At 35.5% G+C, this 72,089-nt stretch overlaps 3 protein-coding genes and 1 non-coding gene across 4 annotated transcripts; 1 reads left to right on the plus strand and 3 right to left on the minus strand.

The window, feature by feature from the left end:
* Positions 1-20,934: 20,934 nt before the first annotated feature.
* Positions 20,935-21,041, plus strand: LOC141699258 (small nucleolar RNA R71). Its single transcript, XR_012565733.1, has one exon. It is a non-coding gene; the product is annotated as a small nucleolar RNA R71 (small nucleolar RNA).
* A 9,168-nt stretch (positions 21,042-30,209) lies between these two features.
* On the minus strand, positions 30,210-31,680 carry LOC141695229 (senescence-specific cysteine protease SAG39-like). Its single transcript, XM_074499487.1, has 2 exons — positions 30,952-31,680; positions 30,210-30,866 (listed from the first exon to the last, which is right to left on the minus strand). The coding sequence occupies exons 1-2, from the start codon at positions 31,382-31,384 to the stop codon at positions 30,274-30,276; spliced, it is 1,026 nt and encodes a 341-aa protein (XP_074355588.1). The 5' UTR covers positions 31,385-31,680; the 3' UTR covers positions 30,210-30,273.
* Positions 31,681-34,891: 3,211 nt separating this feature from the next.
* LOC141695763 (secreted RxLR effector protein 161-like) lies at positions 34,892-35,500 on the minus strand. The gene has a single exon (XM_074499983.1). The coding sequence runs from the start codon at positions 35,498-35,500 to the stop codon at positions 34,892-34,894; it is 609 nt and encodes a 202-aa protein (XP_074356084.1).
* Positions 35,501-54,648: 19,148 nt separating this feature from the next.
* On the minus strand, positions 54,649-57,130 carry LOC141695764 (uncharacterized). Its single transcript, XM_074499984.1, has 4 exons — positions 57,017-57,130; positions 56,031-56,411; positions 55,112-55,263; positions 54,649-54,967 (listed from the first exon to the last, which is right to left on the minus strand). The coding sequence occupies exons 1-4, from the start codon at positions 57,128-57,130 to the stop codon at positions 54,649-54,651; spliced, it is 966 nt and encodes a 321-aa protein (XP_074356085.1).
* Between the last annotated feature and the right edge of the window lie 14,959 nt (positions 57,131-72,089).

Genomic DNA, 72,089 nt, shown 5'->3' on the forward strand with positions numbered 1-72,089 from the left:
TCAACCTGAAGCTATCTCAGGGACTCAAGTGCTGGAGTTCTGGAGGTCAGGTATGTATGATGATGATGGAGAAAATAGGTCCCCTAGTCTGATTTTCACAACTGGGGAGGATGAACATGTGGTGACTGTGGCCACAGTTCGACAAGCACTACACCTGCCAGAAAACTGCAATTATTCAACAGTTGAGGAGCCAGCTCTTCAACAACTGATGGCCATTCTGGGATATGAAAAGACATTGGAAAAGCTTGGCTAGTTGAAGAGACCGAACATAAGGAGGGAATGGAGTTTCTTCTTCGATTGCATCACAAGAACCTTTGCAAACAAGTGTTCAAATTTTGATGCCATTCCTATCCTCAGTCAGCAAATTGGGTATGCCTAAATTACTCAATCTCATTTTGACTATGCTAGTGCTGTACTAGGTTTTATTGGTGATAGAATGACAGAAGACAGAAATACAGTCTATTTTGCTAGATTCTGTCAGCTATTATACAATTTTTGTTGCTCTGATGCACCACAACTTGCCAGTGAGTTGATCTCACCATTTAAGCTAGCTAAGAGAGCTTTCACTGACTTATTATCCACTGATAATAATAAAACTGTTTTAAGACCCCTCCAAATTCCAATTTTAGTCAAACATTTTTTAGTAAACTCTGATCCAGCCACATACACTACTAAATTTCCTAATGTCCAACCAACTCAACCTCCATCAGCACCTACAACAACTGCACAACCAACAACCTCTCAACCTCAACCCACTCAACCTACCATCAGAACTTACTTCCAACCATCAGCTCAATCTCAACAACAACAACAACAACCATCATCACATACCATCAGACCTTCATCCTCTAGACCAAAAAGGGCAAAGTCTGTTCCTCAACCTCCACAAAAGAGAAGGAAGATGATTCTCAGGGATGAAACTGATAGTGATGAGGAAACACAGGTTCATGCATCAGAACCTGTGACAAATGAAGCTGAAAATTTAGTTTTTGAGAAAGATACAGAAGCTGAAGGGTCAACCCATCAGGTAAATGCTGAAGCTCAAAGTTGTGATACTTTGAAGAGGAAAAGAACAGTAAGTACTGATGATAAAGCAACTCCTTCTCTATCAAGGAGATTGAAGAAAATGAGGGCCAAAAGGCACATGTCTAAGCCTCCATATGAGGATACTACTGAAGCTGAGGAAGGGGATCAGGAATCTCTGATCTCATCAGAACCTGTGGTAATTGAAGCTCTGCCATCCCCTACTCAAGCTCAAAATACTGTGCTAACATCTCCTGTCTCTCCAATTAAAGCTACAGATAATATTGATGAACAAGCTGCAAATTCTGAAATAGATATTCATAATATAAATATATCAAATGTTCTTTATTTGGAAGCTCCTACAGCAGCTCAGCCATCTACTGATAATTCTCCAATCTTAAATGTTGATGCTGAGATACCATCTACACCAATTCTGGATCAAGGACCCGAAGATCAGAATTTAGATGAAGCTGAATCAGAAACTCCTATAGCCTCACACACTGTTGTGTTATTAGAGGATAATGAGTCTTCTTCCAGCTCTGGAGACAGTGTTTCTGTACAAACTCCAGCTCCTGTACTTGGAAAAGAAGCATTGGTCAAGAAATTTGTTGACCAGGATGCTCCTGTACATTAGGATGAAACTCATAGAGGAGTAGAGTGGACCAAGAAGTGGAATGATTCTGATTTTATTCCAAGTTCTAAAGTTCTGACAGAGAACATTGCTAAAGCTGATGAGCTTGTGATAAATTCTGATATAAAGACACAACTCAAGATCACTGCTCTATCTACCAAGAACCTTCAAGGTCTTCACTCTCAAACTCAAGTAAAGGCTGCTACAAGAATCATTTAACAAGCTAGATATGCAAATCAAGCTTGACAAGACAAGGATTATCAGACCTACACTTGAGAAAGTAGAAGCAATTGAGAAAGCTCAAGAAAAGCAACTGGCCCAAATCTCTGAGGTCCTGGCTAATCAAGTTTCTCAAAAGGCTCAATTGGATGAAATCCAATATTTAGTTAAACTTCTTCTTTCACTCCTACTATCAGATGATGCCAAAAAGGGGGAGAAGATAGTTAAGTCCAAATGCTCTAATGATCAAATACTGAAGAAGAAAGATGATGAAGCTGATGACCAGGGAAACCCTAGCAAGGGTAGAGGTCAAGTTCAAAGTAAAGAGCACAGCAACAAGGTTTCTTCTAGGAAACTAATTACTGATGCAAGCAGATCTTCTATTCAAAAGAAGACAAGTGAAGCTGCTAAACTTAAAATCTGTCAGCAAGTACTGAAACTCAAAATCTGATATCAAGTTCTGATGAGCAAAGTCTGATGACAAAGCCTGATGTTCTGATATAAGGTGGAAGTCAAGATTCTCAAAAGTTCATGCAAACTCTGAAGATCAAGGGAAAACAGACTATTGTCTACTACAAGGATCCCAAGATTCAGACACTTGATGAGGAAATTGCTAGAAGATTATTTTTGAAGCATAATCCAGGAATGGACTTAGAAAATCTCAAGGAGAAAGAAGCTAGATTTAAAGCTGAAAAGAAAAATCTAAAGCCAAAAGCTTCTGTTGCAAAGAAACCTCCAAGGCCTAAGGAAAAAGGCATTGTGATCAAGGAGAAGTCAAATACCGAGGCATCAAAGCCCAAGACTAGATCACATATTGAGATTGATCCCAAAGACAAAGGGAAGGGAAAAGTTGATGAACCAATCAAGCCACTGGAGATGAAAATTCCTCAAATTCTGATAAAACCAGTGTGCAAAATGGTTCAAGTTACTGATGACACTCTTGATGAAGATGAAGATGTTCAAACACTGAAAAGAAGGAAGATTTCTGAAGAATCAAAGACAACCTCTGACAAGGCTCAAGTTGTTCAGAGTGAAGAACTGCAAGCTACAACAAAAATAGCAAGTTCTGACAAGGTCATCAAGACATCAACCTCTGACATAGCTCTGTTGATTTGGACAAGATGAAAGTAGCTGAAAAAAAGAAACTCCTATGGAAAAATGTCAAACCATCAGATCCAAAGAAAAGCCAATTGTTATCTGATTTCATGACTGTTGGATTGAAAGTCAGAGAAGCAAGAGACAGAGCTGGACTAGGTTTCAATGAAGCTAAGATTAATACAGGAGTTGAAGTGCTGACTAGAGATCCATTTCTTTTAACTGACTAACCTCTTGAAGATGTTACACAGAAACACCTTGATAAGGTTATCTCTGTTCAAGTAGTATTGGATGCTCATGACAAGCACAATGTCAAGGAAAATCTGATTCTATTTCTTGAAGATGGAAGGAAATATCAGATGTCAGAATTAGATGTGCTAAACAAATCACTGAAAGAACTTCAATTCTTTCATTACCTTTTAGAGGTAAATTCTGATATTACCAGGAGATGGTCAGAATTTATAATGAAGACCATAAGAGATAAAGCTAGAATTTCTGGTTCAAGAGTTACAGAATTCATTCCTAGTATTGTTGAAGATGATAGAAGTGAGATTCCAATGAAGAAGAATTCTGCTAAGCTTGAAGTGATTCTGAAAGGGAAATGTCTAAGCTACAATGAAGATTCTTCTCATCCTAGGGTAATAAGACTGAATGATGGTTTAGAAAGAAACCATATCTCTGCTTTAAGGACTGCAATCTACCAGATTGGGAGTTAAGATGAAGAGATGAAGCAAGTTAGAGCTACAATGTCTCAAATCCTGAGGAGTAAAGAAGAAAAGCTGATATCAAGCTTTGTCAAGAATCATTATGGATTCAGATTGACTCAGTGAGATTGGTAAAAGCTTCAAGGACTGTAAGTTGTAGTTAGTTATCTAGTTAAACTCTTATTTGCATTCGTACTTAAATATTTTTGACATCATCAAATCTATTAACTTGTATATTTTGCATAATTTACAAGTTGGGGGAGATTGTTAGATATATTTGAGATGTCATGTCTAATATGATTCATGTTTAGTTTTTCAGATCTTAACAACCAGGATATATCAGGACTTACTGAAATCAGGACTTACTGGAAGTCAGAACTTAATATCAGAACTTAAGGACACATCAGAACTTAAGTGCGGGAAGACTTTCATATAAGGAAGGAAGCTGATTTACAATAGAAGATCAAGACTAAAACAAAAGAAGATATGTATGGAAAGAGTTAGAAGAACGGAAGACTTGTAGAAGATATCTGATTGATATATTTTAGGAGACAGAATTGTATTCCATAATAATTAGAAGTTATCTTGTAACTGTGTATTATATAAACACAGACTTAGGGTTTACACTATATGTGTTATCATTATCGAGAAGATTATGCATTGTAACCTAGCAGCTCTTAGTGATATTTTTTCATCACTGAGAGAGAACAACAGTTCATATTGTAACAGAGTTTATTCAATATACTTGATCTTTGTTACATACTTGTGTTAAATCAATTTGATTGTATTAACACTGTATTCAACCCCCTTCTACAGTGTTGTGTGACCTAACATTTCTCTTTACTTCTTTTCCAAGCTTCCTGACAGAAAGACTCCATACCTTAAAATTTGTTAATTTGAGTATAGACATCTCTAGATGACTTCCAAGCCTTAATTACCTCATGTTCTCGTTCAAGTTGCTTTCTTAAAATCTCATCTTTCTTTAAGGATTCAGTCAGTTCTTCCTTGGCAATTTTACATTCTAGTTTTAGTTTATCAAACTCAATAAATTGAGTTTCTAACACATTATTTCCTTCACTCAAAAACAAATTGTTCTCTTTCATCTTAGTGTTTTTTAGTGAGAGATTTGAGAGTAACACGCAATGATATAGCTCTGTTGACATGTCATTTATGGTATCATTACACTTAGATTTAGATAAATGTGCTAGATTGGTAGTGATTACCTGATTACTTGAAGAACTGACTTCTGCTTCATCTGATTTGGCCATAAGTGCTAGATTGACATAACTTGTATCCTCATCCATATCTAATCTATTAGCAGCCCAGCCAGTATCCTGAGTTAGAAAAGCCCTTTTCTTTTGTTTAAGCAGGTCAAAATACTTCTTTTTATAATCCACAGGCTCAAACTTCTTTTTATCAGAATCAGGCTTTCTACATTCACTAGCAAAGTGCCCACTCAATCCACATTTAAAACATTTAAATTTTGACTTATCATTTATGTTTATGTTTGGCTTGGATGCTCCAAAATTCTTCTTGAATTTGAGCTTGGCAAACCTCCTGGATTGAAAATTCAGATATTCATCTATATCATCCATATCATCTTGACTAAGATGGTCTTCATGTTCAGCTACTAGCCCTTTCTCTTTTCCTTCACAAACTCTAGGTTTTGGTGTAGATTCCATAGCTTTTACCTTCACCTCTTTCTCTCTCTCTTGCTTAGCAACCAATGTAATGGATCCTCCCTTTTTCCTTCCTTTCTCCAGCTTCTCATCTTGCTCAATTTCAAGCTCATAGGTCTTTAGAATCCCATACAGTATGTCCAAGGTAAATTCCTTGTAATCTTGAGAGTTTCTTAATGCGATTGTCATATGCTTCCATTCCTTTGGCAGGGATCTAAGGAATTTGAGGTTTGAGTCCTTTGACTGATAGACTCTTCCATGCAGCTTTAGAGCATTTAGTAGTTTTTGAAACCTATTAAATATGTCAGTGAGTGACTCACTTTATTCACTATGAAAATGCTCATATTGCTGAATCAAGAGTTGCATTTTATTTTTCCTTACTTGCTCAGTTCCATCACATATAACTTGAATTGTATCCCAGACATCTTTAGCAGTTTTACAATTTATGATGTTGTGAAACATGTCACCATCAACACCATTAAACAAAATGTTCATGGCCTTCTTATCCTTGTGAACTTGTTCAATATCTGGATCAGACCATTCTGCTCCAGGTTTTGGGATGGATGGCTCATTTCCTGTAGCAGCTCTCATAGGGACATGAGGACCTTTCTCAATATAGTCCATATATTCTTCATCTTGATAGAGGAGATGCAGGTGCATTTTCACCTTCCAATGGTGATAATTGTCTTTGTCCAGAAATGGAATCTTTACTCCAACATCTTTACTGCTCATCTTGTTAGTTGTTGTGCTCTTTTAAACTCTTTGTTCTTCAAGAGCTTACTCTGATACCAATTTTTATTCCCAAACAATATAACAAATAATTACAGAAGGGGGGGTTGAATGTAATTCTGGTTTCTTTTTGATTTTAAGAATTATTCTATCTTAAATATATAACTGTGTTTAATTTAGCTAAAGTACGAAATGAAAGTATTGAATAAATCAAACACAAAGTAATCATATACAAGTATTTAAAAACTTTCTAGTGTATTGAACTTTTCCACCAGAAATATATATAAATTCGAGAACTCTATGATGCAAGATTGCACATAGCTTCTTACAAGTAGAACTTACAAAGAATAGAGAAATTCTTTACAGATACAACTTTATCTATTTCTCTGGTAAATTACTTACTAACTTGATACTATTCTACATGCTACCCTTGGTTTATATATCACCAAGTTACATGATAAATAGACAAACAAATAAGACTAAATGTTTCTTAGTCTAATTACATGCTTCTTCATTTCTCTATCCAGTATCTTTGAATATCTTCAAGTTAGCATGGAAATGGAAATGCTTCTTTGTTCTCTAAAACCTGTAAATAGGATGCCACATTCCATTTGCATCTAATCAACCCATGTGACTGTCAAGTCACTATCAACTGCTATTTGAATTTAAACATCTGTTGAAGCTTCATTGGATCATCAGTTGAAACTGTGTTGAATCATCCGTTGAAGCTTCACTAGATCATCCGTTGAATGTGACTTGGTTCATCTGTCGACGCCTTGTAGAATCATTCGTTGAAAGTCTTCCATAACAGTTAACTCTATTTCACTTATGCAAAATTACAAGGCATCTAATATTTATAATTAGCCAACCTATTTTACATATCACACTAGTAATCAACATGACTTTGAATATCTTATAATTTCTAGATCTTCAAGGTATAGTAGAATGCAGAAATGTGTTACGAGACTTATTGATACATAAGCTACTCTTTCAACGGATGTTAAAGTGATCATCCGTTGAAAGCTACGAATTCACTAAATTAAACCTACTAAGGTGTTTTATTCAACTTATCAATAAGTACACAACATATTCCTAACAGTTTTAATTATTAATTTGTGGAATTGGCGGATATCATGAATTAATTCTATGCAAATATGAGTAGTAGTTCGGGATATTTTACTCACTAGAGGCACACACACAGTTAGCCGAATGAATGTGAATAAGTGAGCATCATTGAATTTCTGAGAGCATTAATACTCGAGAGAGATTAACATTGCTTTAATTACTTTGTTGATTGAATTAATAAAGTTATTAATGTGTAAGCATGTTTCGAGAGTGTTAATATTTGAGAGAGATTAAGAAATTCTAGTTGCATAACCACTTTAGTTGCTTTACCTTGAAAGTCAATTATTGTGTGAGCATGGTGGACCTGATTGCCCTAGGTTTTTGTATCCATTGTTTAGTTTAATTAGTTTAGTGTTAATTTAGTTTAATTATTAGTTAGTTAAAATATTCTTTACATAATCATTTTTCTCTTCAAACAATTTATGGTAATTACGTAAAAATTGATAGAACCTATCTCCTTATAGATACGACCTGCACTTGCTGGTTTGTACTAGCAACATGCACCGTGCACTTGCTGTTAAATAAAATAAACACATCAAAACACAACATATATTTGGTCATAATTTGCTCTCAGAACTAACTACATTTTTCTTAAACATATTCATAAATTGTATCGATGGACATATTTTCGAATTATATTCAGATAAAAATTATACTCACGTACTATAAAATTTAAACTTCCTAATTGAACATGTTCTTAAATTCTTAACCAAATTATATTGTACTCAATTATAACTTTTTTATATGCTGGATCGCATATTCGACTTTTTACAAAGTGATCAATTTTTCATCAATTTTTTTATAAAACTGAACACCGAACCGTGTATTAGTATATCGATCAATGTACAAGTAATACAACCCAATATTAATCACATTAAAATAATACTCATTTCACTAGGAAAATCTAATATGGCGTAAATTGCAGGTTTCGTTCGGAAAGTTTTCCAGTAAAATTTATAAAATTTATTTATCTTTTATATGTAATTATAACATAATTTGATCCAGAGAGATTATTTTTGGGAGGAAAGTTAAAAATACGAATGATTTAATAAAAATTTGGAAAGCAAATTTTTTCAAAAAGTTATCTGCCTTGATTCTGAATTTCGATATTTTTTTAAAAAAATAACCATGTCAGACTTTTTGTTGATTGCACTCGATTTGTTTGTAATAACAAATTATTATGTAGCGTATTCTTGAAAAGATTGTGGAAAAATTAAAAAAATATTATTTAAACTTATATTCGACAAATGGCACCTGTAATTGAGAATTTTAAAATTTTGTTTACATGAGTGATACACATCGCAATTTACTGTTGGGCGTATGTACACGTGAGATAATGAGATCGGAATAATTGGAAAGAAAATGTATATATGTAGAACAAGTTTATAAAATAACGGTGGTCTAAATAATTAATATTTGCCCATAAAAACAAAAGTAGGTTGTTAAGTTGGAGACCCATCTATTCAAATTTTAAATAATATCCTGAATATGACATATTTGTTTTTACATGAATTGGTGTTATCTCTAGATTGCTAGTAGATATATGGGATGTGGTCAAACTAACTTATAGATAGCATCTTGATCTCACAACATTTACTTTTATCTTCGAGATTATCAATGCGTTATTTATATAAGACAAAAAATTTATTATGGATTTTGAAAAAAAAGAGTTACGAGATAGTTTTTGTAGATAGGATGTGGGTGCTCCGCTATCATTTTTTTCTTTCGGCACAAAAAATTATATTCTAAAATAATTAATATAGATAAAATGACTTAGATTGGAGTATTTATGTGACAGCCCAGGTCAAATCTCGAGACTTTTTCGAAAATCAGGTCAAGCCCCGATTCCGAATTCGAAAATAAATCGAAGCCTACTAGCCTAAATACAACCAATTTGGATAAACAACAAGTCCACCACATGCATTAAAAGATCATAATTTTTTAATGCATCTACTAGTAGTATTTTGCCTTATAAACTGAAAAAAAGTCCCAAATCTTATCGATATGGGATTGAGGTTTTACAAACTTTCGCACTTAAACTCTTGAGATCCACGTGAGGCAAGAACCCCATAGGTCCAGATCATTTTCTCTCTAGCCATTGTGGGGTAATACCGGGTGGCTTTGTGCCCTATCTCCTGATCTCTGTTCATTGGGGGATAACACCACCAGTCTTCTTGTCCCCCACCTCCGGAAATTTGAGATTTCGAGGGTCGGTTTTGATATCAGATGTGACAACCAGGGTCAAATCAAGAGCTTTTTTTGAAAATTGGGTCAAACCCCAATTTCGAGGTGTTATAATAAGTCGAAGCCTACTAGCCTAATGCAGCCAACTTGGGTAAAAAACAAGCCCACTACAATCCCCCAAAATATCATGATTTTTGGTGCACATAATAGTAGTACTTTTTCTTATAAACTGAATATAAGTTCCAAATTTAATCGATGTGGGATTGAGGTATTACAATTTAATTACCAAGATGTAGCTGTAAGTTAAAATAATCATATTCTAATATAACTGATATAATATTTAATTGTAACATATAATTATAATACATTTTGTTAGATTTAAAATTTTAATAATTCATTTATATTATAAATATATTAATAAATATTTAGCATTTTTTCCAAGAAAATATTTTTAGTACATGTATAGTTAATATTATTATTTAACATAAGGTTTTTTAACATGATATTAGGGCTCAGGTTAGAAAAAGACTCTGTTTCGAGTTCTTCCACCCTCATATATTAAATTTAAATATTTGTCATTGGTATTGGTATTAGTATTGATTATATTTGTTGTTGTCAATCATAGCAAAACATATCCTACGATTGAGGAGCGTGTTAAAGAGTATAAGATCATGATCAGGTCTTCATCTACCACATTAAGATTTTAGATCGATTGGTTACCTAACAAATATTAGAGCATCTCCAAGAGGCTCTTAGTACATTCTTCATAAATATAATAAACAATTAGGTTTAGGATATTATAATATTTAAGGGTTGACAACTCCAACAACACTTTATACATGCTCCTTATACTATTAATTTTAATGAAGGAAACAGAGAAAGAGAGTATAAAGAGGATTACAAATAGAGGATTACAAATGGAGGAAAATGAATATTTTATTCATAAAAATGAAACAAAGGATGGGATAGAGTTCCTTAAAAATAAGGGAGAATAGGGGCATATAAAATTTTTAAGGAATGAATAACTAGTCTTTGGAGTGATATTATGTCAAATTACTTAAATTTGAAATTAAGGGGTTCATTTAGCTAGTCAATTAGAGATGCTATGTGATATATTTACAACCCGTGCGATGCACGAGTCTTTATAAATTTTTTAATTTATGTTATTTGTATTTTCAATAAAACTTTAATAAAAGTAATAAAAGTAATAAAATTAATTAATATAATTATAACCTTATTACGAGAGTTTTAACTTGAATGTGTATATTTTTCAGGTAAGATCATGTATTATATATATATATATATTAAACTACAACATGTACTCCGATCCTAACTCCTGAACAAATTAATATATCCGAACCAAACTCCTGAGCCATTTTATTATTTATATCAAATTCCTGAACTTAATTCCGGAGCCATTTTATTATTATGAGAAGACAAATGTGTCTTATTCATCATATTTTTGTCAAAAATAAAGTTGTACATGATTTGTACCCATGAACCGTACATAAAGTAGAAAACTATCCTTACCGTCACCAATTCACATAGAAGATTTAATAAACATATTTTAACATTCATCATCTCTTACACATAATATGTTTACTATATTATTTTTTATAGAAATTCCTTATTGATTTAAAATCAACATATAATTTCACCTGAGTCTATCATGTTATTTACATAATAATTTGGGTGTAATGATTTGTTTTCAAAACTTTACACTTAAATTTTTAAAAACTACTTATTCTCTTGAGGTTTTGACAAAATTAATGAAGTGCATAACATGTTTTAATTAAATATATTATGATAAATTATATTAAGTTTTCTAACTTGGTTAGTCAAACTAGAATAAGTTACAATATATATGTATACCAAAAAAATATAAAATAAAAAAAATTGAAACACATTGTACATAAGATTTAGAATCTACATCGATTAAAAATTATATAAAATATGTAATTGAGTTATAGGACTATATTATGACTAAGATATAAGTATATTGTACAAAAACTAACTAGATTAATAAGTAGATTAAGAAAAATATAACCTCTTTTAAAGATATTATATCAAAAAAAATATGTTAACAAAAGGTAAAATTTTCAAAATAAGACAATAAAAGGTTGAACTTATATAATGATGAATATTGGACCATAGATTTAATATAAACAATAGGTGCATACTTACTTTTTATGTTCTTGAGATTTTAGAGCGAATTATTCTTTGACGTGGTATTAAAGTTCAGACCGACAAAAGACTTATGTTTGAATCACTAGAACCCCCAATATTTTTCAAAAATTTATTATGTACACAAAAGACAAATTATAGCCCTACACATGGGCGCCTATAATTCATGTTTTGACCAATAAATGGGGTTTCAAATATGGAGTGTTAGAATATTGATACTCACCCAATGAATACAACAAGTACTGATATTTTTACATGAGAATTCCGAAATTGTAGTGAGACATTGTCGACTCTATGTACAACAAGTTAAAATCACCTTCCATGCATAGATATCAGATCTACACAAATTACAATGAATATCAATATCACTTTAACTCAGAGATCACATGCAACCAAAATAATTTTCATCACTAGAATCATCAAATTCTAAAGAAAAACGGTAAATCTGACACGACATAACATCACTCAAAAGTCTAAATAATCAATGAGTATAAACTGCTTTCAGTGATATTTTTCACACACTTTAATTAAATTATCTAGGAATTTACACTTTATTTTGTAACAAAATCCACATAAGCTGAAATTTCAAATTTTTTTCTAAAAAATGGTCTGAGCCTCGCACGGGTTATTATGCTAGTTGTAAAATAATATATGATTGATAAGATATGAACTATTAACCCTATTTTTAATAATAAATAATAATATTAATGATTATTGTTGGCGGGATTCGAACTTGGGAGGTTATTTGTATCTTTATATCTGTAAATAATAATATTAAATGTTTGTCGTTGACGGGATTCGAAACTAAGAACTGTGAATTCTTCAATATTTGGATTGAACGGTTTTGATCATTTGTTTAAGAAGATCTGAAGACCGTAATTGAATGAATAACCATACCAAATCAAAATGGAGTTATCAAATTATACCCCATTAAGGTTATTATAGTTTACTAGCTTTAAACCCGTGTAATGTACAGGTTCCCTTAATATTAAAATGTTTTTATTTATATTTGACATAATTTTATTAAAATTCTAATGTAAATAATTAAATATTAAAATGAACAATTATATAATTATAATTTGATTATGTATAATTTTAAATTAAGATCAAACAGTATAATATATAATAGTATATAAATGATAAGATTTGAATCATTAGCCTTATTTATTACTAATATTAATAAAATACTTATTATTCGCGGAATTCGAACTTTTAAACTTTGTTGGTGTATTCTTTTTATAAATATAAATGTATGTTGTCGTCGGGATTCAAACCTAAAAATTTATTTATAACTTTATGAATAATAATATAAATGTTTGTTGTTTGCGGGATCCGAACCTATAAACTTGAGTGGTGTATTGTTTAAGTACTGAAATCTAACAGTTCTGATCTTTTAATTAAGAGATCTGACGGTCGTGATAGAAAGGGATAACAAAAAATAGGATTAACCAATCTACAAATTATACCCCATTTCAGTTATTATAGTTTAGTATTGATAAATTAGTATATATATAATGATATTTGCGAAAATGATATTTTAGTGATTAAAGTTAAAATTTTATAAAATATTAAATAATTGCAAAAATGATATTTTATTAGATAATTGTGAAAATGATATTTTAGTATACATGTACTCTATGCCAGTAGGCTATAATTTAACTTAATATAAGCCACATGTCCACTACTCACATTGCATGTTCGACTATGTAGTTGCCAATTCATGACTACATAGTCGGTATTAATCATATAAACATTGAGCAACATGTCTCAGAAGACCACTAAAACTCTGTTTTACAAGTAATGTCATATATCCATGTCACCTTTTTCATGGATATATTAAACATACCTCTATATAGGTATTTATTTGAAGAAATGAGCATAATCATTTTGGTTTAGGAACTTATATGCATGAAGATGCAATAAGCCATATGAACTAACATGCTATCGTTAACTAATATTTAAGTTTCAAAAGTAGTATGTCTGCAACTATAAATGGTATATTAGTGTATTAGTAAGTTGATTATTCGAGATTTTTTTTGCGAGAATGTAACATTTGAACCAGGAAAAAGATACAGACATAGCCTATTCATATGTTTGGAAATAGTGAGATATACGTAATTTTTTTTGCTGTACCTAGAACTAACTACCTTTTCTTAAACATGTTCATGGATTGTATCAATGGACATTATTCTGAATTATATTGACGTACAAATTATACTCACGTACTATAAAATTTAAACTTCCTAATCGAACATGTTCTTAAATTCTTAACCAAATTATATTGTACACAATTACAACTTATTTTTATGCTGGATCGCTTATTCAACTTTTTTACAAATTGATCGAATTTAGATTTAAATTCTTATTAAAACTGAACACCGAACTGTTTATTAGTATATCGCATAATATACAAGTATTATAACTGTACATTAGTCACATTACAATAACACTCATTTTTCATATAGAAAATCTAACATGGCGTAAATTGCAGGTTTCGTTCGGAAAGTTATCCAAATTTTTAATAAAATTTGTAAAATTTATTCATCATTTATGTGTAATTATAACGTGATTTGATCGAGAGAGATTATTTTCGGGGAAAAGGCTAAAAATCAGAATGATTAATAAAAATTTAATAAGTAAAAACTTTCAACACGTTATTTGTCTTGAACATGAATTTCGATAAAATATATTTTTAAAAAAATCTAAATATGTTGGAGTTTTTTGTGATTGCACTCATTTTGTTTGTAATAAAAAATTATTATGCAGCATAATCTTGGAAAGATTGTGAAAAAAATAAAAATTAAATTATTTAAACTTATATTCGACAAAATTGCGCCATAATTGAGAATATTAAATTTTCCTTTACATGAGTGATACACATCGCAATTTACATGACTTTTGGGCATGTGAACATGTGAGATGATGAGATCGGAATAAATGGGAAATAAAATGTATATATGTACAAAATTTTTATAAAATAACGTTTGTGCAAATACTTAATATTTGCTTATAAAAATAGAAAGTAGGTTTGGAAATCCTTCTATTTAAATTTTAAATAATATCCTGAAGATGACATATTTGTTTTTACATTAATTGAGGATATCTCTAGATTGCTCGTAGATATATGAGAAGTGCTTAAAGTAACTTATAGATAGCATCTTGATCGCACAACATTTACTTTTTTCTTCGAGATAATCAACGCGTTATTTGTTGGGAAAAAATGGTAGTAACTTGGATTTTTCTGAAGTCGTGTGAACACTTTCAGATTGAAGTTATTTGTGGTTCACCCAAATAAATCAATCGGATAAAATCAAGAATTCTGCAAGAAGAGAGAATGTGTTTTTATTGTGAATTTCAAGAAAATTAACTAACCCTTAAAATTGATCAATGCAACACCTATATATAGATGTCAACATATGTGTCTTTTGCCAACAGACACATCTCAGTCTTTTGCCAATAGACACATCTCAGTCTAACAGTCATGGCTAAAACTAACAGACACATCTTATTTCAACAGGTGTGGATGCTGCCAATGGACATGTCTCATAAACAATAATACCAAATCACAATAAACTCGAACAAAGCATGCACTCCGCACTCTCCCGACTTGTTCAATTTAATATTATGATTATATTGATCAACTAGTCAATCCAATTACACTAAAATATTCAACAATCCTCCCCCATTTTAGCGTAATCAATGATTAACTAAAATAAATTCACAACAAACAACAAACTCATGCATAAATGAAATATCATGACGATTGAATTTCATATTAGTATATTATACATTCCATATATTCGAATATCAAGGTATCACTATGGATTGAGCCTCTACTATTCATAGAGAATACACGAAGATAATATACACATAAATTTACATTCTCAAATTGTTCTTACTTGACACTATCTTTTACTAGCCTTGTGTCCTAATCCTTCATAAGCATATAAAAGCCAAGTCCTAACTTCTTGAAGCGGCTAAACTTCATGCTCAAATAGGTAGTTCTTTTACTCTTGCACCTGCATATGCAATTTTTCAAAAGAACTATTAAGAAGATAAGCTTCAACCTCCTCAACTTGCAGGTCTGAACACATACCTTGGGATGATACTTCTAAGGTGTTCCAATCTCTAGATTTAAAGCTTTCCACATTGAATTTAGCACCTAATGTAATATTAGGTGAGAATTGGGTTTCTCAACATGAGAGACTTTTAGATGGACTTCAATCCCATCCCCACAGCCGACTTCTGCACAAAATCTATACTCAACCCTTTGGTTAGATGATCGGCTAAATTATGTTGAGTTCTTATAAATCCACTGATATAACACCTTGCGTGATAAGCTCACGAATCATGCTATATTTAACACCTAAGTGTCTAGACTTGCCTTTGAACACTTGTCTATAAGCATTAACCAAGGCAGATGTTAGGGCAAAAATACGCGCTAAAATTCACGCAAGTATACGCGTTCGCAAGTAGTATAAGATATAAATCAGATTCATTCCCACAGAGACCGGTTTAGGTTAAGTTCAATTTATGCACCTATGCAACAATGTATGGTTATCGCTCAATGCTAAGACAAATAACAAATTGGGTTTTGATTAAACTAAGAGATTAAACTAACAATTATAACTAAGAGAACAAGAATGGTTGAATTAATATATATGGCAAATATGGGATTCTAACTTCATTAAATACTTCATTCAATACTCTTATTATTCTTAACCTTAGCATGTAATGGTGATGACACTAATCAGATAACACGAAACTAGTAAATGCTAACTTTCGTTGTACGAATACCCCACTACCAAACATCCACAAAAGAGATAGAAGTTGAATAGACACCAATTATGCTTAGTCCTTATATGTCTATAAGAATCGAAAACATAACGGTTTAATGCGCAAGTTATCTGTCGTGATTACATAAGGCAAGTAAGATGGTTAAAATTACCAACGAATCATGCATAACAAATACATGAACCTATGCTAGCATGGCAAGTGCTAAACCTCTGTATTCACTATCGCTTCAATAGAGATTAACACGCTCTCTTATATGTTAGCTACGCACATAAGATGAATAAACACAACCAATACTAGGATATCAATCAATCACCACACACCAAGATATCGAAACAAATTAAATATTGAAATCCATAAGTAAATCCGCTAGAATCCGATGACAACGATTAGCCCATAATTGAACTCATCGTCACCATGGGTTCCAATGAAAGCATGGTATAAACAAGGTCTTAATAAACTGAATACTAATTAAAGTATGAATAAACGAAATCTAGGTTCAACAAGAATAAAAACGAGCATCTGAATTACAACTAATTCAAAGAATCACAAGTTGAAAACAAGATCTTCTTTTTCGGAGTTGTTTTATGCTTCTAGGTCTTCTCCTTGGTATCCCAATCTTCCCGGATGATGAAAACCCTTTTTTTAAGTATATATAAGCCCATATTGGACCTGGACCCTTAAAATCGTCAAATTTCACTCAAAAAAGGATTTTTCAGCGAAATCAGCGAAGTTAGCCGCGCATCAGCACGCGGCCGCCTAGCACCAGCAGGCGGGCGCCTGCTAGCAGGTGGGCGCCTGACACCAGCAGGCGGGCGCCTACAGCCTTTCTGGAAAATTCTGATGAATCTTATTTTGCCCATAACTTGAGTTTTACTCGTCAGAATTAGGCGATTCAACTGTCCACGCGAAGCTAACGAGATTCTCTACAACTTGAAAATGGCCTTGACTTCCAAATCTGATCACTTTTTTATCATATTTCCTTTAAAAACTCCTGTATTTATTTAACTGATACCTGAAATGCAATAACACAAAAATACATCAAAATACCAACAACTTGAGTCCAAAACACCAATTTAAGCTTGTAATAAAGCATTCCAAGTGGATATAAAATCCACCTATTACACCCCCAAACTTGAATCGATGCTTGTCCTCAAGCAAAAACAGACTCAAAACTACAAAACAAACCTAATGCATGAATGCAACTACGTGAATGCAACTAAATGATAATGCAATTGATCCCCTCGGAATAACCATAACCAAATGAATAAGCCAATGCCTCTAAGAATGTAATGACTTAAAACAAAGTTTGAATAAATCCCACAAACCAACTCACAAACCAGAAACGCGCGTGAATGGAATGTTTAACAGATTTCTCTCGATACCAGATCAATAACCATAACTTATCTATCATCGAAACAATCAAAAATTTATAAACAGAATAGACAATAAATGCATTATAAGTCACAACACCTCCTTTCTACTAGAGTTATACAAGGATTCACACTATAATTGAACAAATAACAAAGATACTTATTTGACCGTGCAATGAATGAGGTCCCAAAAGACTTATGCAATAATACCCATGTAGCGAGCGTTAGGTTAGCGGATCCCAGACTATAAAAGCCTTAGGTCACTAGGCACAAAGTCCCCTAGAACTTAATAACTCGAGTATTAAAGAGCTCACTCTTGATCAATTATGCATCAACACATAGTTTTTTTTCTTTTTTTTTCTCTTTTTTCTTTTTTTTTTTCAATAATTTCTGAATGAGTGTGTTTCGCTCCATCTCATTCAACCCTAGACTACTCATAAAAATATGAGTCGGCTATTAGCCATTTGATGCCTAGCCTTATAACAACTAGCAATGAAATCCAAGTTTTTCTCCAGATAAAAAGAATCAGTGTTTTTACGTCATTAAGAGAATATCACAAATTCTAAATATAACCAAGTGATTAAATCTCAACAACAAACAATTATGATCATGATCTATATCAAAAGCAACCCTATAAGACTTTGTGAAAATATTTGTTTCTGGCATGCAAATCAATTCATTAGGACATAAACATCCCTCTATTCGTCATTACCACACTCAAATCAACATCAACTTATCAAATATCATAGTTCATCTTAAGGGATCATGCTAAATATGCATGCAAATGCAACTATATGAAATCACATAAAAATAACAAATATGTCCTAAATGAACAATCTTGCAAAAATAAGAATGAACTACAACTAAGCATGCAATATGAATCTATATGGACACACACACTACTAATCCTTACATTATCACCACCAAACTTAAAATTTTCGATGTCCTCATTGAAGGTAATAATAAGGATTTCAGGCATACCTAGTCGTCGGAAAGATCACCCTCCTCGGGTGGAGGATCAGGTGGCCAATCAACCTCGCCACCAGTGTCTCGAACAACAGTACCGAAAGCATGTGTCAAATCTTCAACAAAATATCAGTGGATGACATGCATGGCCTCCATACGCCTAGTCAATTTTCTATACTGTGCATCACCAACACCAGTCCTATCAACTACCTGTTGCACATGAGAAGAACCCTCTGTAGGCACGGGAATATTCGTACAGCCACTCTCTACATCATCAAAAATATATACCAACCCCTTATCATGGGGTGCACCTAAGAATGCATAACTCAAGTGATCTGGTAGTGGGTTGAGCTCAAGTGTGGGAGCATCTTCAGTCGATGGCTCGAGACGTTCCTGAGAAATTTTCAGCTCTGCTAACCCAAGAGAATCGAATAGCATATCTAACTTCCTCTTCCACGGAGGTGCATTCAAAACCTGTAATTGCTCTTCTCCTTGTTTATCTTCAATAACTGATTCCCCTATTAAGGATCTCTTTAAGGTATCTGACTTTAGAAATTGCTCAGGCTCTGAATTTACTACAGAGTTGACACACTCTACTTTAAAGCACTCCCTTTTAGTTGTGGGTAACTTTATTTCCTTGAACACATTAAAAGTGACCTTTTGATGGTAAACCTTCATCGAAAGCTCTCCTTTTTGTACATCAATCATAGTTCAGCTAGTAGCTAAGAATGGTCTTCCAAAGATGATGGGAATCTTCTTATCTTCCTCGAAATCAAGAATTACAAAGTCAGCAGGGAAGATGAGTTTATCCACCTTGACCAAAACATCCTCACTATACCCCGTGGATAAGCGATGGAACGGTCAGCTAGTTGCAATGACATGTATGTTGGTTTCGGATCAGGCAGACCAAGCTTCTTGAAGATAGATAAGGGCATCAGATTGATGCTAGCTCCTAAATCACATAAACACTTGTCGAACGACAAGTTTCTTATGGTGCAAGGAATAGTGAAGCTTCCAGGATCTTTAAGCTTCGGAGACAACTTCTGTTGCAGCACAGCACTGCATTCCTCCGTTAGAGCAACGGTCTCTAAGTCATCGAGCTTCACTTTTTAAGAGAGAATACCTTTCATAAACCTCGCATAGCTAGGCATCTGTTCAAGAGTTTCAGCGAAAGGTATGTTGATATGAAGTTTCTTGAACACCTCCAAAAACTTCTCAAACTGCTTATCCAGCTTTTTCTTCTGCAGCCTCTTAGGAAAAGGAGGTGGAGGATAGATCTGTTTCTCCCCTGTATTACCCTCAGGAGGAGTGTGTTCCACAGTAGTCTTCCTTGATTCCACCTCTGCTTCCTTTTGCATTTCTTCTTCAGCCACAACTGCATTTTCTGAAACTTGAGATTTTTCAGGCTCTTCGTCTTGCTGAATTTGGGGGCTTGTGACCTTTCCAGACCTTAAGGTGATGGCGTTCACCTGTTCTTCAAATTCCCTCTTTCCTGGATTTGTTTCTGTATCACTAGGAAGCGTTCCTGGTGGTCGATTCAATAAGGCATTAGCAATTTGCCCTATTTGGTTCTCCAGAGTCTTGATAGAAACAGCCTGGCTTTGGCATATAAGAGCCTGGTTTTTGCACATAAGCCGCAACTCCTCTAATTCAGATTTTTAATTCGAAGATAGACATGCACCATGAGTTTGTTGTATTGGTGTAATTTGTTGCTGGAAACCAGGAGGGTTGAATAGCTTATTTCCAAACTGCTAGAACGGCTATTGCATCGCATTCTGATTGTTGCTCCAGCTGAAGTTAGGATGATTCCAGTTGTCAGGATGATAAGTGTCTGGAACTGGTTGCTGCGATCTCTGAAAGTTGCTCACAAACTGAGCCGAGTCACTAGATATAGCGCATTGCTCCGTCACATGCGAACTTGCACATAGCTCATAAACGCTGGTTATCTGCTTAACACCATAGTTAGCCAGATAATCGATCTTCATAGACAACGCCTTTAGTTGAGCAGTGATAGCCGTAGCTATATCCACTTCAAGAACTCCTGCTACCTTGCCCTGTGGACATCTCTGTGTTGGATACTGATATTCATTAGCAGCCATCAGTTCAATTAGATCATAAGCTTCCTCATAGCTCTTTGCCCAAAATGCTCCGCCTGATGCTGCATCGAGTATGGGTCTGGACTGTGCTCCCAATCCATTGTAAAAAAATTGATGATCATCCAATCAGGTATTTCATGATGAGGACACTTCCTAAGCATCTCCTTGTAGCGCTGCCAAGCTTCACATACTGATTCTCCCGTTTGCTGCGCAAATTGAGTAATAGCATTCCTGAGTGCAGCTGTCTTCGCCATAGGGAAGAATTTAGTAAGAAAATTTTGAGCAAGATCTTCCCAAGTAGTAATCGAACCAGCTGGTAGAGAGTGTAACCAGCTCTTAGCCATGTCCCTCAGAGAGAATGGGAACAGTCTCAGCTTCACAGCATCTTCAGAAACACCGTTGAACTTGAAGGTGTCGCAGATCTCAATGAAATCCCTAATATGCATATTGGGATCTTCTGTTGAAGAACCCCCAAACTAGATTGAATGTTGCACCCATTGAATTATGCCAGGCTTGATCTCAAAGGTATTAGCTGTGATAGCTGGCCTGACAATGCTAGATTAAATGTCATTGATCTTGGGTTCAGAAAAATCCATCAAGGCTTTCGTTCGTGCTGCTGGATCTCCCATTGTAATGAGTACCTGAAACACAAATAAATAAACCGTGAGAGTAAAAGAGTTCGAGTCAATTAACTTTAACGACCACTAATGACAAGCACATAAACTAAAAATTAACACCGAGTCCCCGGCAGCGGCGCCAAAAACTTGTTAGGGCGCAAACACGCGCTAAAATTCATGCAAGTATACGCGTTCGCAAGTAGTATAAGATATAAATCAGATTCGTTCCCACGGAGACTGGTTTAGGTTAAGTTCAATTTATGCACCTATGCAACAATGTATGGTTATCGCTCAATGCTAAGATAAATAACAAATTGGGTTTTGATTAAACTAACAATTATAACTAAGAGAACAAGAATGGTTTAATTAATATATATGGCAAACATGGGATTCTAACTTCATTAAATACTTCATTCAATAGTCTTATTGTTCTTAACCTTAGAATGTAATGGTGATGACACTAATCAGATAACACGAAACTAGTAAATGCCAACTTTCGTTGTACGAATACCCTACTACCAAGCATCCACAAAAGAGATAGAAGTTGAATAGACACCAATCATGATTAGTCCTTATATGTCTATAAGAATTGAAAACATAACGGTTTAATATGCAAGTTATCTATCGTGATTACATAGGGCAAGTAAGATGGTTAAAATTACCTACGAATTATGCATAACAAATACATGAACCTATGCTAGCATGGCAAGTTCTAAACCTCTACATTCACTGTTGCTTCAATAGAGATTAACACGTTATCTTATATGTTAGCTACGCACATAAGATGAATAAGCACAACCAATACTAGGATATCAATCAATCACCACACACCAAGATATCGAAACAAATTAATTATTGAAATCCATAAGTAAATCCGCTAGAATCCCATGACAACGATTAGCCCATAATTGAACCCATCGTCACCATGGGTTCCAATGAAAGCACCGTATAAACAAGGTCTTAATAAACTGAATACTAATTAAAGTACGAATCACCGAATAAGTACGAATGAGCATCCAAAGTTACAACTAATTCAAAGAATCACAAGTTGAAAATAAGATCTTCTTTTTCGGAGTTGTTTTGTGCTTCTAGGTCTTCTCCTTGGTATCCCAATCTTCCCGGATGACGAAAACCTTTTTTTTAAAGTATATATAAGCCCATATTGAACCTGGACTCTTAAAATCATCAAATTCCACTCAAAAAAGGTCTTTTCAGCAAAATCAGCGAAGTCAGCCGCGCATCAGCACGCGGCCGCCTAGCATCAGCAGGCGGGCGCCTGCAGCCTTTCTGGAAAATTCTGATGAATCTTATTTTGCCCATAACTTGAGTTCTACTCGACAGAATTAGGCGATTCAACTGTCCACGCGAAGCTAACGAGATTCTCTACAACTTGACAATGGCCTTGGCTTCCAAATCTGATCAATTTTCATCATATTTCCTCTAAAAGCTCCTTTCTTCATTTAACTGATACCTGAAATATAATAACACAAAAACACATCAAAATACCAACAACTTAAGTTCAAAACACCAATTTAAGCTTGTAATAAAGCGTTCCAAGTGGATATAAAATCCACTTATCAGCAGACTCACTATCACATCTGATAGATATGGGTGATATCGGTTTAGGCCACAATGGAATCTCATAAATCAGATTTCTTAGCCATTCAGCTTCTTTATTAGCCGTTGATAATGCCACAAATTCAGACTCCATCGTTGAATCAGTAATGCAACTCTGTTTCTTTGATGTCCAAGAGATAGCACCTCCTCCAAGAAGGAATACCCAGCTACTTGTGGAAGAATGATCTTCCTTATTGGAAATCCAACTTGCATCTGAATGACCTTCAATAACCGAAGGAAATCCAGTATATATCAAACCATAATCCATGGTTCCTTTCAAGTACTTGAACACTCGACTTAAGGATTGCCAATGATGTGAACATGGTTTGCTTGTATACCTACTAAGCTTTCTAACAACATAGGCAATATTCGGCCTAGTGCTTATCATGGCATACATAAGACTACCAATAACCCTTGAGTATTCAAGTTGAGATACTGCCACACCCTTATTAGGTAGGAGTTTAATACTAGGATCAAGAGGAGTGCTAACAGGAGAACAATCCTTAAAGTTAAATCTTTTTAAAATCTTCTCAATATAGTGAGATTGAGAAATTGAAATACCATTGTTCTCACGCTTGATCTTTATACCAAGAATAACCTCAGCCTCCCCCATGTCTTTCATATCAAAATTAGATGACAAGAACCCTTTTGTTTTATTCACTTGATTTTGGTTAGTACGAAAAATCAACCTGTCATCCGCATATAAACAAATTATAAATCCTTTACCAGAAGCATCAAATTTGCTATATACACACTTGTCTGCTTGGTTAAGAAAATAACCATTAGACAAGACCACATTATCAAATTTATCATGTCAATCCTTCGGTGCTTGTTTAAGACCATAAAGTGATTTCTTCAACTTACACACCTTGTTCTCATAACCAGGCATAACAAACCCTTCAGGTTGTTTCATATAAATCTCTTCATCTAACTCACCATTCAAGAATGCAGTTTTCACATCCATTTGATGAATGACAAGATTGTGTATAGCAGCAAGTGCTATTAATAACCTAATAGTGGAAGTCCTAGCAACAGGAGCATAAGTATCAAAATAATCAATCCCTTCTTTTTGTCTAAAGCCTTGGATAACCAATCTAGCTTTAAACTTATCTATTGTACCGTCCACCTTCATTTTCCTTTTGAAGATCCATCTGTTTCCCAATGCTTTACAGCCAGGGGGCAGCTCACTCAATTCCCATGTATTATTATTCATGATAGAATCCATCTCATCCTGGATAGCTTCTTTCCAGAATGCAACATCCCTTGATGTCATAGCTTCACTAAAAGTTTTTGGATCATCCTCAATAATAAAACAATATTGGTATTGATATTCAATTTCATCTCTAGAACCTTCAACTAGATAAAAATGAAAATCATCTCCAAAAGACTTCACTTTTCTAGCTCTAGTGCTTCTCCTTGGTTCAGACGGTCCATAAACATCTTCAGTAGAAACTAAGTTCCTACTATAAGAATTCTGAAGGATGTTCCTTGGCCTAGACATAGATGTAAATCTGTTTTCATCAAAGATATCATCTCTTGACTCAATAATCGAGTTCACAGACATATAGTCATTTGATTCTAACACATAAAATCTATATACGATAGAATGCTCAGCATAACCAACAAAAATACAATCTATACCTCGTTTACCCAAGTTTCTTCTTTTTTGTTCAGTGAGTCTTATAACTGCTCTACATCCCCAAACTCTCAGAAAACTCAATTTTGGTGACTCTTTGTACCAAAGTTCATAAGGGGTAATCTTATTTCTCTTACTAAGAATTCGATTCAATAAGTAACAGGCTGTTAATATAGCCTCACCCCAAAAACCCTCACCCAAACCTGAGTAGGATAACAAGGAATTCACCATTTCTTTCAAAGTCCTATTCTTTCTTTCTTCCACACCATTTTGTTGTGGTGTATAAGGAGCCGTGGTTTGATGTATTATACCAGTAGATCGAAAATATACCGGATCATAATACTCTCCTCCTCTATCAGTACGTAGCTTTTTAATCATGATACTCTGATGTAGCTCTACTTCTTCTTTATATATTTTAAAGAGGTCAACAGCTTCATCCTTTGCATGCAACAAATATATATAACAATATCTAGAAGCATCATCAATAAAAGTAACTACATACTTTTTATTTCCTAATGATGGTGTAGAATGAAAATCACATAAATCACTATGTATTAGTTCTAATACATTAGACACCCTATTAGCATCTTTAAAGGGCATTCTAATTATCTTTGTCAACATGCATGTTTTACATTTTTTATTGTTTAAATCAATAGCAGGTATGAGAATCATTTTAGACAAATCCTTTATTCTTTTATAATGTACATGTCCTAGTCTAGCATGCCATAATTCTAATTTATTCAAACTATTGCTAGTACTAGTAGAAGCCATACAAGCAGATTCTTTATTAAATGGAGTATTTACATTCTACATAAACATACCATTACATAAATAGCCAAAGCCAACAAAATTACCATATTTTGACAAGATATACTTGTCATTTTCATAAACTTGTTTATATCCATGATTATTTAATACAACACCAGATAAGAGATTCTTTCGAATCCCCTGAACATACAACACATTATTTAATAATATACATTTTTCAGAAGTAAAAACTAGCTTGACATTTCCTAGTCCTTTGATCGGTTCAGTTGTAACATTTCCCATCTTTAAGACAGATCCATCTTCGATTAGTTGAAAGTTTATGAACCAACGAAGATCTTTACATACATGACTCGTTGCTCCTGAATCAATCCACCAAGCAACATTATCATCTTGCACATAAAATGCCTCAGATATTAGTGATACATAATTCTGACAAGAATTATAATTTTGTATTAAAATCTGACCTTGTTGCTTTTTTGGATCCTTGGATCCACTTGGACCAGAATTTTGCTTTTCCTGCTTGCCTTTACCAACCCGATAATCCTTCTTGAAATATCCAGGTTTACTACACTTCCAATATGCCATCTTAGGCTTTTTGTTGGAAGAGTTGTAGTTTCCTTTAAACTTCCGTTTATTACCCTTACCATCCTTAGAATTCTTAGAAGGTCCACCATCTTCAACCATATTTATAGAAGAATCACCGACTTATTTCTTGCCCTTAGGATTATTCTCAACTTCTTGAGTTCTCAAAGCCTCTTCAATTCTGAAGTGACTTCCAAGTTCAACCAGTGTCATATCATCTTTATTATATTTCAAGGTGTGTTTAAAATCCTTCCACGATGGCGGCAGTTTGTCTATAACACCATAAATATAGATAGATTCATCCATCTTCAAATTGTGTTGAATAAACTATCCCAGAATCTTTAACAATTTATTGTATTGTTCCATCACCGGTCTAGAATCGACCATTTTATAGTTCATAAAATTACTGACCAGAAACTTCTTACTAGAAGCATCTTCTTCCATGTACTTGGATTCAAGAGAATCCCGCAATTCTTTCGCTGAATCAACATTTTGGTATACATCGAAAAGGGAATCCGACATACCTTTCAAGATGTGACCGCGACAGATATAATCATCGTTTTCCCATTTACAGTGCTTCCTTGTTTGTTCAATAATCTCATTCTCAATCACTTCTGGCATGGGGGTACTCATAACATACACAACCTTCAGCGTGGTCAACAGAAAATGCATCTTCTTCGGCCATCTTCTAAAATCCTGACCCTCAAACTTGTCCAGTTTTACAAACTTGTTTGTCATATCTTTTGCAGATTCTCCGTTCGTCATCTTCAGAAAAAAAATTAACTTCAATCTATGTTGGGAAAAAATGCTAGTAACTTGGATTTTTCTGAAGTCGTGTGAACACTTTTAGATTGAAGTTATTTGTGGTTCACCCAAATAAATCAATCGGATAAAGTCATAAATTCTGCAAGAAGAGAGAATGTGTTTTTGTAGTGAATTTTAAGAAAATGAACAAACCCCTAAAATTTATCAATGCAACACCTATATATAGATGTCAGCATATGTGTCTTTTTCCAACAGACACATCTCAGTCTTTTGCCAATAGACACATCTCAGTCTAACAATCATGGCTAAAATTAATAGACACATCTTATTTCAACAGGTGTGGCTGCTCCCAATGGACATGTCTCATAAACAATAATACCAAAATCACAATAAACTCGAATAAAGCGTGCACTCCGCACTCTCCCGACTTGTTCAATTTAATATTATGATTATATTGATCAACTAGTCAATCAATTACACTAAAATATCCAACATTATTAATATAAGACAAAAAATTCATTATAGGTTTTGAAAAAAATGAGTTAAGAGTTAGGTTTTATAGATAGAGGGAGGGTGCTCCACTATCATATTTTTTCGGCATAAAAAAATAATATTCTAAAATAATTGATATAGATAAAATGGCTTGGATTGGAGTTTTTATTTGACAACCCGGGTCAAATCCCGAGACTTTTTCGAAAATCAGTTCAAGCCCCGATTATGAGTCTGAAATTGAATCGAAGCCCACTGGACTACATACAACCATCTTGGGTAAACAACAAGCCCACCACAGGCCCCAAATGATTATGATTTGTTGGTGCACATACTACTATTATTTTGCCTTAGAAACTGAACAGAATTCCCAAATCTTATTGATGTCAGATTGGGGTGTTAAAAACTTTCGCACATAAACTCCTGATGTCCTCGTGAGGCCATAACTCCATATCGATGTTATTACTTTTCTCGTTCAATCTTTTTGCATTCAGAAAAATGCTCACTAACAGTTATATAATTATATTTTGGATCGAGTCGATCGATTTTCGAGAATGTCAGGACAATTTTCTCAATTACTCTTCATACACTATTCTTTCGTATTCAAAATCAATGCTCGATAACAGATATACAGTTAAAATTTTCGATTGAGCCGATCAATTTCCAACAATACCACAACATGATGGTCAACATACAATATCGTTCTTGGGACGACGGTCGTACTACTTCATATATTCAGATGACGATCAATATTATTGTACTTCCGACAACTTCAGTAACAGGTTTGTATGTATTTATTATTTTTTTCATTGCCTCCTCTACCAAATCATCTCGTCGTCTCATATATGAAATTATCTCGTCGTCTTCGATATCAATTTAATTTAACCCGATACATAAATTTCATTCCATAAAGCCAATCTTGATCAAAAATTACAATCATATCACGATCTGTTTTCGATGCTAAATCATTTCATCCTCTTTAATATTTTTATCAAGTTCGTAAATTTAATTACTTAGATCGATATTTATTGTCAAAAAATACATTACATCTCCGAACCTTAATAACACCATACCAATTTTCTTAAATTATACTCCATTTTGTGAAAACATTATACAATATCCGTATGATTATTGTAAGTTGCTCAATCGGGGGTGGCAAAAGAAAAAAGAATGGGCACACTCTCAAAATCCGTAAGATTTAGAGATAGAAGAGGATTGTGTAGTAAATGCTAAGGTAGTAAGAAAGATTGTTTAAAAAATTAGTGGGAGATTAAATTTACATCTGCAACATGCCTGTATATACCATCTTCACACAAGCCCACTTACACGAACACAAGCAGTAAAAAATTCTCGCTTGTTCTTGATCATAAAGTCAGGTATGTTCATAAAGTTACAATCTTTATAATGTGTGTGTGAGTGTTTTTTTGATGTTGTGTATGGAGTAATATGCTTTTTTTAAGATACAATGCATGTATTTTGGTTGTGTAGTTATGTGATGGGTTTTTTTAAGTTTACTGATGGAACTTTTTTATGAGTTTGTTTTCTTGGAGAATTGTGTGATCGTTATACAATGGCTGGTACTGGAGATGACATGGGGGGTTTTAAGGGCTTAGAGGGTGATGCTGGATTGAGTTCAAACCAGGATCTCCATCAGCAAGTCATTGGTGGGACCATGAAGGAGAATGACAATGTGTGTCATGATGTTTTTGTTGGTGGGGTCAGTGTTTGTGATCCTATTGGTGATGTGGGCGTGGAGATTGGGGGAGTGGTTGTTGGCATTGGGGGGAATGATGGTGGGTTGTTGGCGGAGACGGGTAAAGGTGGGGCCTTGCATGGTGAATTCTTGGTTGAGAGTGGAAGTGTTGGTGTGGTCGAAGACCAAGTTGGATTGAAGGATGCTACGGTCGAAAATGAGGAAGTGGTTGGTGGGGTTGGGAGGAAGAATGGTTGTGAGGCTAAGGTTGAGGATCAAGTTTGCGAGAAGGATGATGAGAGTGGTGTGGGGGTCGAAATGGGGAGGCAATTGTTGGGGTTGAGGGAAATGACTGTAAGGTAAATGTCGAGGATTGAGTTGGGTTGAAGGATGAAAGTGGTGTGGGGGTCGAAAATGAAATAAAAGAGAGTACTGGTAGCACGGGGACGAGGCTTCAAAAATCTTGTCAAAGTAACAAGTATACCAAACCAAAAGCTGCTGTTATCCCTCCAGCTCTGCGCAGACCCCAAGAGTAAGTTTTGTTAGGATAACAAGGCCATTGCAGATCAGTGGAATCACAGTAATTACTCCCAGGGCTAATCTCTTCCTTGTAGCACAGCCCCCAAGAGTAAGGTCCGTCCGGAGCAGTCGCCCATCCTCCGGTAGTCTCATGAGAGATTTGAGCAAGAAACGCTGCTATTTCGCGCTTTCGAGTAGCAGGGCTTCCACAACTACCAAAACTTGGAAACCTTTTGGTTGCTTTGATGAAAGCAGAGTAAGGGTAAAAGTTTTTAGCAGGACATGCAGTGTCATCTTTATGTAGAAAGATTGAGTTGTAAAGATTTTGGCTAATGAGAGATGATATATGTTTGCTATGTCTAGCTTCTGATAGAGGGAATAATGCACTTGAGGAAAATAATATTATTGTGAGGAGCAGAGGTAATGAAAGGGGTGGTGCCATATGTAACTTGTAAGTAGGGTTTATTTTTTGGTTGATTTGTTGATGGATCAAGTGTTGGGAGTGGACATATTTATGTTGTTTGTGAATGGGCATGTTAGTGGATTGCGCATAACAGGTTAGCGTTGACTCTTTAGAATTGTAAATGCCATGAAATAGAAGATTCTGAGGTTGCTATCATTTCTTAACAGAATGATTTCACGTATATACAATATCCAAGTATTTTAAATGTACACCTTCTTAGTTGAAGCATAGACAAGCATAAGTTGGACTACAGGAACATAATAGTATCAGTGCACACATACAATTTATACAATTAGTCATATTCACCATTTATCTCCCATTTTTAAGCAGTGGGATATGAAGCCTGCATTGCAATGCCACAGAGACCTTCGACCGCAGCTATGCCTCTTTGCATTTTAATGTAACCTTCTTCGCCCCAACTTGTGCCCCATGAATTCTTTACTAGCCAGTACTTTGTTCCATCAGAAGCAGTGCCATAGCCTACAGCAGTCACTCCATGGTCTAAGTCAGTGCCACATTGTCCCGTAAACACACCACTCGAGTAGAACTGGAAGTCTGATCCACTAGCATCAATGGCAACCGATATTGGTTGATTGGAAACAGCTTTCAGCAGCGCACTCTCACTATTTGCAGGCACATCCTCGTGCCCCGTTATCGTGGCTGCATGATTTGCTTCTTTGTTGGCATTGCAAGTTCCATCCGTTCCACTGTAAGGGTAGTTTGCTTCAGTTGAGAGGCCGTGGTTTTCTTGGATGAAATCAAATGCATTGTCCATAAGACCACCCTCACAGCCTTGATCTTCACCGCTAGTATCACAGTCAACTAATTCTTGCTCGGATAGTGAGATTAATTTGCCAGTTTTAAGCTGAGTAATTCCTTCCATAGCTGCCACAGCCGAAAACGCCCAGCAGCACCCTATGTATTATAGAAAAAAAGAGTTTAAAGATACTCAAAAAATATATATTAGATAAATATCATGACATATGAACTCAAGACTTACCACACTGGCCCTGGTCCTTGATAGGGGTAACTGCACCTTTCTTTCTCCAGTCCATGGTAGACGGTACTGCAGTAACATTTTCATATCGGAATACAGTTGTAGATGTCGCGCAAACATGGCTCTTGAATCTGTTTCTTGACGTTGTAAACTCCTCATTTGTCAGATCTGCAAATTCATTGACCCCTAGTTTGTAGGCCTTGTTATTTGCTTTATTAAATGTCTGGATATATTTGAGGTTCTCTTCAAAGATGGTAGAACGCCTATGTTTCTCGTCAGCGTTTTTGTACACACGTCCATAACGTGTCATCCATTGGTCATGCGTCTCAGTCATTGATGCGTCGTTCAAAGAACGAGCTGCAGCGAGAGATGCCAAGGCTCCAAAGGTGAAGAGCAGAGCCATTACTAGGCACTGGTGCTTGATGGTTAAAGCCATGTTTGCTCAATAGTCGTAAAGATAATTGTTTAAGAGGTGTTGTGAGCTTATGTGTTCTAGCACGGGACTCTTGCAATATATAGGCAAACATAAAAACTTCTTTAGCTAGTTTCTTGGCAAGTTTTGCTCTAACAGCGTGCCCGTTAGAATGGGGCTGATTCAGACATTGTTGATTAAGTATTTGAAAATGCTGTTGTGGTTTCCCCGGCCCGTTTGTTTGGTTTGATATTTAAATAGAATTTGAAAGGCCAAGCAGCTAAATGAGTTCACATGTGATGAGTTTGTCATTTACCAAGTTTCAGCAGCTGCAACATAATTTGTTGTATGCTTGTCTTTGTACCCACATGTTGGGATTTCCTAGATTCAGGAATCTGATACACATTTTATGTTCAAATGTAACAGCACGGAAATATTATTCAAAATGGTTCCTGAAACTATTGTTACATCATTACATGTTTAAACAGATTAGGATTAGAAAAGAAATTTATTATGGTAATTTGGGAGTGGTTTGTTAATTAAGTTTGCTTTTGTAAATAATCTCTCTCTATATCTGTATTAAGCATAAGTTCGGTGCTGGGTTTCCTGTGAACCAGTAAATTTAGTTACTGTATTAGGCCATTGCCAACACGACACAGAACTTGACTGGAACACAGGTTCAACGACTAGCTAAAGAAATCCCAAAGTGGTTGCTGTGACTTCTGGTTTAGTAGCAGAGGACGAACTTAATACAGGGTGATAATTGTTGCACCACCAAGCTAGCAATTTTTCCTCATAATATTAACTTTTTCTAGTCTGAATAGTGAATACAACAGATGCAAATCAAATTATTATGCCAAAACATACCTGTTCATTTAAGTAATTCTTCTCAATGATGTTTGCTTTTCAACTTTTCAAGATGTATTAAGGAAGCCACCCAACAAGAAAAAACTTATAAGGGATAAAACCATAACAGCCCGCACTTCCGGACTATTAAATCTAAATCGAAACTAGTACAAAATCCAACTTATTAATCAAAATGTCTATTACAAATTTGACTATTACAAACGCGCAGTTAAAAGCGGAAGCGGTCCAAAAGTCAATCCACTCCGATACTAATGTTCTTGAATTCCAATGCTATTCAACTTGAATCTTTGGCGAAACCTAAAATTTTAAGTAATGAGCTATACAGCCCAGCAAGAAAACAATTGATCCAACTAGCAGGCCAAGTAACACATATAACAAAATACGATAATCTATACGATACGATATACAAAACAAACACTTTCGATACATATATTCTTATTCTTATTCTTATTCGATTCGTACGGTACACATAATCACATAACAACAATAATTCAAAACCCATAATTCATGCCACGACCACGACTAACGATATAGTGATATTTTTTATACAAATTTTTAAATGAGTGGGTCATTTGAGTCAGTTTTGTAATCAGTGACTCACTTGATACATTTGGACGCAGTAAGTGACCTATTTGATATTTAACCCCTTGTTCATTTAAGTAATTCTTTTAAATGATGTTTGCTTTTTAACCCTACAAGAAAAAACTTATAAGGGATAAAACCCCTCTATTGTTCAGCAATGGATACCTTGTCCACCAATGCTTCTGAAATTATTTATCATTCTACTCAGGTATCTTTAACAGAACAAAAGTAATTGAACAAAGAACACTAATTTGATTTAAAGCTGAGTAGTTTATTTCACAAACATTGAAATAAAGCATTATGGGTAGTTTAATTAAAGCTATTAAAGTAAATAAAGAGAGTAACACAATGGAATAAAGCTAATAAGTTGAACATAAACATCAATAGAAAAACAAGATGACATTAAAATTTCAAGCCATTATAAAGAGAGACACTATCTAATTTCGAACAAGTCTCATACTGCTATCCACTTTCCATAACTGAATTTCTTTAAAATTTACACAAATCACATTACAAGTTCATTACTTCATCCCCCTGAAATAATGAGTTCAACACTGCAGCACTTTAGCCATTCCCAGCATCCACTAATACTCAAAGAGAATGATGTTTTTGAAGTGGATGCTAAATGCTCTGTCTGTGACAAAACAGTCATTGGCTCTCCTACGTACACTTGTAGTAGTGATGATATTGTAGTAGTTATGTGCTGCTTCTCCAACAAAGACCTAGTACTTACACTTGTGATGTGTGTTCCCATGAGATAAAGTTTGCCTATTTAAGTAATTTTTATAATTTTGCTTTGTGCGTTAATTGTGCTAAATTACCAAAACAAATTAATTACAGTAGCCATAACCAACACCCTCTTGCTCTCCTTTCAATCCTTGATTCTCTGTGTAATCTTTGTTCTTGTGATATGAGAATCGCTTATGTGTGTGAGCAATGTGTATTTGGAGTGTGTGTAAATTGTGTTTCTGAGGAGAGAGTGCTTCATCATGAAGCCTTGTTTGATTGCGATGCTTGTTTTGATACAAGTAAAGACACTTCATATATATACACCAGCACCACCTGTGAATTTTGGATCCACAAGAGATGTGCTCTTGCGGCCTTAATCATTCCATCTCCTACTTATCACCATCACCCTCTAAATCTTATCTACTCCATTCCTGACATGCATCGCTTTTTCCATCGAATATGCGCCTTGTGCAAGAATCTAGTTCGGAAAAACTGCTGGCTGTATTATTGCCACAAACGCACAATTTTTGAATGTGCTAAATCCTCTGATTTAGTATCTACGGTGTTAGTACTACTAATTATTGTCGTTTTGTTATTACTTGTATTTTTTAAGACCATCTATTCCCTAATTCCACTTTGTTGATAACAGAACTGATATTGAAGGTGAAGGACAAGACAGCACTGATGAATGTGGTTTGGTAGAATTTGTTGGAAATGTGTACGGGCCTGGGCTTATAACTTTTAACCAAAAAACAAACACACTAATATATATATATATATATATATAAGCAACTGGGTTTTATTTTGTAATACAAACACAAAGCTACACAGGACTTAGACTACAGCCTTTTTTATTTGCACATGAGCTTCTGCTCTTTTCCTTACAAATATTTCTTTCACTTGTGTTTTTCTATATCTAACTCCAAATTTTAACACCAAAGGATCAGCCTTTATATAGGCCTCTAATTTGCTAAGTTACGTCATGCCTTATTTCATGGGCTACTTATTACATCCAGCCATTTTATCTTGTACATGTCAATGGCCTACCTTTATTTTAGGATTCAAACTCTCTTCCATGTAATAACCTGCATAATTTTCTCCACACCGTGTATGGATATAGGTGCTGCATGTGCACTTGACTTTCCTGCCTACCATATTTGCTGGATCTTTTGTTGCTCCTCTTTGTGTTCATACATTATTCACTCTAGTGCAGACCTAGCTAATTGCTTATCATTTATCTTATACATACACGTACAACTATTTTTAGTTATAGCTGCCACCCTTATTTTGCATGCGTAGAATACAAACTAAACAACTTATTTATTGGAGGGTTTGAAATTCTAACACTCCCCCTCAAACTCGACCCTGCATTCCAAGCTTCTTTTTCATGTTGTTAAACACGTCCGGCTTCAACGACTTTGTGAAAATATCCGCTAAGTTTTCTTCGGTTTTGCAGTGCACCAGTTCCACAATTTTATCATTCACCTGTTCTCGAATAAAATGATATTTAATATTGATGTGCTTGCTCCGACTATGTGACACTGGATTTTTCGCAAGTGAAATAGCAGATTTATTATCCACATAAATAGTAACCGGATCCTCCTTGGCAAGATTTAACTCGCCCAATATGTAGCCTAGCCACATAGCTTGACACGCGCAGGCTGCTGCTGCAATGTATTCTGCTTCACATGTTGAGAGAGCAACTGTTTGCTGCTTCTTCGATGACCATGAAAATATCCCTGAACCAATGTGAAAAACATATCCAGAAGTGCTTTTCCCGTCATCCAAATCACCACCATAATCACTGTCTGAGTAGCCAACTAATTTTGAATCCTGAGAGTGTGTGTAAAATAGTCCATGATCAAGCGTACCTTTAATATACCTCAAAATTCTTTTAGCTGCCATGCAGTGATCTTGCTTCGACTTCTCCATGTACCTACTAACCAGTCCAACTGCATACATAATATCGGGACGAGTGAAAGTTAGGTACCTCAGACTTCCGACCAAACTTTTGAACAATGTCGGATTTACCGACTTCCTCGTTGAATCAATCTGAGCTTTATGCTAGCTTCAGCTGGTGTGCTCACTGGCTTGCATTCCTCCATTCTGAATTTCTTTAAAATCTGCTCTGCATATTGTTTCTGTGACATAAAAATTCCATCTTTGCTTTGCTTGACATCGACTCCAAGAAAGTATGACATTTGACCAATATCTGTCAGTTCAAATTCATTAGTCATAACCTTCTTAAAATCATCAAATATACCAGGGTTATTTCCGGTAAAGATCATGTCATCCACGTACAAGCACACGATCATAATATCTCCTCCTGAATTTGTTTTTATGTACATTGCATGCTCGTATGGACTTTTCACGAAACCATTTTTCTGAAAATATTCATCAACCCTTGTGTTCCATGCTCGCGGAGCTTGCTTCAACCCGTACAGAGCTTTCTTTAGTCGGTAGACTTTATCTTCCTTGCCTTTCTGAACATATCCCGGTGGTTGCTCGATATAGACTTGTTCTTCAAGATAGCCATTCAAGAATGCTGACTTCACATCCATCTGAAAAATCTTCCATTGATTCTGAGCTGCAATTGCTGTAAGAAGTCTTATGGTATCAACTCTTGCAACTGGAGCGAATACCTCATCATAGTCAATCCCGTATCTCTGCTTGTAGCCTTTTGCCACTAGCCTTGCCTTGTATTTTTGAACTTCACCATCCTGATTTGTCTTTGTTTTGTAGACCCACTTGACACCAATTGCTTTGTGTCCTTCTAGAAGATTTGTGAGCTCCCAAGTATCATTCTTCTTGATTGCACCAATTTCTTCATCCATTGCTTTATTCCATTTGCTTTCTTCAAAAGCTTCCTCAAATGTAACTGGATCACACTCAGCCATTAAGCAAAATAATGAATAATCAAAGGTAGTTTGTACCGGACTTGTTGCATCATAAATATCATCCAGACTCCGCATTTTTCTCGGTGCTCCCCCTGAACTGTTGTTGCTACTGCTTCCTGAACTCGATGATGTCGAGGTAGGAGTTTGTTGGTTTGGACTTTGTGGAAGAGTTGGATCATCATTTTCATCATCTTGAACATTGGTGTTATCACCGTCATCATCTTCATCCTGAAAAAACAAACCAGCAACTTTTCTTTCTTCCTCGCTCCATCTCCAGTAATCTAATTCGTCAAACTCAACATCTCGAGAAATGATTAATTTCTTTGTGAGGGGATTGTAGAGTTTGTATGCCTTGCTTCTTTTGCCATATCCGGTAAAGATGCACTTCTCGCCTTTATCATCCAGCTTCTTCCTTTTCTGATCTGGAACATGTGCATATGCAATGCACCCAAAAATTCTGAGATGTCCAATAGATGGTTTGCTACCACTCCATGCTTCATTTGGAGTTTTGTTTCTGACACTTTTAGTTGGACAGCGATTCAGCAAATAAACTGCACATAAAACGGCTTCAGCCCAGAAAGTTCTTGGCATGTGCTTTGCTTTCACCATACTCCTTGCCATGTCTAGAATAGTGCGATTCTTCCTCTCTGCAACGCCATTTTGTTGAGGAGTATATGCCGTTATCAACTGATGATTGATTTCATGTGCTCTGCAGAAGCTTTTAAATAAATTTGAAGTATACTCGCCTCCTTTGTCTGATCGGAGTACCTTCAAATAATGACCACTTTGTTTTTCTGCCAAAGCTTTGAACTCCTTGAATTTATCAAGAGCCTCTGCCTTTTCTTTGAGGATATACACCCAACTTTTCCTGCTAAAATCATCAATAAATGTTAGGTAATACCTGTTACCTCCAAGTGATGCAATATCAAATGGACCAGCAATATCTGTATGAACAATCTCCAGTGGCCTCCTGGCTCTCCATGATTTTCCAACGGGAAAACTTTGTCTATGTTGTTTCCCCTTAACACATGCTTCACACAAATTTTCTGGTTCGTTGATTTCTGGCAAACCGTCTACCATCTTTGTCTTTGACAATAATTTCAAACCAGAAAATCCAAGATGACCATATCTCAAATGCCATAACCACGAGTCATTTTTAATGACCGTCTTTAAACACCTCTGCATCTTCGTCTGTATATCAAGTGTAAACAAACGATTCTTTGACATCTCCACATCTGCAATTAATTCTCGATCCTGATTCCTGATGACGAGAGAATTATCCTGCATCTGTATATAATATCCTTTCTCCACAAGTTGGCCAAGACTGATGATGTTACTTTTCAAAGCAGGTATATGGTAAACGTCATTAATAAACTTTTTCTCACCATTCTTCAATACAATCGTAATTGTACCTTTGCCTTTGACTGGAATCTTCGATGAATCACCAAACGTAACTTCTCCGCTGATGGTCTCGTCTATCTCCGTAAATAAATCCTTGTGGCTCGTCATGTGGTTGCTCGCACCAGAGTCAAGATACCAAACATTTTTCTTGCTCTCCTCGTCTCCTTTATAAGTGAGGAACATAGCAGTGCCAACATCTTTGTCTTCTTTTGCTGCTGCAAAATGACTCCTTTCTTCCACTTTTGGTGATCTACATTCATAACTGAAATGGCCAAATTTATTACAATTATAGCACTGAAATTGAGACTTGTCACCTCGTTGAAATCCTCCTCATCCTCGGCTTCTAAAATTCTGACCACGGCCAGATGGACGATAACCTTCAGTGTTCTGGCTTCTATTGAAGAACTGTCTTCCACGTCCTCTTCCACCACGGTAGCCACCTCTAAAGCCAACTCTTCCACGACCAGAACTGCTACTGCTTGAACTTTCACCAATGGACACCTTACTTTGCAACGCCTTTTTCAAATGGCTTGTATCATCATACTAGTTCATCCGTTGTTCATGCGCTTGAAGTGAACCAACTAACTCATCAATGGAAATTGTGGACAAATCTTTTGACTCCTCCATAGAATTAACGACATAGTCAAATTTTCTTGTCAATGAACGGAGTAATTTTTCCATGACCCGAACATCATCGAGACTTTCTCCATTTCTCTTCATCTCGTTTGTCACTGTTTTTAAACGAGTAGCATATTCACCAATATTTTCTGAGGCCTTCATTTTAATATTTTCGAACTCGCCACGAAGAACTTGGAGCCGCACCTTTTTAACTTTTTCGACACCTTGGAAAGATTTTTGCAAAATCTCCCATGTCTCTTTCGCCATTTTTGCATCTGAAATTTTTTCAAAGGTAGATTCGTCAACACCTTGAAAAATTGTATATAGCGCCTTCTTGTCTTTTTTTCGGGATTCCTTTAATGCCGTCTTCTCGGCATTTGGTAGTGCTACTTCAGCGGCAGCATCTGCGGGCTCAATAAACCCACTTTTGACAATATCCCAATTGTCGTAGGAACCGAGTAACACCTTCATCTGGATACTCCATTTCCCGTAATTTGTTGCCGTTAATTTTGGAATATTTGGTTGCACCATATTTGCCATTTTCTTGAATGGAACGCTGGCTCTGATACCACTTATTGGAAACGTGTATGGGCCTGGGCTTATAACTTTTAACCAAAAAACAAACACACTAATATATATATATAAGCAACTGGGTTTTATTTTGTAATACAAACACAAAGCTACACAGGACTTAGGCTACAGCCTTTTTTATTTGCACATGAGCTTCTGCTCTTTTCCTTACAAATATTTCTTTCACTTGTGTTTTTCTATATCTAACTCCAAATTTTAACACCAAAGGATCAGCCTTTATATAGGCCTCTAATTTGCTAAGTTACGTCATGCCTTATTTCATGGGCTACTTATTACATCCAGCCATTTTATCTTGTACATGTCAATGGCCTACCTTTATTTTAGGATTCAAACTCTCTTCCATGTAATAACCTGCATAATTTTCTCCACACCGTGTATGGATATAGGTGATGCATGTGCACTTGACTTTCCTGCCTACCATATTTGCTGGATCTTTTGTTGCTGCTCTTTGTGTTCATACATTATTCACTCTACTGCAGACCTAGCTAATTGCTTATCATTTATCTTATACATACACATACAACTATTTTTAGTTATAGCTGCCACCTTTATTTTGTATGCGTAGAATACAAAGTAAACAACTTATTTATTGGAGGGTTTGAAATTCTAACAGAATTTCCTCTACCTAGTAAAGAATCACTATTCGATTTTATTTTAACTCAGGGCGGCAAATCTGCCATTGATGACTTTCAAAAGAGAAGGTGAAAACACTATGGGTATATCAACGTTACCTAATGATCCGCAAATAATTGAACAACACTGGAGCCACAAAAACCATCCGTTAGAAAGGCTCCAGTTTAGTAGTGGTGAGAATGCTTGCAGCGACGATGATGATTATAAAAGAGTGTTGATATGCGATGGGTGCATTCAACCCATAACTGTATCCCATCCATCTTACTACGCTTGTATACGATGTGGTTTCTATCTCCACTCATTTTATGCCACCAAAATGCCCCTAGAGTTGCCTATAGGAGCATCCTCATTTCACCCGCAGCATTCGCTCTTACTTCAGAAAATAGAGAGATTTTATGAAAATGTGGAATGTGGAGTTTGTTCTTACCACACAAATGGATTCTACTATCATTGCAAGAATTGTAAAGTCAAAATTGATTTCCGTTGTGCATTCCTTCCTACCAGGATAAAACATAAATCTCACAGAAACCACTCCCTTGTTCAGCGCCCAATCTCCGTATCCCATCACTATTGTAGATTAACTAACATTAGTCTTATTCATGGAGTGGAATATGCATGCTAAACTTGCAATAGCTTCCAAATTCGTATACTTTGTCAATTTTATCCTCATCTAGTGTAACACAGATATGATCTTCACCCCATAAGCTTGAGATACCCTCCTTTTTTTATGAGGGGGTATACTATTGTGAAATATGTGAAGGACAAGTTAACTATCAGTTGGGGCTCTATCATTGTGACAAATTTAATCAGTCTTTTCATACTGAATGCTGGTATATACTGAATGTAATATCCGGGATATATCGTGTAATTATTTTTGCTATTATATAATTATTATGTGTGTTCAGTATCTATTCTGTGAGTTAATTGTTAAGTGTTGTCTGTACTTGAATATTCAAAAAAATAATATTAATTGAGTATTTTAATTTTAATATATCCAAAATAAAATATAGATAATTGTCATATCTTCCTAATTATTTTTATGTTGGTTTATGGATTTATAAGAATCATATGAAATTTCTAAAATCTTTTTCCGGGTAATTAAAATCTATTTTATAAAAACGGGAACCAACCGACGTCAACCGTTGTTACGTTTTTGGAACCCGAAACTCTTTCGAGAACTCTTTCCTAACCTAATTGTAATATTCCGAGCATATTCCATGTTTCGACTTTTTCGATCCGGCGTACGGTTTGTCCTGCGCGGGTCCCGGCGCAACATTTTCGATACAATATTCGTTTCGGTAAATCAATAAAACCCGTATTTTCGATAAACGGGAGCTTTTTATTAAACTATCACAATTCTCACTTCGTAATACGTGTAACCAGGCGCTGAGACCAAGACCGCAGTACAAATTGTACTGATTTGGATAATTATCCCGAAAACCGATACCGTTTGGATCAGTTTTTACAAATAAACGTACAGTTTTATATCCGGACTGATCCAACGGGATACTAATTTTCCGTAATTATAAATAGCCTTTTACCGTAATTTATTTGGTATCAAAATTATTTGCAGACAGATAATTATATAATTTTCAGAGAAAAACCCTAATTTCCTAAAACTGTTCTAAGAATCAAACAAGCATTTGGAGGTGTTATTGAATTCGGTTTGGAAAGCTCGAGTAACCAATCTGAAGGTCTTGAAGAGCTCTACCAGATTCTGTAATACACCTGCAGAAATCAAGGTTATTTTTCTAAAAATTTATTTATTTTCGAATTTATTTTATTAAAAATATGAATTTTTGTTCGGATGATTGTTTGTATGATTTGATGATTGCATGTTGTAAAGCTTGTTTTCCTGATGATTTTCATATGTCATACGTCTGATTTGGAGTTCAATAACATGTTCAAATTTGAGTTTGATTTTCGAATTTTAAAATTAGGGTTTATAACCCGTATGAATGTTCTTAATTGAAATTTGGGGGTTTCTTATTCTGTGATAGATTGATGTTGTGTTATAGTGGGTTGTGTTATCTGTGAAATTTGCAATCTAGTCGTATAAGTTTCATGAACCAACGAGGTCTGTAGAGAAGGGAGTTGTGTTTTGAAGTTTTCCGATGTTCGCCGGAAACTGGAAAATTTCACGGTCAAATTCCGGCCAACTCAGGGATTGTTAGGATGAATTGATTGCATGGTTGTGTTCCTGGTGTTGTGTAGATGTGATCTGGAGGTGATGGTGGCCTGAGCATCCCTGGAACGTGTTCTCCGGCCATCCCCGACTGTTTTCCAGCGACCCCTTGGAAAATTACAATTTAGTACCTATAGTTTTGAAAACGATGCAGTTTGGTCCCTGTAGTTTACAGACTTTACAAAAATTGGATTTCTGTTTTAAAAATATTTAAAAATCATATTTCCTATTTATTTTTATTATAAAAATTCGTTTTTAATTTCTGAAAATTCTAAAAATTATTATTTTAATTCTGAAAATTATTTTTAATTCACAAATAAATCTAAATTAATTAATTAATTAATTTCAGTTAATTTCTAATTGATTAATTGGTCAATTAATTCGAAAATTAATTGATTAATTAATTTAATTAATTATTAATTGATTTTAATTAATTATTTAATAAGATTTAATTATTTAAAAATGATTTAAAAATTCTGAAAAATAGTTTCGAGCTGTAAAATATTATTCTAAATTATTTCCAAGGCTCGATAATTATTCTAAAATTATTTCGGAGCCAGAATTGGCCAACCGAACCCTGTTTATTAACCCGAAATTGATCCAATGACCCGTTTTAATTCCGAAAAATGTTTTAAAAATCATTTTAAATAACAGAAAGCCTATTTATGACCCGAGACTTCTTTATAAATAATATATCATTGATTACGTGATGTATTATGTGCTATATGTGACTTGTTAATTGACTATCAGTCTATATATTCGGTGTTTACTTGATTATTGCATAACTTTCAATCCGTTAATCGGATTTGGGTAAAACGAAGGGTAGATAGAAGTATGTGTTGAATAGAATTACATGAGTAAATTATTGATAGATGCTTATGATATGTGAGCAGAAGAGGCAAGACGTAGGAAACGGAAACAGATAGTTGAGGAGTAAGACGCTTGTGATTGGAAGCGAGTGCAGTGCAGTAAGCTAATATCAGGCAAGTATTCCGAACTTTCTCGAAATATTGTAATACATGATAGTCTTGTTGATATTGCAAGTGCTTTGAAGCACTGAAATCTAAACCCTGATTCCAGTTATTGTTCTTGAGCCATGAACCTTATTCTTTCTAGACCATTGATTGTTGTATACCCAAACACGAACCTCAAGTATACGATACTACTCCACAAATACATGCAAACAAAATCCCAAACACTGAACTGAATTACTTGTACATTCAATCATTGTATCCTATGCATTGAAAGCCCAAATCTTTGAAACCCTGAAATGTTGATTTCTTTGTTATCCAATTCTTTCATTACCCAGCATCCAAGCTTTTAAATTGCCTTATTGATCCTTACAAGGATTGAAACCCTTTCATTGTTAAACATTTATTGTTGTTAATGATTTCGATTATTGTTTATTATTGCATATTCTGTTATTATGTTAGAATTGGATTGTTTTTATAAAATTGTGGACTAGATTCGTGGTCAGACCATATAATGGTCAAGTTAGGCCAATGTGTGCCTTGGATCCAGTAGTTAGAGCAATGTTGTGTGCCTTGCTCGGGGTTAGTGCGTGACTGATCAGCAGCCTAACCTTGGTTTTTAAATTAAAAGTATAATATCCAATTCTAAATCATAATCCATTGTTCACTTGATATCATAATCATATTCATCTGATGATCATTATTCTCAGTTTTGTCATTGTGACTTGCTGAGCTAGTTAGCTCATTTGTGCGATGTTGTTTATATTCTTTCCAGTTAAAAAGGAACCAGTTGGTAGCAGGGATCCCCAGTCCAGCGCGAGAGCTAGGGGTTCAGGTTGAGAAAGCTGAGCTAGTAGGCTTTTTTGGGATAATTTAAGTTTGTAAAAGTTTGTAATAATGTTTAATACTCATTTTGAGTTTAAAATAGTTGGGATTTGAACGGTTTGTAATATATTAGTGTGTTTGGCTTGTGTGCATACTTTAACCTGCTGCGGTCCGTGGTGGTTGGTAAGTAGGGTCACTGTATATATTATTATTATCTTTATTATTGTTATAAACAGGTTATAATTAAGGTGTGTGTGTGGACCCCAAACTTCTGACCCGGGTTTGGAGGGCGCCACAGGTTTGATATCAGAGCTACAGGTTATAAGTCACTGACACAAGCCTAGATTGACGGGAATGGGTAGAGGGATATGATTAGAAGTAAGGTATAGAATGATAGAACGTCGAGAGGTTGAGTGTTATGGTATAACCGATATTAGTATAGTTTGCGTCGTGGTACAAGATTCTTATATTATGATATGATTTCAGATAGCAGAGATGGCCGACTCTTTTATTCCCGTATCAGCTGATCACTCAGAGCCTTCAGTTGGAACACCAACATCGGATCCATGTCCTGTTATTCCACCAGCATTGGCTATTCTACCTCCACCGGTGTTGCAGCCCGTACCATTGCAGGCTATTCCACCTCCAGGCATGAGGCCATCTGTCAGAGGACCCCCACCAGCTGATTCAGATTCCACTGGGCATTCAGTAGCGAGTGCCCCATTCCAGTCTACATTGCCCCCAGTTCCTTATTACCGGTATGAGGCTCTTCTATTGGAGCGTGATTCCTTGTTGGCTCAGATTAGAGAGTTACAGCATATCATCAGGACTACAGATGTTGATCGTGGTGTGAGGGAGCTTCGAGAGGAGATTCATGTGACACGGAGGGTTACTGAGGCTAGGCTACATGGAGCTACACTACCTGGCAGAGGCCCTGATACATTGCTGGGCTGGGCTACTGAGGTGATGGAGGACTTTGAGAGGCTGGCAGGACCAGAGTTTCCTTGGAGCTGAGTTAGAGATTCTGAGATGGAGATGCTGAGCAGTGTTGTTATGATTATGTAGTATGTACAGTAGTGTATAGTGTGTATCAGTAGACTTTTGAGTTGTATTTATAGACTAGCGATGCTGACTAGTGAGTAGGTTGTTGTACCCTTTTTGCTTTTACTTTCGAAGCGTCTTTACGCTTGTACTACCTAAAACTTTTGATCTATATATATCAGTACCTTTTTCCTTTCCAACACTGTCATTTACTTTATCGCACCTGTTTTACTTTACCTTATTTATTGCACCAGTATACCCTGTGATACCATGTACCCTATTTTCCATAACTGTTTATATTCTGTAAAGAAGCATGCAATTTACTTAGTTACAACTGTTTTCAAAAAGGAGATATTCCTGTTTTACAATACCTTTCTTTTATACAAAGATTTGATTTAAAAGCTAAATAAATTGATTGATTCTTTACAGAAAATGCTTCCCAGAAGAAATACCCGCACCAACACCCAGAATGAAGAAACCAACAACAACAACAATAACAACCAAGATGATACAAACCAGAATGTGAACCCATGACCCATGGACCCAGCAATAGCCCAGATTCTTCAAATCTTGGCCCAACAAACAGTTCACCTGGCACAACAACAGCAGAGACAGACCAATTCCCAGGTAACTTTCAAAACTTTTCAGGCAGTAAACCCACCAGAATTCAAGGGTTCCTTTGAGCCAATTGAAGCAAATGTGTGGTTAAAGGAAATAGAGAAGGCATTTGCCTTGGTAAAAGTGAAAGAGGAGCAGAAGGTTGAATTTGCAAGTTACTATCTGAAGAATGAGGCCACCTATTGGTGGGAAATGGTGAAGACATTGGAAAGCACAGATGTTATTACTTGGGAAAGGTTTAAGGAATTATTTTTAGAAAAGTATTTTCCTCAGTTTGTTCAGGATCAAATGGAGCTGAAGTTTTTAGAATTAAAGCAAGGGAACATGTCGGTAACAGATTATGAGAGGAAGTTTGAGGAATTGTCAAGGTATGTGCCGTCGTATGTTGATACTGATAGAAAGAAAGCTAAGAGATTCCAGCAAGGCTTGAAGCCATGGATCAGAGGGAAGGTAGCTATTTTTGAATTGGATACCTATGCCGGGGTTGTACAGAAAGCTATGATCGCAGAGACAGAGAGTGAGATGTTCCAGAAAGAAAAGGAAAGCAAGAAAAGGAAAGTTGAGGGAAGTGAGGGTCAGTCACAAATAGGGAAGTTTCCAAATTTTAAGAAGGGCAAGTTTCAGCCAGGGAGAAATTTTAATTTCAGGAGACAAAATGCAGGTGACGGAGGCCAGGGCAATCGTCCAGCTAATGTGAATCAGCCGAATCAATTGAGATTAACTTTTCCAGATTGTCAAGTATGTGGAAAGAAGCATGGAGGAGTTTGTAACAAGTTGAATGTGGTATGTTTTAAATACAACCAAAAAGGGCACTACTCGAGGGAGTGCCGAAATCAGCCAGCAAGAGAGCCAGCAAATAAGGATCAGCCTATCCGGAATCCAGCAGTGAAGGTTCCAGTCATTGGATTTACATGATTTAAATATGGGAAGCCAGGACATATGGCCAGGGATTGCAAGACACCAGCCCCAGTCAGTAATGCATTGAGGATTATGGGACCTACCCCAACAGTGAATGAGACTCCGAGGGCTAGAGTTTTTGACATGTCGATGAAGGATGCGATCCAGGATGCGGATGTCGTGGCAGGTACGCTTAATGTGAATTCTTTATGTGCCAAAGTGTTAATAGATTCGGGAGCAACTCGATCATTTTTTTCACAAGATTTTGTTAGTAAGTTAAATTGTCCAGTTGGGTATTTAAATGAAATAATGACTGTGGAATTAGCAAATCAAGAACGTGTAACTGTTAACCAAGTTTGTGGGAATTGTGAGATTGAGATTTCTGATAGTAAGTTTTGTGTAGATTTGATACCGTTTAAGTTAGGAGAATTTGACGTTATATTAGGGATGGATTGGTTATCTAAGCATGATGCTCAGATAGATTGTCGAAATAAGAAAGTAATGGTGAAAACGCCAGATGAAAGAATAGTAACGTTCAAGGGACAGAAGCAGGTAAAGAAGTTCTTAACGATGATTCAAGCCAAGAAGTTACTACGACAAGGATGTGAGCATTTCGTAGCATATGTGATCGACAGAAGTCAGGAGCCAGCAAAACTTGAAGATAATCCAGTTGTGAAGGAATTTCCAGACGTATTTCCCGACGAGTTACCAGGACTTCCTCCAGATAGAGAAATTGAATTTGCAATCGACTTAGCACCTGGAACTGAACCAGTATCCAAGGCCCCGTACAGAATGGCGTTTGTTGAGATGAAAGAGCTAGCAAAGCAATTGCAGGAATTGTTAGAGAAAGGAGTAATCAGACCCAGCGTATCCCCGTGGGGAGCCCCGGTATTATTTGTCAAGAAAAAAGATGGAAGCATGAGACTGTGCATCGACTATAGGGAGCTCAATAAGTTGACAATCAAGAATAAGTATCCGTTACCCAGAATTGATAATTTGTTTGACCAATTGAAGGGAGCCAAGTATTTCTCCAAGATCGATTTAAGATCGGGATATCATCAACTGAAGATCAAACCAGAAGATATACCAAAGACAGCTTTCAGAACAAGGTATGGACATTATGAATTTCTAGTAATGTCTTTTGGATTGACCAACGCCCCAGCAGCGTTTCTGGACCTGATGAACAGAATTTTCACGGAATATTTGGACAAGTTCGTTATAGTATTTATAGACGATATTTTGATCTATTCAAAGACGGAGGAGGATCATGCGGAACATTTATGGACAACTTTGGAGATTTTAAGGAAAAATAAGTTATATGCTAAATTGTTGAAGTGTGAGTTTTGGCTACAGGAAGTTCAGTTCTTAGGACACATAGTCAGTAATGAAGGGATCAAAGTGGACCCGGCAAAGATCAAGGCAATTACGAATTGGGAAAGACCGAGAACACCCATTGAGGTAAGAAGTTTCTTGGGATTGGTAGGATATTATCGAAGATTCGTTCAGAATTTCTCAAGAATTGCAACACCATTGACAAAGCTTACACGAAAGAATGAAAAGTTTATATGGAATGACAAGTGCGAAGAAAGTTTTCAGGAATTGAAGCGGAGATTAATCACAGCACCTGTTTAGTCACTTCCTGACGATCAAGGGAATTTCGTAATTTATAGCGATGCTTCTTACAAAGGATTAGGATGTGTTCTTATGCAGCACGACAAGGTGATTGCGTATGCGTCAACGCAATTGAAACCACATGAACAGAAGTACCCTATTCATGATTTGGAGTTAGCAGCCATAGTATTTGCTTTGAAGATTTGGAGACATTATTTGTATGGAGAAAAATGTGAGATTTTCACGGATCACAAAAGTTTGAAATATATATTTACCCAGCAGGAACTTAATATGAGACAAAGGAGATGGTTAGAATTGATCAAGGATTATGATTGCTCGATTAATTATCATCCCGGTAAGGCGAACGTTGTAGCAAATGCGTTAAGTCGGAAGGAAAGGTTAAATGTGTTATCCGTACCTGAAGAGATATATAAAGAATTTCAAAAATTGGAATTGGAGATTAGAATTTGCAAGCCCGAGGAAGCAAAAGTGTACGGTATGATTTTCCAACTGGAGTTATTGGAGAAAATAAAGAAATGCCAGAAAGAGGTAATGGATCAAGATATAAATAGTTTGGTAGGTGAGGAATTATGCACGCAACAAGATGATCAAGGTATTCTTAGGTTTTCTTCAAGAATTTGGATTCCACCAGTGACGGAGCTGAAAAATGAAATTTTACAAGAGGCACATAGTTCAAGATATTCCATCCATCCAGGGAGTACCAAAATGTACAGAGATTTAAAGAAGAATTATTGGTGGCCAGATATGAAGAGGGAAATTACGGAATGGGTTAGTAAATGCTATACATGTCAGAGAGTTAAAGCAGAGCATCAGAGACCAAGCGGATTGCTACAGCCATTGGGGATTCCAGAGTGGAAGTGGGAACATATTACCATGGATTTCATAGTTGGATTACCAAGGACAAGGGCTAATCATGATGCCATTTGGGTTATAGTAGATAGACTTACCAAGTCAGCTCATTTTCTGCCTATAAATGAAAGATTTTCGCTTGACAAGTTAGTTCATATGTACTTGAAAGAGATCATAGTTCGTCATGGAGTTCCAGTGTCTATCGTATCTGATAGAGATCCAAGGTTTAATTCAAGATTCTGGAAGAGCTTTTAAGAATGTTTGGGAACAAGATTGAATATGAGTACGGCCTATCACCCCCAAACGGATGGCCAAAGTGAAAGAACGATCCAGATAATCGAGGACATGCTACGTGTTTGTGCTATTGATTTCAAAGGAAGTTGGGACGAGCATTTACCCCTGGTAGAGTTTGCCTATAACAACAGTTATCACGCCAGTATTGGGATGCCACCTTATGAAGCCCTTTATGGACGCAAATGTAGATCTCCAGTATATTGGGACGAAGTAGGAGAATGCAAAATACTCGGACCCGAATTGGTGCAGCAGACAAAGGAAGTTGTTGAAATTATCCAGAAAAGATTAATAGCCGCACAAGATCGTCAAAGGAAATATGCAGACCAATCAAGAAAAGACATGGAATTTGAAGAAGGAAGTTTGGTATTATTGAAAGTATCACCATGGAAAGGACTAACGAGGTTCGGGAAGAAAGGGAAGCTAAACCCAAGATATGTCGGACCTTTTGAAATCCTAAAGCGTATTGGCAAAGTAGCTTACGAGTTGGCGTTACCTCCGCACATGGAGCACATTCACAATGTTTTTCACATATCAATGCTTAAGAAATATAATCTAGACTCCAGACATGTAATAGAATATGAGCCAATAGAACTTCAAGCAGATTTATCATATGTAGAGAGTCCGATAGAGATTCTAGAGGAAAGAGAGAAAGTATTGAGAAATAAAGTGGTAAAATTAGTAAGAGTATTGTGGAGAAACCCAAAGGTTGAAGAGTCAACCTGGGAGTTAGAAAGTGATATGAGAGAAAAGTACCCTCATTTATTTTCTTAGAGATTCTGAGGACAGAATCCTTTTAAGGGGGGAAGAATGTAATATCCGGGATATATCGTGTAATTATTTTTGCTATTATATAATTATTATGTGTGTTCAGTATCTATTCTGTGAGTTAATTGTTAAGTGTTATCTATACTTGAATATTCAAAAAAATAATATTAATTGAGTATTTTAATTTTTATATGTCCAAAATAAAATATAGATAATTGTCATATCTTCCTAATTATTTTTATGTTGGTTTATGGATTTATAAGAATCATATGAAATTTCTAAAATCTTTTTCCGGGTAATTAAAATCTATTTTTATAAAAACGGGAACCAACCGACGTCAACCGTTGTTACGTTTTTGGAACCCGAAACTCTTTCGAGAACTCCTTCCTAACCTAATTGTAATATTCCGAGCATATTCCATCTTTCGACTTTTTCGATCCGGCGTACGGTTTGTCCTGCGCGGGTCCCGGCGCAACATTTTCGATACAATATTCGTTTCGGTAAATCAATAAAACCCGTATTTTCGATAAACGGGAGCTTTTTATTAAACTATCATAATTATCACTTCGTAATACGTGTAACCAGGCGCTGAGATCAAGACCGCAGTACAAATTATACTGATTTGGATAATTATCCCGAAAACCGATACCGTTTGGATCAGTTTTTACAAATAAACGTACCGTTTTATATCCGGAATGATCCAACGGGATACTAATTTTCCGTAATTATAAATAGCCTTTTACCGTAATTTATTTGGTATCAAAATCATTTGCAGACAGATAATTATATAATTTTCAGAGAAAAACCCTAATTTCCTAAAACTGTTCTAAGAATCAAACAAGCATTTGGAGGTGTTATTGAATTCGGTTTGGAAAGCTCGAGTAACCAATCTGAAGGTCTTGAAGAGCTCTACCAGATTCTGTAATACACCTGCAGAAATCAAGGTTATTTTTCTAAAAATTTATTTATTTTCGAATTTATTTTATTAAAAATATGAATTTTTGCTCGGATGATTGTTTGTATGATTTGATGATTGCATGTTGTAGAGCTTGTTTTCCTGATGATTTTCATATGTCATACGTCTGATTTGGAGTTCAATAACATGTTCAAATTTGAGTTTGATTTTCGAATTTTAAAATTAGGGTTTATAACCCGTATGAATGTTCTTAATTGAAATTTGGGGGTTTCTTATTCTGTGATAGATTGATGTGTGTTATAGTGGGTTGTGTTATCTGTGAAATTTGCAATCTAGTCGTATAAGTTTCATGAACCAACGAGGTCTGTAGAGAAGGGAGTTGTGTTTTGAAGTTTTCCGATGTTCGCCGGAAACTGGAAAATTTCACGGCCAAATTCCGGCCAACTCAGGGATTGTTAGGATGAATTGATTGCATGGTTGTGTTCCTGGTGTTGTGTAGATGTGATCTGGAGGTGATGGTGGCCTGAGCATCCCTGAAACGTGTTCTCCGGCCATCCCCGACTGTTTTCCGGCGACCCCCTGGAAAATTACAGTTTAGTACCTATAGTTTTGAAAACGATGCAGTTTGGTCCCTGTAGTTTCCAGACTTTGCAAAAATTGGATTTCTGTTTTAAAAATGTTTAAAAATCATATTTCCTATTTATTTTTATTATAAAAATTCGTTTTTAATTTCTGAAAATTCTAAAAATTATTATTTTAATTCTGAAAATTATTTTTAATTCACAAATAAATCTAAATTAATTAGTTAATTAATTTCAGTTAATTTCTAATTGATTAATTGGTCAATTAAGTCGAAAATTAATTGATTAATTAATTTAATTAATTATTAATTGATTTTAATTAATTATTTAATAACATTTAATTATTTAAAAATGATTTAAAAATTCTGAAAAATAGTTTCGAGCTTTAAAATATTATTCTAAATTATTTCCAAGGCTCGATAATTATTCTAAAATTATTTCGGAGCCAGAATTGGCCAACCGAACCCTGTTTATTAACCCGAAATTGATCCAACGACCCGTTTTAATACCGAAAAATGTTTTAAAAATCATTTTAAATAACAGAAAGCCTATTTATGACCTGAGACTTCTTTATAAATAATATATCATTGATTACGTGATGTATTATGTGCTATATGTGACTTGTTAATTGACTATCAGTCTATATATTCGGTGTTTACTTGATTATTGCATAACTTTCAATCCGTTAATCGGATTTGGATAAAATGAAGGGTAGATAGAAGTATGTGTTGAATAGAATTACATGAGTAAATTATTGATAGATGCTTATGATATGTGAGCAGAAGAGGCAAGACGTAGGAAAGGGAAACAGATAGTTGAGGAGTAAGACGCTTGTGATTGGAAGCGAGTGCAGTAAGCTAATATCAGGCAAGTATTCCGAACTTTCTCGAAATATTGTAATACGTGATAGTCTTGTTGATATTGCAAGTGCTTTGAAGCACTGAAACCTAAACCCTGATTCCAGTTATTGTTCTTGAGCCATGAACCTTATTCTTTCTAGACCATTGATTGTTGTATACCCAAACACGAACCTCAAGTATACGATACTACTCCACAAATACATGCAAACAAAATCCCAAACACTGAACTGAATTACTTGTACATTCAATCATTGTATCCTATGCATTGAAAGCCCAAATCTTTGAAACCCTGAAATGTTGATTTCTTTGTTATCCAATTCTTTCATTACCCAGCACCCAAGCTTTTAAATTGCCTTATTGATCCTTACAAGGATTGAAACCCTTTCATTGTTAAACATTTATTGTTGTTAATGATTTCGGTTATTGTTTATTATTGCATATTCTGTTATTATGTTAGAATTGGATTGTTTTTATAAAATTGTGGACCAGATTCGTGGTCAGACCATATAATGGTCAAGTTAGGCCAATATGTGCCTTGGATCCAGTAGTTAGAGCAATGTTGTGTGCCTTGCTCGGGGTTAGTACGTGACTGATCAGCAGCCTAACCTTGGTTTTTAAATTAAAAGTATAATATCCAATTCTAAATCATAATCCATTGTTCACTTGATATCATAATCATATTCACCTGATGATCATTATTCTCAGTTTTTTCATTGTGACTTGCTGAGCTAGTTAGCTCATTTGTGCGATGTTGTTTATATTCTTTCCAGTTAAAAAGGAACCAGTTGGTAGCAAGGATCCCCAGTCCAGTGCGAGAGCTAGGGGTTCAGGTTGAGAAAGCTGAGCTAGTAGGCTTCTTTTGGGATAATTTAAGTTTGTAAAAGTTTGTAATAATATTTAATACTCATTTTGAGTTTGAAATAGTTGGGATTTGAACGGTTTGTAATATATTAGTGTGTTTGGCTTGTGTGCATACTTTAACCTGCTGCGGTCCGTGGTGGTTGGTAAGTAGGGTCACTGCATATATTATTATTATCTTTATTATTGTTATAAGCAGGTTATAATTAAGGTGTGTGTATGGACCCCAAACTTCTGACCCGGGTTTGGAGGGTGCCACAGGTTTGATATCAGAGCTACAGGTTATAAGTCACTGACACAAGCCTAGATTGACGGGAATGGGTAGAGGGATATGATTAGAAGTAAGGTATAGGATGATAGAACGTCGAGAGGTTGAGTGTTATGGTATAACCGGTATTAGTATAGTTTGCGTCGTGGTACGAGATTCTTATATTACGATATGATTTCAGATAGCAGAGATGGCCGACTCTTTTATTCTCGTATCAGCTGATCACTCAGAGCCTTCAGTTGGAACACCAGCATCGGATCCACGTCCTGTTATAATATCATTGCATATCTTCTCTAACGTTCCTGCATATAACAAATAACAAATATCATTACTAAAAAATAGGAGAAGGTGGTTCCACAACTTACTCAACCTTACTTACAGTTATCTACAGAAAACACCAAGTCTTTGCTATTTATTGGCAGTCAACTAACAAATGAAAATAATAAATTAAGCTAACACATAACAAATTCCTCCCCTCTTATTAAAACCTGACCTTGTCCTCAAGGCTGTGTTCCGGAAACTGGACTTTCATCATCTCCAAATCCGGAAACTGGACTTTCATCATCTCCAAATCTTCCAAAGTCGACTCAGCTCGGGATAAACCACGCCAATGAACTAGAACTTCTTTCACACCTTTTCGAGCTCTATAATCCAGAACAACTTGAGGCATTGGATAAAGAGACCCATCATCATCTTTGATAGCTCGAAACTCTGTCTACACTTCAATTTTGTCTCCAACTTTTTTCTTTAATAAGTAAACATGGAACACACGATGTATTCGAGACTCTTTCGGCAATTCCAACTTATAAGGAATAACGCCATTTTTTTGTCAATTTTAAATGGACCATAGATTTTGGAGATAGCTTCATATTTTTCCTCATTGCAACTGAAGCTTGACGAAATAGCTGCAATGTAAATAAACCAATCCCCCTCTACAAACTCCCTATCTCTATGGTGGCTATCATAAACCTTCTTAATTCATGATTGAGCTTCTTGTAAAGTGGTCCTCAAATCTTTTATAACTTGATCACGAGCCACCAGTTCTTTCTCTACAGAATCTACCTTTGCCATGCCTGGGATATAAGATAACAAGTTGGGAGGAGGCCTACCATACACTACTTCAAACGATGCTGAATGGAAGCTCATATTATAACAATATTCTGCCCATGGCAGCCACTGGCTCGATTTCTTTGGTTTTGAACTTGTAAAACACCGTAAATACATTTTGAGTCTACGATTAACAACCTCACACTATCCATCTGTTTATGGGTGATACGCAAAACTAAAGCTGAAACTGGTGCCATTTAGCTTAAATAACTCTGAACAAAACAAGCTAGTAAAAGTATCATCACGATCACACATAATGGACTTTGGTATCCCATGTAATTTAAAGATATTATCAAAAAATATTTATGCAACTCCAGCATCTGTGTAAGGATGAGATAAAGAGATAAAATGTGCATATTTGGACAACCGATCAACTACCACAAAAATTGTAGTTTTACCTTTAGACATAGGTAAGCCGCCAATAAAATCCATATACATGTCTTCCCATACGCGTTGTGGAATTGGAAGTGGTTGGAGTAACCCCGCTGGAGACAAATGTACAGATTTGTGTCTTTGGCAAATGTCGCAAGATGCAATGAACTTTCGAACCTTATGCCGCATTCTTGGCCAGTAAAAATCTGCTCGTATCCTCAGAAGAGTTTTCTGGTAACCGTCATGAGTGCTGTTGTGAAATTGTACCAATATAGCATCAATTAAAGGAGAATTTTTAGAAAGGTAAATCCTCTCTTTATAAAAAATAATGTCGTTGCTGAATTTCTACGGTCCCAACACCTCCCCATCTATAATACGTTTAGCTTGTTCCTACAATGCTAAACTGGATGTCACTTCATTCTGAATGGCCTTTACAAAATCAAGAATCAGTTGACTAATAGCTACAAGTTCTCCACTTTCTGCATTCACACTTTTTTTATAATCATTCCTTCTCGAGAGAGCATCATCAACCGGATTCTCTTTTCCCTTTTTGTATTCGATCACGAAATCAAAACCCAACAATTTATATAACCACCGTTGTTGAGATAGTGTCGTAAACTTTTGACTCCACAAAATTACAAGCTTCGATGATTTGTCCTAACTACAAAAGATCTTCCCAGTAAATATGGCCGCCATTTTTGAACTTCTAATACTAAAGCCAGAATCTCCTTCTCATATGTGGACATCAGCATATTTTTTCCTTAAAGCTCGACTAAAGAAGGCTATTGGACGCTCTTGAAGGAGAACAACTCCCACACCTGAACCACTTGCATCACATTCAATAATAAATTGTTTGGAGAAGTCGGGTAAAGCTAAAACATGAGCATTTGTCATCGCTTTTTTCAGTTGTACAAATGAAGTTTCTGCTGCACTTAACTAAAGAAAAAAATCTTTTTTAAGCAATTTTGTGAGTGGCGCGGCTATTTTTCCATAATTGTGAATGAACTTTTTATAATAACCTGTCAACCCAAAGAACCCACGTAATGCCTTTAGGGACGTGGGTGTTGGCCAGCTTACCATAACATCAAATTTTTCAGGATCCACAAATACCCCTGAATTTGATATCACATGACCAAGATAATGAACTTGGCATTTGCCAAACTCACATTTTTCTTGCCTGACATACAGTTCATTTGTTCACAGGATAGAAAATATGAGCTCTAGATGATGCATATGTTCAATCCATGATTTACTATAACTAATATGTCATCGAAAAAAACTAGAACAATTTTGCGTAAATATTTCTTAAATACCTCGTTCATAAGAGCTTGAAATGATGACGAAGCGTTGGTAAGACCAAATGGCATGACTAAAAATTCATAGTTTCCATGATGAGTTCGAAATGCAGTCTTCTCAATATCAGATGGATGGACTCGAATTTGATGATAGCCGGAATGAAGGTCTAACTTTGAAAAGAATTTGCTTCCGTGTAACTTATCTAGAAGTTCATCAATAACAGGAATAAGGAATTTGTCCTTTATTGTAATGCTATTTAAGGCTCGATAATCAACGCACATTCTCCAGGAACCATCATGTTTTTCTACCAAAATAACCGGTAAAGAATACAGATTATTACTTGGTCGAATAACACTAGTAGCAAGCATTTCCTCAACCAGTTTCTCTATTGCTGTCTTCTGAAAGTACGGGTACTTATATAGTTTAACTAATACAGGACCCTTAACAGGTTGTAAAGGAATTCGTTGATCTTGTTCAGGTCGAGGAGGAAGACATGTAGGGATTTTAGAACATTGCTATATTTTTGAAGTAACTCTGTAATCTGTAGAGGAACATGAGAGTTGTCTGGAACTGATGAGGATGTCTTTAAAGAATAAAATAACATCACACCCTTATTTTTTCTGGTTTCTCACAAGAGTTGAAGACTGTTAACAATTTTATTTTTTGGAGCCGATAATCTCCTTAACTAGACTTCTTTTCCATTTACCTTGAATGTCATCTCCATTTGAGAGAAATCCCATTCTATGGGACCTAATGTGCTCAACTACTGGGTACCCAACACAATATCATAACCTTCAAGAGGGAGTACATAAAAATCTATAATTAATGGAGTACCTTGTAGAATTAACTCAGTATTAGAACACTTGCGTGAGCTTTTCAATCTTTCACCTGAGGCAACCATTACTTCTACACTTCCCTTTGATGTTGGTTTCAACCCTATTTTTATTGCCACCTTCTGACAAACAAAATTGTGTGTGCTTCATGTGTCAACAAGCACTATTACTTTTTTGTTTCTCCAACTGCCCATAACTCTCATTATGTCAGACGAATGTATTTCAGCCATAGCGTGCAAATAGATTTTAGCATTTTGACCAACCATATTATCCTCAATCTCCATTTCAGCATCATCATCACTACCTTCTTGGCAAACTTGAATAGAGAATTACTTCTTACAGCGATGTCCCGGGATAAACTTATCATTACAGCGAAAACATAGTCCTTTTCTTTTCCTTTCATTCATTTCTTCAACAGTTTACTTCTTTACTTGTGGGGTAGATAATTTACTAGTGGTCACACTACAAGCGTCAGACATGATCTTAGCACTTGTTGGAGTCCCCCGTTGGTAAGAAACGTCTCTAGCTTCATATAATCGAGCCAAGCCCATTGCATTAGACAGAGTGGAGGGTCTATTGGCTTGTACATCTATACGTATTGCATCACATAAACAACTAATAAAATAACTCACTTGTCGATCCTGTGGCAAAGAACCTTCCTTGGCTAATAACCTTTCAAACTCAACTTGATACTCTTGTATTGTTCCTTTTTGTCGCAATTTAGTTAGTAAGCTACCCAAAGAAATCCAGAACCTTCTCAGAAATATATCGAGAATCAATGACCTCCTTGAACTCCTCCCAAGAGACTGTAATGTAGCTCTTTCTTCTTGCAACAACTGGATACCACATTTGTTCCTCCCCTTCAAGATGAAATGAGGATAACGGAACATGATCACCTGCAGGAGTGCCATGAAGTTTGAAGAATTTCTTGATCCTGCATAGCCACACAGTTGAATCTCCAGTGCCATCAAAGCGAGGAAAATCAATTTTTACTTGTTTCAGCACAATAGAACTATTGAAATTGGTTCTCTGAAAGATGCCACCACCAGACCCTTAGATTTCATGATTGGCAGAAGTTTCACCATCTCTATTGTTGGATTGTGTAAGTGCAATTTTTTTCACATGACTCCTTAGTTTCCCTTACTAATCAGCCATACTCTTCATTTGATTTTCGATTCCCTCGACACGCGACTCCATTCCGAGGCTCTCATACCAATTTGGTATATGCTGAACACCTTTATTTTTCTGCTTACTGGAACCTATTATTAAATTAGGATACTTGTTATATTTAGAAAAGGCTAATAGAGGAGCCTCTGACCTCTGTCAACTCAAGAGCAGAACTGCAAAATAATATCATAAGCATATCTTCTCTAACATTCCTGCATATGTTATACAAGACGCTGTTACAACTGCTTCATTGCTAAAAAAAGGAGAAGGGGGTTCCACTACTTACTCAACCTAACTTACACTTATAGCAAGTCTTTGCTATTTATTTGCACTCAAATAAGAAATAAAAATAATAAATTAAGCTAGCACATAACAAATGCATACTTTGGTAGGAAAGTGTTAAGCTTGGAGGGACTATTAAACTTACTATTAGCAATCAACCATACACATTTCAATTGGTTTTAAAGGGGCGTGAAGAAAGAATTCTCCCAAGTACATTTGTGGTAATTTTGGGAATAACTACGAGTTTACATATCTTTTCGAATGTGATGGCTGTGGACTTCTTATTTGTCGCAAGTGTGTCCGCAAGCTGCAGTAAAGGATCACAAGAGAGTGATTGTTTCCCAAGTTGGTCACTGACAGAAATTTTGCTCAGCATTGTAGAAGAGAAGATACCTTACAAGAATGTGATATTTGTGCACAAGCTTCCTATGAAAACTCTTTGCATTCCTTTCTATAGAAGTTCATTTTCTTATGTTTGCTTTAGTCACTACACACATCAAGGTTTACGTATTAGGATTATTAAATCGGCCTCATCATTTCTCTCAAGTTTTTTGCAGATTCTGTAATGGTTGATTTTAAGATTTTAGTTTGTGACTGCTTATCAATTCTAGTCTACAAATTTGTATCAATTTGTTCCCTCTTCTACCTAACTTGCACTTGTGACATTTCTTCAAAATTTTAACTTGAATTATGTATTGCAATCCAAAAAATAGAATTCGATTCATTTTATCTGAATTAATCATTCATGGAGCGAATCAAGGGTGAAGAACAAATTTATCTCATTGCTATATATATTTAACAAAAGTTATTATTTTCTGAAAAGTTAGATCAACTTTAGCCGATGGGATACCCAACAGTGGAGTATTCATCATATATGAGATACCCAACTGATACCCAACTGTCAGTGTAGTATCTCATATAAAAAATACCCAACTAAAGTATCGTATACAAATTAGGATACTCAACTTATAGTGGAGTATAGGAATTAGTGAATTATTATTTATTATTTAGTTTAGAATTATTTGGTTTACTAACATTAACTAACGATCCGCAAATCAATGAAGAACACTCGAGTCACAAGAACCATCTGTTAGTACGCCTCCAGTTTAGTAATATTGAAAATGTTAGCATTGACCACAATGATATTAAAAGAGTTTCGATATGCGAGGGGTGCATTCAACCCATAGCCGAATCTCTTATGTCTTATTATGTCTTACTATGCTTGTATCCAATGTGGTTCCTTTCTCCACTCCTGTGCCACTAAGATGCCACGAGAGTTGTCTGCCTGTAATACCCCATTTTTAATAATAAAAGGAGATATTACTTAAAATTCATAAACCTGCAAACAGAGCACTAATATATTTCTAAACAAAATTAAACAATATAAAATCTCCAAAATAATATTAAATCTCCAAACCGTCTAAACCAATAATATAAAATGTAGAAATCTCTATTTAAATAATTAAGTCCAGATAATGATAAAATCTGAGATCCTAATCGATAAACGGGGTATCTCTCCATTACACAGTCCCAGATCCCCCTAAGCACCTGCCACAAAAAGAATACGACATGAGCCAAACGCCCAGTACGGATTTGGAACATAATTTATAAAATAAGAGATTAGAAATAAATAATCTGTAATTTATTATAAAATAACAATTTTAAAAATAATTAAGGATGAAGCAACAAGGGGTTATGATACATACCGAGATGAGAATAGATACAAATACATACATCATTGGGTACCTAATGCATGCAACAGAATGGATAACGTGTACGGCATATACAACGTCACCATAAATCAAATCATAAATCAAACTCTGGGTGCACCCACGTATCCTGAACAAATATCAAATGGTCAAAAGCTCCTCCCAAGAGCTAACAGAAAGATACGCCGTGACCAATCACACTGTCACGGAAGTGTCATGTCACTAGTGCTGCAATGACATGGCCGTAGTACCCCTACAGCTAAACTCCCGAGTCCCGATCTAAATTTTCAATAAAATTTATCATTAATATAAATATTATTATTTGCATATATAAGTTGACCAGAATTATTTTTAAATTATGCACGTAATGACTCCTATACATGATATATCACAAATGCCCTAATAATGCATTAATCGGTTAATAACTTAATGTACGCACATAAGTTTTAATAAAATAAAAGTTTAACGCAGGACACTAAACCAATTCGCATAGCCATAAAGTCAGTAAACTGGTGCAGGACTCAGATGAACTGGCAAAACCAAATAAACAATCAAATATATAATATAAAATAGTAAACTACAATAAAATAAATACAATACTAAATAATAAAATGCATGATGTCTTGTACTGTATGTACAGGATATATATTAAATGTAAAACTTAAACCATGACCCTAATGTTACTTAACCATATCTTGACGCCTCAAATAAATTTATTAACTAAATAACTGTTAGTCATTGTAGTATTAAATTATAAAAGAAAACTAAATATCTATACAAAGACTCGATAATTCATATGTACATGTTCAAATAATTTATTAGCAGCGTTCACATGTAATTCACATATATGAATAACAAAATTAATACTAGTAAATAAATATCAATATTTTTGAGGCTCTGTTTGTACTTTGTAGTTCATGGATATCAAATATATTATTAAAATAATGAATATAAGCATATATCACTAATGTACATGAAGCCTAATTCAAATAGCTTTTAATAAAACAATCTTGACACATAAAAATTGAAACTAAGTTATTGTGACACAATGAAACTTGCATACTATGTGCTATCAACAACTCAATATGTATAAATAAACGGTACTATCCAGTACGTACGAGCAATTACCTGATATTGTTAACACAAAATTATTTTTCTAATTCTCAACTAGCCTCTCTCTCAGAATGATTTTTCCATAAAACTTTCACAAACGGAATGGTATTCTTCCTCAAAACTCGCTCCTCTCGAGCTAAGCTAGCCTCGGCTTCTTCCTCACAAGAAAGATCCTCTCTAATCTTATGCAATGGATACTGAACTACATGTAATGGATGATATTTATAGCCCCTCAAAACAAACACATGAAACACATTATGCACATGAGATAGTTGTGGCGGCAATGTAACTCTATAAGATACTTCTCCTACTTTCTCCATAAAATAGAAAGGTCCAACATATCTCGGACTAAGTTTCCCTTTCATATCAAAATACTTCACACCCTTACAAGGTGACACCTTCAAGAACACATGATCACCTGGCTCAAATCCACCAAACTTTCGATGTTGATCCGCATAACTCTTTTGACGAGATCGAGCTTCCTTCAAACTTTCTTTAATTTTCTCTACCTTCTCATTAGTGATTCTAACAAGCTCCGGCCCTTCAATGACTATCTCACCAACCTCATCCCAACAAGATGGTGCCCTACACCTCCTACCATACAAACTTCAAATGGTGGCATACTAATACTCGCGTGCCAGCTATTATTATACGCAAACTCTACCAGATACAAATATTTATCCCAATCACCTGTCCATTCCAATGCACAAGCCCTCAACATATCCTCCAACGTTTGGATCATCCTTTCTGACTGTCCATCGGTCTGTGGATGATAAGCTGTACTAAAATTAAGCCGCGTACCCCAAGCTTGCTGGAACCCCTTCCAAAAACGCTATATAAATCTCATATCCCTGTTAGAAACTATCGACACCGGCACACTATGAAGTCTGATAATATCTTGCTGAAAAAACTTTGTTAACTCATGAACATGGGTAGTATCTCTAATAGGCAAGAAGTGAGTAGACTTAGTAAGTCTATCAACCACCACCCATATGACATCATTCTTCTTAAAAGTCCTTGGCAAATGAGTCACAAAATCCATAGTATTGTTTTCCCACTTCCAAACTGGAATATCTAGTTGCTGCAACAATCCACTAGGTCCCTGATGGTCTATTTTCACTTGTTGACACGTAAGATATTTTCCCACAAATTCTACTATATCTCCTTTCATTCCACTCCACCAAACGTGCTTCTTAAATCTCCATACATTTAGGTGGATCCTAGATGAATAAATAATGAAGAACTATGAGCCTCCTTCAAAATTTCCTCACGAATCGTCGGGTCTACGGGCCTCAGACAATAATTTATTCGCTTTTAGAGCAGAAATTAATTTAAACTACCCCTTCGGCTGAGACCCTTGGTATATAAATTCTGGTTTATCTGCATCCCCGAATATCACCCTTTTTCCTTGACAATCAGTTGTGGCACGATGTTCATTCAACCAATCCATGCCCAAGTTAATGTCAAAGTCATGCATCTCCATTGGAAGCAAGTTAACCTTATAATTTCTATCTCCCACAACTATAAGACATTCTGGATATACATCAAATATAATAACAGAATTCCCCATCAGAGTAGCAATAGACATACGAGGATATATTAATGACAGTGAAATGCCAAGATGACGAACAAACGATAAAGACACAACCTAATGGGTCGAACTAGTATCAAATAACATATAAGCATCACGTCTACCAACAAGAAATGTTCCTGAAACTGTACCAGAATTAGTTGCTGCCTAATTTGCAGTTAATGCAAATACTCTGGCTGTAGGATTCTGCTAACTGCCACTGCCATACCACCACCAGCTCCTCCTCCACCAGTATTGCATGACACTGTACAATCCTTCGCCCTATGGGCCATGCTACCACATAAGAAACAAGCCACGGTTTGTCTGTAACAAGCTCTACCTAGATGATGTCCATCACATGTAGCACAAGGAGCCACTAGAATCATATTGGGGTTCACCCATACACTGAGTAACGGTTCTGCCCCTGTTGCCGATTCTGCCCCTGCCTAGGTTGCTTCTGTCGCTGAAACTGCTGATTCTGATTCTGACCAACATACTGATTCTGCCACTATATTCGCCTTCCCTGGATGGTACTGGATATTTACATCATAATCCTTAAGAATTTCAAGCAACCTCTGTTGCCTCATGATAAGCTCTTTCTGAGTAAAGATGTATTTGAGACTCTTGTGATCAGTGAAGGTGTCACAAGTCTCTTGTTAGATATATTTGAGATGTCATGTTTAATATGTTTCATGTTTAGTTTTCAGATCTTAACAAACAGGAAATATCAGTACTTACTGGAATCAGTACTTACTGGAAGTCAGAATTTAAGGATATCAGAACTTAGATTATCAGAAAATAAATATCAGAAGATAGATATCAGAACTTAAGTACGGAAGGACTTACAGTTAAGGAATGAAGCTGATTTACTGGAAAGAAGATCGAGACTAATACAAAAGAAGATATGCATGGAAAGAGTTAGAAGATAAGAAGACTTGTATAAGATATTTGATTGATATATTTTAGGAGACAGAATTATATTCCATATCAATTAGAAGTTATCTTGTAACTGTGTACTATATAAACACATACATAGGTTTACACTATATGTGTTATCATTATCGAGAAGATCATACATTGTAACCTAGCAGCTCTCGTGATATTTGTTCATCACTGAGAGAGAACAGTTCCATTGTAACAGAGTTTATTATATTGAATATATCTGTTTACTGTTAATTGTGTTCGAAATCGATTTGATTGTATTAAACACTGTATTCAACCCCCTTCTACAGTGTTGTGTGACCTAACAATTGGTATCAGAGCTTATCTGTTAACACACATACAGTAACGATTCAAACCATCATGTCTGAAGAAGCAGAAAATCCAACCAAGCCCACCAAAACTGAAGAAACTAAAAACACTCAAATCCACAGTCGATATGAGACTATTAGGGTTCCCATACTGAGACCTTCTGAGTATCCCATATGGAAAGTGAAGATGGCTATGTTTCTGGAAGCTACAGATCCAGAATACCTTGACAGAATTAATGAAGGACCGCATAAGCCAACCAAGATTTCTGTTGTAGTTGCAGATCAGCCAGCAAAGACCATACCAAAGGAGAAAAGTGAGTATACAGCTGAAGATATCTCATCCATTGCCAAGGATGCAAAGGTAAGGCATTTGCTGCATAGTGCCATTGATAATGTCATGTCAAACAGGGTAATTCATTGCAAGACTACAAAGGAGATATGGGAGGCTTTGGAGACAAGATGCCAGGGAACTGATGCAATCAAGAAGAACATGAGGACTATACTCACTTAAGAGAATGAACACTTTGACTCAAAAGGTGATTAATCATTAACTGACTTATATGACAGGTTTGTCAAACTCTTGAATGATCTGTCACTAGTGGACAAGGAATATGATCTTGAAGATTCAAATCTAAAATTCCTTTTAGCTCTTCCTGAAAGTTGGGATTTGAAGTCTACTACTATAAGAGACAATTATGCTCTTGATGAAACTACTCTTGATGAAATTTATGGTATGCTCAAGACTTATGAACTTGAGATGGATTAAATGAGCAAGAGGCATAGGAGAAAGTCAAGGATAGTTGCTCTTAAGGCTGAGGAGGAATCCCCCAAAGTGGCTGTCTCAGAGAAAGACAAAGGAAAGGCTCTCATTATAAAGTCTGATTCAGAATCATCAAGTTCTGATGATGATGATTCAGAAACTGAAAGTTTACCTGAAATAGATGCTGATAAAGAGATGATGAAATTGTGTGCTCTTATGGTGAAGGGTATCACAAAGATAGCCTATAGGAAATTCGGAAGGGGAAATAAGTTTTCCAAGAAAGGTGGAAGTACTGATAAGAAAGGGTTCAGAAAGTATGAAGGCAAAAGTGCAAATTCTGACAGAGGAGACAACTCAAATGTCAAATGCTACAATTGTGGTGAAAGAGGCCACATATCTCCTGACTGCAAGAAAGGAAAGAGTGACAAAGGCAAGGCACTTGTTACAAAGAGGAAAAGCTGGACAGACTCTTCAGATTCTGAAGATGAAGTGAATTATGCTTTAATGGCAAATGCTGATGGCAGCCCTGAAACTGCTGAATTGAAGGTACCTCAAACAACTTATGTTTTTCATACTGATGATAATACTGATTTGAGATTATATCTTAAAACCATGTTTATTAGCTACAGAGATCAAACTTTAACATGTGAAAGATTAACTTCTGAAAATCTTGCTTTTAAGAAAAAGGAATGATTATTTAGAAAAAGAGTTAGTTATGTTCCATCAAACTCAGGAAGAAAGAGATTATGCTTTTTATGTTAGAGATGAATTGCTAAAATTGAATAAATCTCTAAAAACTAAGTTAGAAAAAGAAAAAGAGATTATCAGGACTTGGACTAACTCTGGAAGAACAACTCAGAATTTATTAAGTAGTGGAAACTGGAAAGAGGGCTTAGGTTATGGAGATGATAAAAGTGAAAAAGGAACTGAACAAATTGAGCCAATTGTTTTTAAACAAACTGCTAAGCCAAAGGTAAATCCTGTTAAGTTTGTAGCTAAAACTATAAAGTCTGATTCTGAAAAGATGAAAGAGTCTATGATAGAATTTAAGGAGAAGTCAACTTCTGACAAATTAGAACAGGATAAACCAGTTGAAATCAATATAGGCTTAATGACAAAGAAGCAGCTTAAGCATAAGCTAAAAGAAATAAGAAATGTCAACAAGGTTAAGGCAGCTAGGAAAAATAGGAATGGAAAGGAAGGTGTGAATAAAAGCACTAATTATATGCCTGTTCCTAATGCTCCTAGAAAGAAATGTTATAATTGTGGAAACTCTAACCATCTTGCTTCTTTTTGCAGGAAGAATACGAATATAAACTCTATACCTCTTAAGTCAAGAGTTAAGAGTCAGTCTGTTAGGTTTAAGCCACAAAATCCTTGTTTTGATTGTGGTAGTTTATGGCATTCCATTTATACTTGTAAGGAATATCATAGTTTGTACTATGATTATTATCAAATAAAACCTTCTTTGAAGAAAGTTACTTTAATTCCTTCTAGTGTAAAGTCTGATGCAAAGTCTGATATAAGTTCTGATAAACAGCATGTTAGCATAAAATCTGATATTAAATCCACTGCAAATGTTAACAAACTTAAAAAACTCTGGGATATGGCAATATTAATCTTGGGAATGTCATCATTGAAATAGTAGCTCTTGTCTTAGGACTTAAACACAATCTGTTGAGTGTGATTCAAATCTGTGACAGAGGTTATCATGTGGATTTCTTTGAAGAGCACTGTGAAGTTATAAGCAATTCTACAGGCAAAGTGGTTCTGAAAGGTTACAGGCATGGTAACATTTATGAAGCCAGACTTTCAACAAGTTCTGATGGTTCTGCAATCTGTCTGTTGAGTAGAGCATCAATTGAAGAAAGCTGGAATTGGCACAAAAGACTCTCTCATTTAAACTTCAACAACATAAATGAGCTTGTAAAGAAAGATCTTGTGAGAGGACTGCCAAAATCAGTATTTGCTCCTGATGGCCTTTGGGATTCATGTCAAAAGGAAAAACAAAGAAAATCTTCTTTCAAGAGCAAAACTGAGTCATCAATTCTTGAGCCTTATCACCTACTGCATGTTGATCTATTTGGTCCAGTCAATGTCATGTCTATTGCAAAGAAGAAATATGTTATGGTTATAGTGGATGAGTTCACAAGGTACACTTGGGTGTACTTCTTGCACAAGAAGAATGAAACTGCATTTACTCTAACTGATCATGTCAGACAGCTGGATAAGTTGTTCAAAGATTCTGTTAAAATTATAAGAAGTGATAATGGCACTGAGTTCAAGAATTCAATCATGGAAGAGTTCTGCAAAGAGCATGGAATCAAACAGGAATTTTCTGCACCTGGAACTCCATAGCAAAATGGAGTTGTAGAAAGAAAGAACATGACTCTCAATGAAGCTGCACGAATTATGCTTGATGAAGAAAAACTACCAACCTACTTTTGGGCTGAAGCTGTTCAGACTACTTATTTTACACAGAATCCAAACTCATAAACAAGCATAGAAAAACACCATATGAGATGGTGAAGAAAAAGAAGCCAAATCTGAAATACTTTCATATATTTGGATGTAAGTGTTTTGTTCTTAAGACTCATCCTGAACAGCTGTTAAAATATGATCTAAAAGCTGATGAAGAAATTTTTGTTGGATATCCACTTTCCACAAAAGCCTTCAGAGTCTACAATTTAAGAACAAGGATTGTCATGGAATCTATTAATGTATCTTTAGATGATAAGAAGATTACTGGACTTGAAGATTTCAATGATCACGATCAGCTGAGATTTGAAAATGAAGACTTAAATTATGATTATGTAAATTCTGATGACTTAAACTCTGATCCTGTAAGTACTGATGTCATTTAATCTGTGGTAACAACTCCAAAGGAAACTGCACCTGTCCAGAGGGAGCAAGCTGGAAATCCTATCACATCTCAAGACTCTCAAGAAGCATCAGAACCTACCACTAGCTCTTCAAGTTCTGATTCATCTAGTTCTGATGAGCCAAATTCTGATAATTCTGGAAACTCTGATACTTCAAATCCTGAAAGATCCCAGTCAAATTCTGAAGTCTCAAAGAGCATAACTACAGGGGGAGCATCAGAATATGTTGATGGAGACAGCATGGATCATGGGGGAGGATCCAGTTCTAGAAGTCAACTTCAATCTGCAAGGAAGTGGACCAAATCACATACACCTAACTTAATTATTGGAGATCCTGAAGCGGGTGTCAGAACTAGAACTGCAACATCAAATGAATGTCTCTATCATTCTTTTCTATCTCAGACTGAACCAAAGAAAGTGGAAGAAGCTCTTCAACATGTTGATTGGGTACAAGCAATGCAGGAAGAGTTAAATGAATTTGAAAGAAATAAAGTCTGGACCTTAGTGCCAAGACCAAAGAACAGATCATTTGTTGGCACAAAATGGGTGTTCAGAAACAAAACTGATAGTGATGGCATAATTACAAGGAATAAAGCAAGGATGGTTGCTACAGACTACTCTCAACAGGAGAGTATTGATTATGATGAAACATTTGCACCAGTTGCTAGATTAGAAGCCATAAGAATCTTTTTGTCTTATGCTGCTCACAAAAAGTTTAAAGTCTTTCAAATAGATGTGAAAAGTGCTTTTCTTAATGGAGAATTGGAAGAAGAGGTCTATGTTGAACAACCTCCAAGATTTGTAGATTCAAAATTTCCAAATCATGTCTACAGGCTTGACAAAGCACTTTATGGCCATAAGCAAGCTCCTAGAGCATGGTATGAGACTTTAGCTCAATTCCTTATGGAAAGTGTATTTGACAGAGGTACGATTGATAAAACACTGTTCTACCTCAACCATGGAAAGGACTTTCTTTTGGTATAGATATATGTTGATGATATCATATTTGGTTCTACAAATGCCAAACTCTGTGAGAGGTTGCAAAGCTAATGCAGTTAAGATATCAAATGAGTATGATGGGAGAACTTAGTTATTTTCTGGGCCTTCAAGTCAAACAAAATGAAGAAGGTACTTTTATCTGTCAATCCAAGTACACCAAAAATTTACTAAAGAAAGTTGGAATGCAAGATTGTTCAACTGCATCCACTCCCATGGCCACTGCAACCAAGTTAGATAAAGATACTGGCTCACCAGTAGATATTAGTAACTACAGAGGTATGGTTGGTTCTTTACTCTATTTAACTGCAAGTAGACCTGATATCATGTATGCTACCTGTCTTTATACAAGATTTCAGGTTGATCCAAGAGAACCTCACTTAATAGCTGTGAAAAGAATTTTCAAGTACCTTAAGGGTACAGATGATCTGGGATTGTGGTATCCTAGAGAATCAGATTTTAAGCTAATAGGTTACTCAGATGCAGATTTTGCAAGATGCAAAATAGACAGGAAAAGCACTAGTGGAAGCTGCCAATTTCTTGGAGGCAGATTGGTTTTTTGGTTTAGCAAGAAACAGAAGTCAATTTCCACATCAACTGCAGAAGCAGAATATATTACTGCAGGAAGCTGTTGTGCACAGATTCTTTGGATGAAGAATCAGTTACTGGATTATGGGTTAGAATTTTCTAAAATCCCTATTTACTGTGATAATTAAAGTGCTATTGTTATGACAGGTAATCCAGTTTAACACTCAATGACAAAGTACATCAGTATTAGGTACCATTTCATAAGGGAACATATGATGGAAGGTACAGTGGAATTGTATTTTGTTCCAACAGAATAACAACTAGAAGATATCTTCACATAACCGCTATGTGAAGCTACTTTTACAAGACTGGTAAATGAACTTGGAATGGTTTCAGGTTCTTTCTCTAAATCTGCTTAGTTTTTGTTCCCATGTATCAAACTTTATGATCAGTGTTTATAGATTATTTTATTTTCATATAATCTGTTCTTAAAATGAAAATTCATTAAATGATGATTGTTATCTGATGTGGATCTTTAAACTCTGATAGTGTTTTGAATGTTCTGTGACTATTCAATCCAATGAGGATAACTGTGCTAGATGTTGACTTAGTAGTCTTTAACTTAATAGAAATCCCATGTTTGAATTAGTTGTTCATGTGGAAACTCATTAACACAAGAAAATTCTGATTTTGAGCTTAGTCAAATTTACTTTGTGTATCTTATTACTAAGTCACAAACTAGATTCTTGCTTCTTATCTGTCAAATTCTGATGTCAGTAAATCTTAAGGATAAACTAAATGCTGATAAGCCTCACTTATCTGAAGAAAAGAAAAGAAAAGAAAATTAAAGTCAGGTACTCCTTTGAGATCTAGAGTAAATATGTGGAAGGGAAGACCCAAGTGCATTGCTGGTATTAAGTAATATGCATTAGAAAAGCAAATAATTTTTTTCTTGGTGACTTTTCACAATCTCTGATTACTGGAGAAATACTCTGACAACAATATAAATTCTGATAAGCAGTCGTGACTCACTTACACTGAGAAGCCACTGTAAAAAGGAATTTCAAAATATGCATAAAATGAGCACAAACAGTTGAGGTGGACTCTTGCATAAATTTGTTCTATAGTAGACTTCATGATTGATGATAAATTTTAAGCACTTTTCTTAGTTATGCCTTATTTCTAAGATGTACTGAAGTTTATCAGACTTTATCTTTATCTGATATTCTGCTGAATGCACACACTTTCACTCCATATGAAAGATGAAAATTACTGTGGTGATTAAGTTGTTTTTAACAAACAGTTAAGTGTCATTTGCATAAATTCTGAGGACAAGTTCTGATGGAATTTCTGATGATTAAACTCTGAAGAAAACAAGTCAGTATTTGTATGAAGAACCACAAAAAAAGATATTCACTTTTTGAGTTCAGAAGCCATATTCTGATGACTGTTAAAATTTGATATAAGTTTAAGTTCTGATATTAAATCCTGATGGAATCCTTGATGCTTACATGACATTATTCTTTACTTGACTTATTTATGGTAAATACTGAATGGTCATATTTAATCAGAATATAATTAGGTGAGATAAAAATAGTCATAATCATTATAGGTTAGTGGTAAACGTGTCTGTCCTGAAAAACTGCATGTGCACGGTAATTATTGCTTATTTTACGTGCCCATTAACTCCTGTTTTAACTTTTTACTGACTGTTCACACGTTGCCAGGTGTAAAGTGTATCCCATGCTTCAAAAATATAACTGTTGAGTGGAGAGAGTATATATATGAGAGTTAAAAGATTTTCTAATCTTTTACTTACTTTTATATTCTTAATCTCTTTTATTCTCTCTCTCTCTAATATTCTCTGAAGCATATTCTTACAGGACTTTTATCAAACACCTTGTAAACACTATCTTTCTCACTTAATTTCTTACAGAGATGGCACCAAAAGACTTGATTTTCAATGGAGCTAAGTTTGTTCCTAACAACTACTCGTCTATTCTTAGCAAGGCTGACGCTCCATCGGAACTTCACTTTATTCAGGATTTCCTTGCTAATTCTGATATTGGGTATGCTTTGACCCAAAATGAAGTAATATCTGGAACCCAAGTGCTGGAGTTTTGGAGAAGTGGAATCTATGATGATGGTGGTGCTCAAGGGTCCCCAAGTATTATCTTTACAACAGGGGAGGATGAGTATGTCGGGACTTTGGCTACAGTTCACCAAGCATTGCAGCTGCCTGAGAACTGCGCTTATACAACTGTTAAGGAGCCAGTTCTTCAAAATATGATGGCCAATCTGGGGTATGAAAAGAACTTGGCAAAGCTGGGTCAATTGAAGAGACCTTATATAAGGAGGGAATGGAGTTTCTTTTTTGACTACATTACAAAGGCCTTCGCCAACAAATGTTCTAATTTCGATGCAATCCCCATACTCAGTCAACAAATCGGGTATGCTCTCATTAATCAAACTGACTTTGATTATGCAAGTGTTGTTTTAGGCTTTATTGGGGATAGGATGATAGAAGATATGAATACTGTCTATTTTGCTAGATTCTGTCAGCTTCTCTATAATGTTTGTTGTTCTGATAAGCCCCAATTAGCTAGTGAATCAATTTCACCATTGAGACTAGCTAAAAGATCTTTTAATGACTTATTATCTACTGATAATAAAAAGGTTATGTTAAAACCCCTCCAAATTCCTTTATCTGTCAAACAAGCCTTAATAACTTATGATCCAGTTACAAACACTGCACTATATCCTGATGTTCAACCATCTGAACCTCAACCATCAGCACCTACAACCACTACCCAAACACCTCAAACTTCTCATCCACAACCAAAATCTACCATCAGGACATCTCTCAAACAATCAACTCAATCATCTCAACCTGAATCACCAGCACATACCATCAGATCTTCATCTTCCAGGCCAAAAAGGACAAAGTCTGTTCCTCAACCTCCACAAAAGAGAAGGAAGATGATTC

This window comes from Apium graveolens, chromosome 11 (genome assembly GCF_009905375.1).
Source record: "Apium graveolens cultivar Ventura chromosome 11, ASM990537v1, whole genome shotgun sequence".
NCBI classification, from domain to species: Eukaryota; Viridiplantae; Streptophyta; class Magnoliopsida; order Apiales; family Apiaceae; genus Apium; species Apium graveolens.

What these genes read in the sequence shown, in the direction of transcription:
- LOC141695229 (XM_074499487.1), bottom strand. Translation starts at nt 31,384, where the DNA reads ATGGCTTTAACCATCAAGCACCAGTGCCTAGTAATGGCTCTGCTCTTC. An exon ending in CAAGGACCAGGGCCAGTGTG is followed by an intron (nt 30,867 to 30,951) that starts GTAAGTCTTGAG and finishes TATAATACATAG; the next exon opens with GGTGCTGCTGGGCGTTTTCG.
- LOC141695763 (XM_074499983.1), bottom strand. Translation starts at nt 35,500, where the DNA reads ATGTATGCAGTTGGACTGGTTAGTAGGTACATGGAGAAGTCGAAGCAA.
- LOC141695764 (XM_074499984.1), bottom strand. Translation starts at nt 57,130, where the DNA reads ATGGAGATTGAGGATAATATGGTTGGTCAAAATGCTAAAATCTATTTG. An exon ending in GCAGTTGGAGAAACAAAAAA is followed by an intron (nt 56,412 to 57,016) that starts GTAATAGTGCTT and finishes CCGTACTTTCAG; the next exon opens with AAGACAGCAATAGAGAAACT. An exon ending in TTCAAGCTCTTATGAACGAG is followed by an intron (nt 55,264 to 56,030) that starts GTATTTAAGAAA and finishes GAATACAAAAAG; the next exon opens with GGAAAAGAGAATCCGGTTGA.